This window comes from Ochotona princeps, chromosome 11 (genome assembly GCF_030435755.1).
Source record: "Ochotona princeps isolate mOchPri1 chromosome 11, mOchPri1.hap1, whole genome shotgun sequence".
In the NCBI taxonomy this organism is placed as follows: domain Eukaryota; kingdom Metazoa; phylum Chordata; class Mammalia; order Lagomorpha; family Ochotonidae; genus Ochotona; species Ochotona princeps.
Genome location: NC_080842.1, coordinates 59,196,698 through 59,268,786, shown reverse-complemented (window position 1 = coordinate 59,268,786; position 72,089 = coordinate 59,196,698). Strand labels below are relative to the sequence as shown.

The window sequence follows — 72,089 nt, the reverse complement described above, 5'->3', positions numbered from 1 at the left end:
CCCTGGCTAAATTTGAACCAGACATAGGCAGTACTGCACATTTCTTGTGCTGTTTCAAATGAGCCCAGGGTCAAAGTTGCAAGGATACAGATCTGGGCCCAGCAGAAAGATTTCTGTCAGAATTAGGGCTGATGAGCCCAGTGCGAGAGCCCAACTTGTTAATCCTCTACCTCCAACAACCAGGATCCCTTATGGTCACCGGTTCATGTCCTGGTTGCTCCATTTCCCATTCAGCTTCCTGCTTATGGCTTGGGAAAGCAGTGCAGGATGGACCAAAGCCTTTGAACTCTGTTCCCACATGATAGACCTAGAAGAAGCTCCAGGCTTCAGATCAGCTCAATTCCCGCGGTTGTGACCATTTGGGGAGTAAAACAATAGATGGAAGAGCTTTCTGTCTCTCCTTCCCATAAAATAAATAAATATTTGAAAAAAAAGAATTAGGACTGATCCTTAGGGCGGGCGTTGTGGTAGAGGGTGTGTCGGTTAGTGAAGTCACAACTCGGGATGACCCCATTAGATTTCAGATAGCTAGTTCTGGTTCCAGCTACTCCACTTTGCACCTGCTCCCTGCTAAGACAGCACATGGTGTAGTTGGATTCTTGGCACTCACATGGCAGACCTGAATGAAACTCTAGGCTCCTGGCTTCAGCATGGCCAGTTCTGGCTATTTCAGCCATTTGGGGACTCAAGCAGCAGGTAGACCTGTCTCTTTGTGCACATATCTCCATTTTCAATGAATAATAATAATAATAAATGTAGAGGGCCAGATTTTTCCCCAAAGAAGGTGACCCTCTACACTGCAGCAACCCTAGGAGAGGTTGAGGCACCTGCTGAGTACAGAATGGATGTTTTGCAAGCTTGCTCACTCTGTGGCCACTATCTATCCTTTTCACACCAAGCAACACAATCTCCATGTCAGGTGACTCCCTGCCCCAAGGCCAGGGTCTGAAATCTTTCTTTCCCAGCCTCCCCCAGAACACCAGGCTACAGAAGTGGGCTCCACTTCACAAAACAGTTACAGAGTCTGTGTTGCTGAAGAAGTTGCGCTTGGAGCAAGGTAGTGGCCACAAAGCCTGCCCCGTGGCATGATGCTGGTGACAGGGGTGATCCGTGAAGTCAGGTTCCTGGCCCAGAAGCAGGTTTGCTTGCGGCTTGGTGGCACCCTCCTCCACGGCCAGATCCAGTCTCCATTGTGTATCCTGAGCCATGCTCCTCCCAAGTCCCTAATGTGCCCTCTCTGCATTCCTCCTCAGCCTCAGCCCCCATAGGCAACTTCAGCAGCTCGCCATTTCCAACACAGACCAAAACAGGTGCTGGAGATGGGATTTCTATGTTGTGTGGGGTTACACACACACATTATAGCTTTGTATTGGAAAGTGACTTGGAAAGCTTGCTGGGCACCCTGGTTAGGGTCTGTATTAGGCTTCTCCTAAGAAACAGAACCAGCAGGAGGAATGGGGAGCCACAGAACATGAGGGAGAGAGGAAGAAAGGGGAGAAGGTGCAGGAACTGCTCTCCTGATTCTGGAAACGGACAAGTCTGAAATCTACAGGCTGGGCACCCAGGGAAGGGCTGCATTGGGTGGCAGGAGTGTCTTCTACGAAAGTCACGTGCTTTCCCTAGAGGCCATTGACTGTCTGAGGGCCACTCTTAGGGAGGAGAATCAGGACCTCAACATTCATGGGCAGGTGTGCTGAATCGCAGAAACATCTAGAATCACGGCAGATGATGCATCTGGACACTCTGGCTGGCTGGATTTACACATCACTAACCTGAACTGGACCTCTGCCGAGCAGTGTTACAGCCCTAGGGGGAGGAGAAGCACGCGACAGCAAGCAAGGAGACGCAAAGCACACTGAGCAGGAGACCACTCCCCACACTTCCCTCACCCCCACCGCGGACGGTTGCTCTTATTGGATGCTCGAGTGTTTTTAAGAAAATCATTTGTAAGGGTCAAGAAGCAATCATTTCTACTGTCCAACAAGATGGTAAGAGGTTTTGGATCCATTTGGTGCTGTTTACTTTTGAAAGAAGATGACAATATTTGGAAAGATACAAAGAAAAGGTAACCCTCACGATCACCCCAAGGCCAGCCCCGAGGGGCACCCCGAGTGCTGTTTTTGTGAATGTTCCGTGTTGAGCGCTGAGATACACAGAAGACAAGAGCAGTGAGATTAGCTGCAGCTGGTTGGGCCCAGCACTTTCAAATACATAAAATTCTACAGCTTTTTTTGGGATTTTGCTTTCAGTTTTTCCCTATCTGCTAGGGCACTTCATAAAGTTTGTGAAAAAAAAAAAAAGAAATTTGAATGAAAGCTCAACGTAGTGTAATAAAATTAAAATCCATAGAGACAAGAGATCTTTCACAACTTCGTGAAAAACTGTGGCTAATGGAAAAAACTGTACATAGATTTCAATATTTTGCATCAAAATACAAACTTGTAATTCCACTTTTCGGTGGATTTTTGGAAGTCTCTTGACTTGCACATGAGTGTGGGTCCCTGTTAGACGAGTCTGAAAGCCACTGGAATACAGCAGGAACCCTGCTCACCAGGAATGTCTGAACAAATTTCACTGATGTGTTAGGATCTGTGACAGAGCTATGAGTCAAGTATATGAGATCACAGATGACATCAATTTCTTCTGCTGGGGGTGGGATGGAGAAACTGGCTGGAGTGCCACTCACTGTCTGGGTGAAGTCCCCAAGCATGTGTAGGATTTGGGTGTGGTTAGCGTAAGGAAGTACCCTGAAAATACAGCGAGTTTTAGGACTGCTGATTTTGTTCCTGAGTTTAGAGCCTCTAAGGAAGAGTTGAGAGAATGGGCTGTAGGGGCTGGTGTTATGATATAGCGAGTAGTCATTGCTTGCAGTACCAGCATCCCACATGAGTGCCAGTTCGAGTCCCAGCTACTTTGCTTCCAATCCAGCTCCCTACTAATGGCCTGAGGAAGCCGCAGAGGGTGCTCCAACTGCTTGGGCCCCTGCACCCTTTTGGGAGACCCAGTGAGGTTCCTGGAATCTGGCACTGATCTGGCTCAGCAGCCTCTTGAGAAGTCAATCAGTGGATGGAAGACCTTCCCCTCTCCCCACCCCCCCACCTCAACTCTGCCTTTCAAATAAACTGCTTTTTTTTTTTTTTTTAAAGGAAATAGGGTTAGATTTGACAAATAAATAGTGAGCCTGGCGGCGTGGCCTAGCGGCTAAAAGTCCTCGCCTTGAACGCCCCAGGATCCCATATGGGCGCCGGTTCTAATCCCGGCAGCTCCACTTCCCATCCAGCTCCCTGCCTGTGGCCTGGGAAAGCAGTCGAGGATGGCCCAATGCTTTGGGACCCTGCACCCACGTGGGAGATCCGGAGGAGATTCCTGGTTCCCAGCTTCGGACTGGCGCGCACCGGCCATTGCAGCTCACTTGGGGAGTGAATCATCGGACGGAAGATCTTCCTCTCTGTCTCTCCTCCTCTCTGTATATCTGACTTTGTAATAAAATAAATAAAATCTTAAAAAAAAAAAAAAAAACAGAAATACTAGGAGCTAGCAAGTTCCACTTGAGTATGCCCACAAATTCCCATGTACAGAGCCAATCCTTTATTTGGCAAACCTGTCAGTGTCAGCTTATCCATTTACACAACAGATAGCTGAACACACACGAGGCAGAAACACCTTTCTAAGATCTAAAAACAGAGGTCTTATTCTTAGGAAGCTTTATTTTAGTCTCACTGAAAATTCTGGTATGACTGAACACATTAGGGACTGCTAAAAAAAAAGCTATTGAATTTGACATGGGCTAGACAATTATCAAGTACTGAAAGAAATGGTAAAAATCTGGCATTTTGCTTTGCTGGTGTTGAACCTGTAGATTCTAGAAGAAACAAGGTGTATTATATTCCAGAGTATCGCTTACGCAAGCTGAACAACACTGGTCAACTGGAGGACCAAGACTGTAAAGTGAGCACTTACCTGAGGCAAGTTAGGGACTTCCGGTACAAAATGTGAGGCATTTACTCCCAGGAACAGGAACGTGCAGGCTCTGCACAAAGCGAGCAAGTGCCTTCTTTAACTGCATGTGGAGTGCCTTAAAAGCTGCATGCTTGCCCCAGCCTGCCTGATGGCTTCAGACCAAGGCACGCTTTAGGCTGAAACATGGAGAAAGTACATTTTTAAAGACTCACCACTTTATCAGCCAATCAGCTGGCTGCAATCTTTTTGGAAAGGTGAGCTTCCACTATGTCAGAAACAACTTATCAAATGAGCATTTATCTATGGAGGCCTTCATGTGGATCGTGCAGTGTTGGGAGGGGTCTGTGAGCTAACTCAGTGCTGTAGTCCGTGACTGAAATCCCAACCCCTAAGACTAGGCCAGGAAGCACAGCAGGGACTTCCTCGATGTATGAGCAGCTGGAGCAGAAGATACTCCAAGGCTGCACAGAGCAAGCCAGCTGGTTCAGTTTCCGCTCCCCTAGAGGCAGACCCACAGCTGGCTGCTGAGGACCATATTTCATTTGAAATGACCCCTGGAAATAGTGGTAGGGAGTTGGGGACAGGAGAGGGCGGGAACCGACAGGAGCCAATTAAAGGAACTTAAGCAAGCACCATGTGAGAGCCTCTGTGCTCCACCTGCTGTGCATGGAAACCACCCTAACCAAGGGGTGCAGGCAAGGTGCTCATTCCCAGCCTGTTGTAGGAAGGTTTCATGCAGCCAGGCTCAGACGAGGAGCCCAAACGGTTACTACCCGACAGCCCATATGCGTCCCCAGCAGCATCCCAGAACATATCAAGAGTTGTGCTGCAGCCTGGTAGGTGTGGGGCCAAACAGTGGAATGGCAGAGGAGCATGTGGGAAATGAACAGATGATTCATTGAAATGAACAGATTCATTCATTCAAATGAACAGATGAATATTTCCCCTGGAACCCAAGGAAGATTATGTAACAGCCCTACGGCCAAGGTACCATGTGGACACCTTTAGAGCCCACTTCAATCCCCCTACTGACTGCTCACTGGGGAAAGTCCAGGTGAGCCACCTTCTTAGAGCTAGTGCTTCACCCTTGCCCTCGGACCAGCACCCAGCAGCTCAAAACTCCACAATTATAGTCTTAAGCTGTCAGCCTTGAACCAGCACCACTGTTTCTTCAGTTGCATTGTAGAATGGGGTTCAACTGCTAATTGGCAACCTGTGGGACACTGTAATCCAAGCCTCCTATGATTTCAGCGTCCTTGACTTCGGCAGCAGCAAGCAAAACAGCAGGGTAAGAGGTGTGTGTTATTACAAGCAGGTCCCCTCAAGCACATGACATTCAGAGAACCAAGCAGAAGCACGGGCAGTCCTGTGGGTATGGGGTAGGAAGGACATGGGGAGAGGGGCCCCAAGTACTTACCACTGTCACATTAGAATGTGAAGCAGGGTGTGCTTTATACCTAGGGCTGCTGTAACATGACCACAAACTACAGGGCTTCAAACACCACACATTGGTATCTGCCAGTTCTGCATGCGGGAGGCCCCAAATGGTCTGCACACTTGATACGGCAACGTGGGGAGATGCCATGTCCCTGCACTATTCTCAGCACAGGGCCAGCACCTTCCATCGAAGGACCCTGGCTTTGAGGAGTGGACCAACAAGGGAGACAGCTGAGCAAACCGTGAGAAAATTAGGTTTTCAAAAGACCCAAGGGACCCCCAGAACTAGATAGGAAATGTGGGAGGAAGTCACTTTTCAAGCCTCACTGAAACTGCAGACCACCATTCTTCCTGGCTCTGCCTCGTGACCCACTTATTTCAACACAAGCCATGATAACAATAATTATTCAGCACTTGATCTGGTGTAGGGACTGTGCTGCCTTCCAGTTTTACATAATTTCATATTCAATACAAGTGTATGAATTAGGTGCAACCCTCATTTTACACGAAAGAAAAGTGAGATCAAATAACTTCCTCAGCGGACTCAGGATTTGAATTCAAATCTGACACCCGAGCCCAGGATTTTTAACCCAGTGGTTCTCAACCCTGGATTCATATCAGAAACAAATGCGAATTTGAGTGCAGGTGAGGGTGAGGCTGGGAGCCACTGTCTCAACAGTATTAAGAAGCCGTCCCCTTACACCAACAAAGTCAAGTGCTCTTACTACACGATTGTCCACAGAAACTCACACATACACACAGCTGCAGAATATAGCAAGATGGATTCGTGCAATGTGGTAAATGATATTCTTAAGCAATTAAGTGTTGCCAACTTTGAGCTATTCTCACTAGTCAATGCACATGAATATATTTGGCTTGGCAATTTCAAAAAGCTGAATTTGAAAGGTGTAGTATTTTAACTCACGGCTTTTAACTTTCAGCTGCTGGGGACTTTTCTTTTTAAAGATGTGATATGATAAATCAGGAAAATCAATCAAGCAATTTGAAACACATAATTCTGTTAAAACAAGTCCAAATTAGAGTGAGCTAAAATTTTCAAATTGCTAGGAGCAGCCCTCTAATCTGTCAGGGCTCTGTTTGAAATGACTTGTTGCAGGTCAAGGTACAGTGGAGAGACCTTATTTTCCCTGTTAAATACAGGGTAATTCTCAGCTGGACAGCTGATCAGCAAGTGCATATTCCTATCAGAACCTGAAACTGCAGCTGCACCTGGCAGTGTCTGCTGGAGCCCTAGGAGGGCACTTGGCACCCACACTCCTTTCCCAGTCACGTGCCTGGAGACACTATCTCAGCTTTTGTGTATCTTGCACAAGAGGAATTAAGAGTTGTCCCCAGAGCCGAGTCGGGTTTAACTGAGAACTGCTACCAGTGGTTTAGCGCAGTGCTAGGCAAAGAACTCACTAAATAGTATGCGCATCTTCACTCTATCTGGTAATATTCACATGTGGGTCACAGAAATGGGGCTTGACTGAAACATTCCTTCGAAAGGTCTTGGTACTGTCGTCCATGGAGTTGACTCCCACCATAAGCCTGACTGGGTGAGGCGCATGCACACTAGTGCCCAAGCCCTGGTCAGTATGGTCTATTAGTGTAAGGCCAGACAACCTCCAGGTCTCATGGATTTCAGTCCCACCAAGGGTCAGCTTTACAATTCTTCCTTCTGAAATGCTGTTGCTGCAACTTAACAAGAGGCATGTGCTTTCACAGATCCCAACTAGAATGCCACTTTGTTTAGGCCCTTGTCATACCTAACTTCCAAGTATAAACCTACCAAGTATAAACCTACCACATGCCCCCCAATATCTGAAGTATCTGGATAACACTAATGACTGCCAGAGGAACCTATCAGTTCACAAAGCATTTGTCAAAGATTGTGACCCAATAATTAATTCATTAAAAGCAACAATTCAATTATAAGGTATTGGTGAACACCAAGGCACATAGGCAACACATGCAGGCAACTCTAGCCGCTCCTGGAAGGGCAGCAGGCCCACGTGAGATGAAAGGGGTCTGCTCTGCTGCCCCCTTGAGGCATGGGTCCTCTTGTGTTGTGTGTGGGGGGGTTTACATTCATGTTTGGATTAAAACCTATTTTACACATAACTTCTCAATGAAGGGCAACTGTATTTTCAAATACAACCTTGTCATCTTGCAGCTGAGAAAGCGGCCATGTGTTCTCATTGCAATGGTCCAGGCATTTAATTTGGACTGATGGCTATTTCTGTTTAAGACCAACTTGAGCCTGATCCTCCATGAGAGATGTTACTGTCCCCCCTTCTCTGATAGTTGAGAACATGTGCAGCTCAGCAGTCAAGCAACAAGCACTCGGAACAATGAAGCAACTTAAAATCTTCATCTTTTTAAGGCAACTTACTGCCCGCAGGGGACGGCTAAGCTGCAGCTTAAGAACTGTGTAGCTCTCCCCAGCTGGTCCCTGTGCCAGAACGTTTCAATATAGTGGGTCAATATATTTCAAATTACAAAGCAGAAAGCTTAAATCAGTCTTTCATTCTTTAGGAAGCCCCCACGGCTATCCTGGCAATAGTGCTCTGGTTTCAGATCCTGACCACTGACTGAGTTCAAGGCTTTGAGGCAAGCAGGGTAGAGGTGGTTTATCAACCCTGCTTAAATTATGCCAACAGAACGCAAGTAAGATTTGCTAAACCACATTTGTCAATTACATCAGGGAAAGCTTACTAAACTGTCACTTATTTGACTACACTAATCTTTTCTATATCTGTTTAAGCAATTCATTAGGCAGCATAGTGCTATGACCTCAATTCTTTCGACCGTAAGAGGGATTGGTCAATTTCTCTACATAGCAATTTCTGAGATGGAGGAGGTAAAAGCGCAGCTGTACCATCTGGAAATAGGGAATCCCAGGGTGGGACAGAGCAGAAAATGCAGAGGAACACTGATGTGACTGTATTTGCTTGTTTGTTCAACTGAAGACAAGGACAAGCAGGGTGGCAAGTGGAGAACTCAGTTCCTTATATACAGCCTGGGTCTTCTAAAAAGGACTTGTCTATCCCACGCATCACAAGGGTAACAGAGATGGGATGGCCATGAAGTTCTGATGAGGTCATGTACACTAAGGGGGGAAGCATGCTACAGAGAAGTTAATCCCACCTTACTACATCTTGTCTTGAAGGTTTCAAACCCAATTCTCACAATCCTGGACCATGGGAGGCTGATTGGATTGCATAGTGCTTCATTTCTCTTGACCGGGCTAACGCAAACACTGCACCTCCTACATTAATGTTCAAAACTGGTAGGAACAAATCAAAACTGCAGATGTGTGTACTTACAGATTTTGCCTAAACAAAGGAAAAAACCTTTGTTCCTATACATCTCAGGCAAATCTAATGAAAAGGCAATGAACTTCCTCTTCTGTTGTGAAGAACTAGAGCTTCATTGCCTTACTGAATGCTAAACAAGTGATGAGGAAAAAATAATATGAAATTAACAACTTAAAATTTCCATACTTAAGTCACTAGAATGAAAAACATCAAGTTTCAGACCTGCATTATCTTAATATCCTCAGCATAGTTCCCACCAGTCTATTTATTGGGGAATCCAAGAAATTGAGTGGGTCTACCAAAACCCACTAGGTATGTACTGCATGGAAAGGGAAGGCCCCCGTCTACAATAAAGACAAGTAACCCTGAACAATACGTACGTGGCCAATGCGGGGTCTTGATCTTCCTGCAAAGGTCCCTTTCAGGGCCTTCCCCATTTTTTTTGACAGTTACCACACCTGCAAAAAGAAACTATTCTTCTGGCCCTCTCACGCCACAAAAACAAAACATACAGTTTTTAAGTCAGAGCTAGATTCTTGCTTTGAATTTTAAAGAATCATTCAAGTTAAAAACTAAACAGGTTGAATCAGAGTTAAGTCCATCACCAGTGCAAACAAAAGTTGATTTCTAAAACTAGTAGAAAATTCAAATTGACAGATCATGCAAAAAGCTCTGGAAGTAGCAACTTTTCTATATGAATATCCTGGTAAATGCTGAACAGTGTAAGTGTTTATTGCTTATATTCCAAGAAGCAAAGAGGCTGGAGAGAAGCGGATGGTATATCCAAAAGCTATAACTATCTAAACAATTTCAGGGCATAGGGGACCTGCATGGGAATAAACCACCAACTATCAATTCAGTCCTTCTATTTTTTTTTTTTAACAATTGTTGGATTTATACTAGTTTTCAGTGAAACTTTGTCCATGCATACAGAGTGAAGATATTTCCCCGAGAACTTTTGATCGGAAGGTGGAACTTCAGGGGAAAAAATTCCTTGAATCAGATCTTCTATAATGGACACACTTTAACCACAGCATTCACACATTTTACTATGGATTCCAAACGCTTATCTCAATAGAGGCAATGCAATTAAACTGCCTTCACTCAAAATACTGACAGAATGCACCCACCCTATTTACTTGCCACTGATAAGTTATGATACGAGGATCCAGAATGTCTTCCACACTAAGGGGCTTATCTCAAAGGCTTTCGTGCACAGCTTAAAAAAAAAGAAAAAAAGAAGAAAAAGGGCTGCAATAGCGCATTTAGAAATTATGGTATTTAAATTAAAGGGAGAACATGATGGAATTCAAAAGGGGAAACATGAAGAACTGCCACTCACCCAAGCAAATTCATAAAAAAAAAGCCCTATTCATCAAAATATAAAATGTCAAAGACTAACTGCGAAAGTAAATTCTATAGGAAACCCAATGACCATGAAAAACTGCTGTTTTCTTTGTGTTGTCCACATATAATTTACCGACAATAAAAAAGACCGACAGTGTTTGTAATTATTAACTGGACAAAATACTCGACACAAAAATTTACGTTTTCTACATCTCACACCCCTATGAAAGTATTTAAAATATGAAATGGATACATGTTTTTTAGGTTATCTTTAAAAAAACCGGTTGAAAACAATGTTTGCTCTATGTGAAAGACAGATCAACAGAAGGAAATGGACAAAAGGATCTCTCGTCTAGTCCCTAGAGGACAGCAATGGGGCTGGTCCTGGCTTAACTCAGACGTCCGAAACACTGCCAGTCTGCGTTGTCAATTCAGGAGTGAAATGCAAATTACACATGAATTTCTCGATACATTTTGTTACTGGAAAATTCAGTGGATTCTTTCCTCAGCTTATTATAGAAATAAAAAACCGGGAATCTACTGCAGACAGAAAAGTTTGTGAAGGGCCCAGATGAACAGGGAAGGGGAAAAGCCCCTCCCCAGAGAAATCCAGGAGATGGTGTGCTTTTCAAAAAAAGGAGGGACAAAGGTTTGAGGAAGGGTCTTATGACTTTCAGCGTTCTCTGACCCATCCTTGTTGGCCGGGAACCTACAGGTAAGATGTTCCCATTGGTGGTCTCTTAACCAGCTAGGAAATGGGTGGGCAATGCTTGTGCCACCCACATAAAGGTATGGCCAAGACTTCAGCAGGCCTGGATGGTTTCACATTTCAATATATCCAACATATCCTTTCTCCACATTTTGCTTCAAATATCTTCTGGAACAGAATCTGGGAAGGAAAGCATGCAGCTTCTGCTAGTAACCCACACGTATTCTTAAATACTGGCTCTGTGCATCAAGTCCATTGCTGCTGGACAGCAAACAGCAGTGGAATGAATAACTTTATCATTATTTACAAAACATGCTCTACACACTATACACAAACCTACCCTTGGGCAATTTGATTACTAGTCTAGTGAGTAAAAAAGATCTAAAAATGGAAGAAGTTGTATCACCACCTACAAGGGGAATAGCACTATAAACGGTAAACACACAGGTGGACAATGTTACATTTTTAAAATTTTTGCTGTAAAGCTATCACATGTAGAGCTAGTGCTACCCTAGGGACAGTGACATGAGACATGGATCCAGCCCTTAAGCAACTCAAGTCCCTTGCAGAGGAAAACAATGTTAAATGCTTGAACAGACTCCAAGGTCAGAGATGGAAGACAATCATCAGGATGATCCCAAGTTGAAAATGGCAGTTGGCAAAGTGAACAGAAATATTACTAACCACCTAACTGACCAAATGACTTTTGGATTAGGCTCACTGAAGACTAACCATATAAATACTCCATTTAAAAAATAACCTTCCCATCCAGCAACCTGCTTGTGGCCTTGGGACGCCGCACCAGCATGGGAGACCCGGAAGAGGTTCCTGGCTTCAGAACAGTACAGCTCCAGGCATTGGGGCCACTTGGGGAGTGCATCAATGGACGGAAGATCTTACTCTCTCTGCATCTGACTTCGCAATTAAAAAAAGGAAGTACCTAACTAGACTAAGTGCTAACATATAATGTGTCCAATTTTCTAAATTTGGAAAGAGGACCACAACCTTAGAACCATGCATGCACCCATTCAAGGACTGAACTAGGCTCCATAAGGCCAATCTCTCCTGGCACTCATGTAAGAGGAAATGGCATCCTACCACTGGCAAAAAGCGCTGGGCACAGGAAGCAAGCCAACTCGTCTGACAAATGGTTTTGTGACCATGAACTTCAGTTCTTATACCTAAGGTCTCTCTTCTGCTGGCTTATGCTCCAAGTACATGTAACATCCACAGATGGTCCAGAGAACTCGACCAGGATCTCCTGTGAAGGTGTCAGGAGCCTGAGCATTTGAGCCACCACCTGCTGCCTCCCAGCGCAAGACCTGGAATGGACAAGAGCCAAGTCTTAAACCCAGAAACTCAATATGGAGTGCTGAGCAGGGATAGCTTACCTGCTGTGCCAAAGCTCATCCTAGTCTCAGTTCACATTAACCAAGGAAACAACACAATCTGCACTATCAATGTCAGAGTGTTATGGGCCTTGCATAATAGCCTAGTGGCTAAAATCCTTGCTCTGCATGCGTCAGGATCCCTAATGAGCACTGTTTTACATCCCAGCTGTTCCACTTCCCTTCCAGCTCCCTGCTTGTTACCTTCAGATTAGATAAACTCCAACCAATGCAGCCACCTGGGGAGTGAACCAGCAGATGGAAGTTCTGTCTCTCCTCTATGTAAATCTGACTTTCCAACAAAAATAAATAAACCTTGGGGCCTGGTGCAGTGACCTAGTGGCTAAGGCCCTCGCCTTGAATGCACCTGCATCCTATATGGGCGCCGGTTCTAGTCCTGGCAGCTCCATTTCCCATCTAGCTCCCTGCTGGTGGCCTGGGAGGGCAGCTGAGGATGGCCCAAAACCTTGGGATCCTGCACTCGCGTGGGAGACCTGGAGGAGGTTTCTGGCCGTTTGAGTCGGACTGGTGCAGCACTGGCCGTTGCGGTCACTTGGGGGTGAATCATTGGACGGAACATCTTCCTTTCTGTATCTCCTCCTCTCTATATATCTGACTTTGCAATGAAAATATGCATTTAAAAAAAAAAAAGTTGCTATGACTGCTTTTTTTTGTTCACTAGGCTGATAGCTCTTCCAGAGCCTTCAGTATACCTTCCCACATCAAGGCGAAAAGATAACTTTTAGAGATAGCCAAAAGCTACCAGTATGCTTTAAAAGTTTTCTATACCAAAAGGTAACTGATCCTCCATTTATTTGTGCTAGGAAAACAGAAAGTGGTGAAATGTGCACAAAAGAATGCTTTCCTTGTCCTTGACAAACAAATGAACTTACCCAAGGTGACACAAGCGGACTTAGCCGGCGCATCACCTCAGACACATCTAAGCAGTCAGCACTATTTGCACTGCTTCTCTATGGTAATGAAATCTGCAGACTCACATATGCAAATGCTTAGGAAACACCTTTCCGGTTACCAGGCCCGCCCTTCAAGATTCAAAGGGTAAACAGTAAGAGAATGAAAATGTAAACTCTTTCAAATTATGAAATTGTGTCAATGGGTAGTCATGCCTACACATCACAGCGATATAGAAAGCTGAAGTTTTAAAACTATTACCAGCGTACAGAATATTTCTGAAGAATATACACTAAAATAAAAGCATGTTACTGCTGTATACCATTATTGCTTACTACCACAAATCAGAAAGGATATTCTAACCATTACTTAGTTTATTGTCTGTCATTACTTAACAATCAGTGTGCTGGCCAGCAAAGGCAAGTTAACAGGAAGTTTCCTCTGTATACGACTACTAGGTCCTTGCCAAGGCGCTAAACAGGGCTAGTGTCCTGCAGCTGTGTTGTCCAGAATCCAGGGTTAGCACTTGGTAAGAAGTCATTACTTACTATAGCCAAGTGTGCCACTAGTCATTGTCACCCTACGTCACATTTGGCTTAGTCATAATATCCACTTCAAATGACTTAACAATTCATTACACAAACAGCAAATCCATGAGATGAAATGAAACCTCTTATGAAACCCATCATATTTATTAACCAGAGTAGCCCCTGTTCAATGTCACAAATGAGGAACCACAAGAATTCTGGACATAAAGAAAGACCCCTGGCTTCAAATGAGCTTGTGGGTGTAGTTCTCATTGCAAAGCTAAACACACTGAATGTATAAACCTCAAGAAAAACCATTTTGCTAGACAGTTTTTCTAAATAGCAAGATCTTAAAGCATTTACCACCGTACCCCACGCATCCAGCCTGCAAGACCATACCCTTCTGAATCATTCATGCCAAGCTGTGCATCACTTCTGAGGGGCCAGGAACTTCCCTAGCAGCCACCAACATCCAAGTTCACCGGTGATCTAAGGGTATCCCTCTGGCACTCTCCTTTCAAATAATCAGACCACTTTAAATCTTTCATACGCTGATTCTCCTCCTCGACTTGACCCACTGATTACAATAAGCCTGAAGAAACCGTGGGCCTGCAGCTCCCCCAGCTGCCCTTTGTCTTCATGAAAGTCTAAGCTAGTTTTCATTATTTCCAAAGCTAGAAGCACCAAATAAGGCCTCAAGACCACACTTTTCAAAGTGTGCCTAAAATGTAGTCATGCAGCTTCAGTAAAGAGCAGCCATTCTAACACTCTTCTGCTTCAAAGATTTCCTTACTCAACAAGGCCTACAAGCCATGTGAAGAAAGGCAGGCTTGCAATTCAGTTCAGCCAAGTAAAAAGTTAAATAATCCTAGATTTTCTACAGCAAGCAGCACAACCCAGGGAAGCCCAGCACTGATGCCACTATTTGGTTCTAAACAATATATGAGGATCCTAATAAAACCCAGGGGGGTAGGCGACTCTCTGGGATACTTCGTTGTGGTTTTCACACAGATAAACTTAAGCTAAGACCCGAGCTGCTGGCCTTCTCAACTCAAGAATCTTACCCACCAACCTTCCTGTAGGATCCAACAGCATTATCCATTGTCTGTCTTTCTGTCACTCCCTTATTAAAAGCTTTGTATTTGTAATCTCTGCCATTTTTCTGAGTGTTAATTAGGATCCTAATAAGTTACAGCCTCACCTTACAACTGACACCTTACGCTGCTACGCACTCACATATATACTAACTTAGCAATCTGGGAAGACTCTTTCACTGTATAACGATTTCATCTCTTGATCTTCTACTCCTAGGTTTACGTGGTTGAATCTCATTTCCTGAGTTTTCAGTACTTGTCCCCCCCACTGCAATCTCCCTTCATTTTTCCAGGCTGGTTTACTCTTACCCCTGCCTCTAAATCCACCCATCTTTTCTTTGCAGTACAGATTGTGTTCCCATCACATTAACCCGCTTGCTATTCTCTTTACACCAAAAGTCCACCAAAATTGAATTTACAAACCATTTAAGAAAGCAAACAAACCAAAACGGAACAAATACTTTTTCTATATTTAAAAGCTCTCAAAAGACCACACTAAAGAAAATATCATAAGCCAGCAAACTGCAAAAACATTCTGTGTAAACAATCTTGAACTCAGCAATGACATAGGTTAACATAAATAGAGCAAATCTAAGGAGATATGAATGTGGAACAGACATATAAAAAGAAACTCAACACCATTAATGAGTAATCGTAATAACATGCAAAACAGAACAGAAATGAAGCCCAACCACATACCTATTAACCAGTTAAAATTTAAGTTAAACATTTAATTATGAAATTTTGGCCAGGATGAAGAACTTAATAATACAATGCTGGTAGAAAAACAATAATACAATATTTAGAAAAAACTGGTCGTTTTCATAAACATACAACTTAATCATACGACCCATAATCTTAATTCATGGCTACAAAAATTGGTATTAAAATAAAAACCTGTACACCGAACAGCCTACTTTCTAACACCTGTTAAATGTATAAGCATATGTTCTACAGTGGAGTAGTATTACACAGCAATAAATACAGAACATATGGACATATACAAGGTACATGAAATCTCCAGGACATTATTAAATCAAAGAAGCCAGACACAAAAGTACTGAACACGGTACGGTTCCATTTTGATGATCTTCTGGAAAAATGGAAAGAATAGGCAGTGACTGCCAAGCACATGGTTACATAAGTGACTGTCATTAGCTGTAAAGAGACACACATCAACCTTCAGGAGTGACAAAAATATCCCAGTTGTGATTAAAACATTATGTATTTTTGTCACACTTGATCAAGCTGTAAATCTAAACAGGTATAGTTTATAATATACAAATTAAAACAGAATGTTAAAAACTACATGAGCCACGTGCCTTGGCTTGCAATGCTGTTAGCCACCTGAGAAATCCTGTCTGTTGAAGGCTAATAATGACTGCTTGAAGTCAAACCAAGTACACATTCTTCATAGAACATTATTACCTTGTTACCTAACCCAAAAGTTGCGAATGGCTACCCAGAATGCAACTGTAGAATTCTAGGGAAATATTGCATATAGAACACCCAGCTTTACTTAAAGTACTATTTGGTAAACTGACACACAGAAACTGGTTAGAGAGATGAAAGTTTATCCTACATTAAGTCAGGCTTCCCAGCTTTCGATGACTTATATTTCGCCATGTAGCGTATTTCCATCCTTCCCGTGGCAGCTACAAGGGTGTGAATTTTTAAGACTTACCTATTTTTGTCTCTCTTGACTTCTGACAGCACTTTCATTCCATACACATCATACCTTGCTTTAATTTACAGCTTTGCAAAATTTTGTAAAAAATCCCAGATTTTCAATCTGCAACTTACCAATCTATCTTTATGCCTCACAATGCTGTTCAGAACTAGTACTTACTAAAACAGGTCACTGTGCTTCGAGAATTTTTAGAGAAGTATCACAGAAGAACAGCACCAACAAATAAACACGGTCATTAAGAAGAAATGATTTTTAAAAATTACCGAATTATATAAATGTGATAATTACTTACAAATAAAGACTGTACAATACGTAGCATCCTTTTAAAATCCTAAGAAACTTGCCGAAGATATGCAACTCCCATGTTTTGGTTAAACTTGGCATATAACGAGTGATATCATGGTTATAGGGTGCTTCAAATACCCTAACAATTAATAGTACTTTAGAAAGTTCACCCAATGTGAAAACAAGTTGCCACAAAATAGCCATGGTTATCCCAGGAAAATTACAAGTTCCATAATTTGGTTTGCAGTTCTCTCAGGGATCATTAAAAACTCCTGAGACTAGGAAACAATACTTGTATTTTCCTGAACATAAAGAAAAGTTGCAAAATTCAAATCAACTGCACCTTACAAACTGAGTTTGTTTCTAACCAATGGTAAAAACTGTATTCAAAAACAATGTATAGGCTAATTTCTCACTTTAAGAGTTCCAAGACTAAGAAATATTTATAAGATATTACTACCGCATCAATGAGTTACATTTTAATATGTGGCGAAGACTCCAAAGCTTAACTCAGTGAAAGTTTGTAAAAAATTTTTCTCAGGACTAACTCACAAACCTCAACACTTCCATTTAAAAAAAAAAAACACACCAGGAGCCCAAATGCATCCAATGCAAACAAGGCGGGTCCAGGAAGGCCGAGGGAAGAGGCTGCTCGGCCCAGTCATCGACCAGCGGATTTAACAACTAAATGGAAATCACTAATTACACTGAGGCAGTGACAGCTTAGCACTTAACAGAACTCAGGAGACAATGAAAGATTTTTCTTAAATACCCAAGCCAAATGACAGCCATTAAAATTCTAGGTATGCTATGAATTCAAAATTTTATGACTAAGAAATACTCTATATAAAAGTGGGGTGTAGAATGGGTGTGGTATTTTGGATTCTAACTAATAATTCATTTTATCAAGTCTCATTTTTCTCCAGGTCAGTGGTTCTTGGTTGGCTTTCCTCACGTCATATTCAAAGCAAAATGCAACATTCTAAGGAATGATTTTTAAAAAGAGAGTTAATATTTTCTAGATATTTTTATGGAAGAAATTTTGAAATGTCATGTTTTTCCTACCCAACAAAGGGACTTGATGGTCCTTATCATTCGTGAAATTTTAGCAACTCTGATGTTCAGCTGTCAAATTTATTAGGATAACAAAGGCACTAGAGAACAGCTTTAAAGCCTTGTCAACAGCAGCAATGGGAAGAAAAACCCCAGGTCTGGTCAGATACTGGGAGAACGCCCAGGCTGCTCTGATTCCATGTGGACACTCCCAAAGTACAATCATTTACAAGATGAACACCATTTACAATTACAATAAACTCTGCAAAATCTCAAACTTTGCTCTACGCATATATTCTATTTTCCTCCAAATATTTTTTAAGCCCTAACACAAATCTACCCTTTTATTAACACTTAAAAAAACTTTAAGTGGAGCTGGGGAAAAAGAGTTCAGACATTTTCTCGCACATTATTTATCATTCAATTAAAAAAAGTAATCTAGCAGAAAACTAAAATGGGTCTCACTAAACACAAAATTTTTGGTTCCAAAAGAGTTATCCTACCTACTGTTAGAGAATGGAAAGTCAAATTCACATTTGAACATACTATATGATAAGACATATGTAGGAGGACAACTCCCAACACTAAAACTTTAGTAAAGCTGATTTAAACCTACACAGTATTATTCCCTCTTATCTAATACAAATAAAAGCGTTTAGAAACTAGAGTGCTTAAAATGTGTGTCTATAAGCATGATATGAGCTCATAAAAATACTGCAAAAAGATAACAAATGACCAACCTTAAGAACTGACAGCCAAGCGCACCCACCCTATTCAACAGCATGTATCAGGGGATCCGAATTCAAATGAACACTACATACTTTTCAATGCTCTAATATTGTTTCAATGACTGCTTTTCTGAGGCGCATTCTGCAGAAACAACTCAATGTGTAACAAAAGCATAATTTTAAGGGGGGGGGAAGTCCTACACTGGGGAAGAGAAGCAGCTATGCATAAGAGACTACACAAAGATACCAGGGGGCTTTAACCAACATTAGTATAAATAGACTTTATTGAAGTCAGTGCCTCTGTACGGAGACAGGAGATTGTGTCTACATAAGCACAAGTTGTAACGTTTCACAACTTCTAAAAGGAATGTCAACAATTACAACGATCATGCATACCATGGTCGATAATCACATTTTAGAAGCATTTTCAACCATTTCTAAAGAAATGCTTGTAACATTGTTATATATAGAACTACTTTCAATAAACTGCAAAAACATTGATCGACTTTTCCAGTATGAGCTACAGTGTCAACACAAAAGGGAGGCATAAATGTTTAATTTATGAAATCAGAATGGAATATTTACTGTAAAGAAAAATTAAAAAGCTTTCAAATAAAGGCCATTATGGAACCAACGTGAAGAGCACAACTTGAACTTTTCAGTTCATTCATTTAAAGCTGTCCTCTGCATAACTTCAGTTCTGAGCACTGGATTTAGTACTGCGAATATTCCTTGGACTGAAGTTTGGCAATGATGCGATCCAACTGTCTCTTTGCTTCACACTGAGGGAAATTGCTCATGTCATAATATTGAGGGGCAATTTTCACCAACCTGTCCAGAAGGGGAAAATTACTACATTAACATTTATTGAAAGTACCAGAGTTGTTTATAAAAGGATAAGCAATATTCATAACACAAAGTTTGCCTACAAAATACTTCAATGACTTAAAAAAAAGCCTAATCAAGAACCATTTCTTTACATAATACATTAATGTTACCATTACCTTCTTCACTGTAGTCTCTCATGTTATTCTGACCCATCTAGCCAAGTTCACCCTAGGATCTATATAGGAAATATCTTGGTATTTGAATAGTTCTCTTTTACTTAAAGTTTTAATAATTGTAACTATAATACGTGTCATTGAGATCTTCTCATAACATTTAGCATTTTTCCTCATTTAAAGGAAAACAGTAATTTGCCATACAATTTAAATGTCAATCAAACATCAACAAATCAGTGTATGAAAAAGGTCCACAATATATAGCAAGTGACAACACCTAAAATAAGTGCTTTCAGTTCTACCTTCTTGTCAGACATTTGGGATCACAATGATGAGCCATATTAAAATTTCTTTTAAAAAATAGGCGAAAAAAACATGGAAATAAAAATTACTTGGTTTTATCAGTTCTAAAACATTGTGAGAAAGATACAGTTATAATTTTTATGCCTAACTCCTGAGTCAGTCATCAACATATAATAAATGTCCTCTCTTAAAAAGATGGATGTTATAAACCATACCATCAGGCCAATTCTCGACACCAACTCAGCAACTCTACAACTGAGCAAAATATCCACAAGATATTAGAGCAAAAGGTGTGCTTACCACTCTGGCTTAATGTCTGTGCATGTCCGGATGTAATTCTTTGTTGTCAGGACAAACTCATTATAAAGCACCCATTCAGGCTTGTGGTCGAGGACAGTAGATGGATGCAACTGGACCACCTGGTTGTCTTTCACAGTTAAGTAATGCCCTGTTCGTTCTAAATGTGCCACCTGAAATCAAAACCCAGGACAGTTAATACAATGCCTCAGTTACACTATGTTAACAAGACAACAACAGTATAAGGCAACTCACGTAATTATAGACAGATACGTTCTACGTTTTGTTGAATCTTTCAATGGCTATATTGAAGCAGTGTCCAAAACCTGGAAACCACAGCCTCTGCACCCAATCTAACTAACTAAAAGCCTGTATTTCAAATCCATGACCCAGGAATGAGTGAAACATATCTAAAAAAATATATAATAGAGTATACATACTGAACTACAAAAATCGTATGAAACTCAAACCTCAGGCGGTGTGTAAGGGAAGTTTTACTGGGACAGCAAACATGTTCACCGATCTCTGGTGGCTGTCAGGCTGTGGAGTTCAGTAGCTGTGACAAGAGCCTAATGTGTCCACAGAGCCTCATAGTTACTGTCTCATTTTTTCTCCCTGAGACTATCTAGAACAGGTCATTCAGTGCCAGGTAACATGGAGTAGACAAACAATTACTGGGAAGATTCGTGTTTAAAGTATAAAACTAAAGAGAGTAAAAGGAGAAAAGTAACCCTACTAAGAAAACAGCAAGAATGGCGAGAAAAGCTACACAGACGTCCATATTTTCTCATCCTGACTAGTGACATGCATCACTCAACTAATACATAACTCACACTACACTAAAGCAGATGACAAGTTTTTCTATAATGTTATAGGAACAAAGTACAAAAATTAGAAAATATAACTTAATTTAAAGAATTTATTATTGGGGCTCGGCAGCGTGGCCTAGTGGCTAAGGTCCTCACCTTGATCCCATATGGCCGCTGGTTCTAATCCCGGCAGCTCCACTTCCTCTCTATCTCTCCTCCTCTCAGTATATCTGACTTTGTAATAAAAATAAAATAAATCTTTAAAAAAAGAATTTATTATTTACTAAAAATGTATAAAGTGTGAGGAACTACACTGCATGCTATTGCCACAACTATTCATCTAGAAAGAAATTAGAAAGCTATGAAATGCTTGAAAAAAATCAATCTGCAGTTATGTTTTGATAATTAAAAGCAAATTTAAGATCAAGTAAAGAAACTAGTCAGTATATAAATTCTGTAAGATGCCACAAATTATTCTTACCAAAACTGGTCATTTATTTTGAACTACACTACTTTTGTATTAAATCTTCTATCCACTAACCGGATCTGGCATTATAACTAATCATGACTGGTGACATTCTGTTCCACAAAGTCAAGGAGGAAAGTATAGAAGAAACAGTATATAGCAGCCAGTGCTATAGCTCAACTGGCTAATCCTCCACTTGCACGCTGCAGCATTGCATCTCGGCACAGGATCGCATGCCAGCTGCTCCACCTCCTATGCAGCTGCTTGCATATCATTTGGGAAAGAAGTGGAGGATGGCCAAAGCCTTGGAAGACTGCACCTGCGTAGGAGACCCAGATGTTCCTGGCTTTGGATCAGGTTAGCTCTGGCTTTTAGGGCCATTTAGGGTGAACCAGTGGATGAAGATGCTTGTCTATCCTTTTCTTTAACACTACCTCTCCATAAATCTGCCTTGCAGTAACAAATAAAACCGAAAACAAAACAAAATCCAGTGCTGATCACATTTCAAGTAATGGAATGTTTCCAACTTTATCACCATAAAATTCTGGGTTTTTTGCCAAACATAATTTCTGCTTCAAACCCCTTAAAATAAGTGTTTACAATATTTATCATGTTTCACTTTAAGTTTCTATAGTTCCGGGCCCAGCGGTGTGGCCTAGCGGCTAAAGTTCTCGCCTTGAACGTGCCGGGATCCCATATGGGCGCCAGTTCTAATCCCGGGAGCCCCACTTCCCATCCAGCTCCCTACTTGTGGCCTGGGAAAGCAGTCGAGGACAGCCCAAAGCCTTGGGACTCTGCACCTGCATGGGAGACCCGGAAGAGTTTCCTGGCTCCCGGCTCCGGATCAGCGCAGCACCGGCCCGTTGCGGCTCACTTGGGGAGTGAATCATCTGATGGAGGATCTTCCTCTCTGTCTCTCCTCCTCTCTGTATATCTGCCTTCGTAATAAAAATAAATAAATCTTAAAATTCTATAGTTCCTAATACAGCTAACCAAAAATATCAATGATCCTTCAGCAGAACTCTAAGTCTAGTTGTGTGCATCACTTGAGCTTCCAATGTGCTGGAACAGCACAGCAGGTCTAGGTACCTGGACCCATGGAGACACCAGTGGAGTCCAGACCGCTGGCTTTTCAAGCTATGGTAAACTTCTGCGGATCTGTGCCTCTCAAATGAACAAATACAATTGCTTTTATAAAAGGACAGTACATACTATTAAATACTATCCTCTGAACAATAAGGAACAAATAGTCACTACAAAATAAATTGCTTAAAATAAGTGACCCTGAGGGCAGGGGGCGGGCATGGTGGGGGACATTGTGGGTCGCTCTGACTGGGCTGCAGCTCCCACTGGTTTATGTCAGGGCCAGGTGTGTGCTGGGCAGAGTAAGGCTGGACTGCAACACCCATTTGGTTCCAGTGGAAGTCAGGGCTGGAAACAGAACAAACCCAGCAGCTGCAACAACCACCAGCTGATCGGGGTGATGGACTGTGCTTGCTAGTACATACAAGAATCTGGTCTGGGAACACCTCAGACAAAGTTTCTTTGGGGATCCCCCCAATTGACCCGCTGGATTCAGAACCCTAACCATGAAAAGACAAAGGACAGAATAAGTCAATCAACCACCTCAGCTATATGTTGGCAGTGAAAAACTGGGCAAACAGAGACTCTAAGATGGACTATGTCAATCAGTGGATTCTTCAACGACCTCATCGTGCTTGGAGTGAGATTGGCAGCAACTCAGAACTGTTGAACTATCAAAACCACTTGAGCAAGACCCTCGGAGCATGCCCCATATCAGGGACTGGGGTGGGGCTTCTCCCTTGATATCCCCTTTTACCTCAGATACACGAAGGAAACAATATGAAAATAATAGTTATACCCACTTTCCTGCAGCCCTTGCACCTTTTTACCCTAATTAACTATGTAAAGATTGTAAAAAAAAAAAAAAGTGACCCTGGCCTGTTATGGTAGCTTAGTGGCTAAAGTACCTTTCTTCTCATCTGCCATGATTTCATATGCATGCTGGCTCATGTCCTAGATACTCTACTTCCCATGCAGCCCAAGGCCATGGGACCCTGCACCCACAATGGTGAGACCCTGAAGAAGCTCCAGGCTCCCGGCTGCTGGCTTTTGATCAGGTAGGCTCTGGCCGTTACAACCATTTGCGGAACAAACCAGCAGATGAAAGATCTCTTTGTAAATCTGACGTTTGAAATAAGTAAATATGAATCTTAAAAAGGAAAAGTGACCCTAAGATTCATTCCTACTTAACTTGACTTCAAATTCTGCCATGGGAAGCATTATTTGGCTGTTCACTAGACATACAATCTTCAAAATATTAGCTCACTCAACAAAATGGAGCGACCATTTGGTACAGCAGTTAAGACGCTCATATTCCATATTGGAGCATCCTCTGCTTTGGATTCCAGCCTTCTAGTAAGGCACAACCAGAGGGGTTACAGGTCATGGTTCAAGTTCTTGGTCCAGCATAGCCTAGACTTAGCTACTGCAGGCATTTGGAAAATATGGTGGAAACTCTCTACCTCTTTCACTTTCAAATAAAAATGCAATTTATAAAATAGTAAGAATTGGATGAAACATTTTACACAATCTTTCATAGTGTGTAAACTTTTCTGTTTAAATAGACATAAATCAACCAATATCATTTGAACATTTCATGTGTTCCTGTATTATCCACATACCTGCATGAAATACCCAGTAACCAAAGCTTTTCTTATATTAATATAATAGTCCCTGCTTGTAAAATCAGTACTCCGACGAGGCAAATTAAACCTGTCCATAATTCGTGATAGCTGCTGGCGTACATTGTCTGCGGACATCAGGGACCTGTAGTTAATGAAGTTGTCGTAACACCACTGAACCGATTCATGATCTAAAAAGTTGAAGGGAAAGAGGGAGGAAAAGTGGTCATGAATCATCCACACAGCAATATTTTCTAATCAGGAAGAAAAACTACCACAAAAATAAGTTGAATAATTCATAAAGTAGATTTACTCACATTTTTCCCGAGGAACTACAATGTTATGCCTATATTCCTAAAAATCACTAGTAATACTTTCAAGGTTCTTGACTACAAAAGATAGTAAATCAGTGACTTTAACTAAACGTGCTTTAATGAAATCAGCAGAGGATGGCCCAAGGCCTTGGGACCCTGAACGTGCTTGGGAGACCCAGAAAAAGCTCCTGGCTTTGGTTTGGTTCAATTCTCGTTGTTACAGCTACTTAGGAAGTGAACCAGCAGATGAAAGATCTTTCTTCCTCTCTGTAAATCTGAATTTCCAATACAAATAAATAATTCTTAAAAAAAAAAAGACACAAGCACATAGAACAGGCGTAAAACAAGAGTGCCCTACTATTGCTCTGACAATCAAAAGCATTTACTAGGAATTATCCTATCTAGTGAATAGATGTCACCATTCAGTTAGGTCACTTGGTCCAATTAACACAGGACGAGGCTTTTACAGATGTTTGCTTAATCAGAAAGCATATAAAGAGCAAGCACTGTGGAGCCATTTTGCCACCCTAAATACTAAGTTCCAATTACATATTTTCAAACATTCACTATTCTAATATTACCAATATTAAATCTCATCTTCAAAGCACAGTTCTGAAATTCAAATATACTGCTAGGTTCCTAATCAAAAATATAAGTGAAAAAGACTTAGTCTTCTGAAAATAATATATAATATCTTAAGAATTATAATGTGAACAATTGTACTGTTAAGTCCATATCTGTTATCATTTAAAACACTGTGTTGGTATCAAAGGAAATTTTAAGAAGCAGGGTAGAGTCTGCCCAAGGCCGGCAAGCAGGTGTTTTACATCGGCTATTACTAGGTAATGTATGTTCTGGTCACTCAAGATCAGACTTATCGCTCAACAACGATAGTTTCCCTGGCAGTGAAAAAGGTTTTGTACTAGGAGCATAAACATGACTTTCACTAGACTACAATGAATTACAAATACCTGAAGAGAAGCCAAAACTTGAACATAAATGAAACTTAACTTCTAACAAGGAAAAGTAAAAAAGTTACAGAGAAAATGAGACTCCCAAATATAGCACAGGATGATTAATCTCTGACTAAAGTTCATCATTAGCTTAGCCTACATACATGCAGAAACAAACCCTTTGCCCATCCTGGTATACCCACTTCTGTATTTTTTCATCCCATAAGTTATTTTTTCTCTCAATTTTTATCAATAACTCATTCTAAAAAAGTAGCGACGACACGGTAATTATGTTTTCTAATTTTCAAATCATTATCTAACTTTTTTTAGATCACTAAATACAGTGATCTACAGCTAGAATATATCTTGTTTTGTGTCCACAACAGAACTTATGGAAAAATCTTTATTGTTGGGTATTGAGGTACTATCCTGTAATTGTGGACCAGAAATCTTTAATCAAAACCGTACCCAAAGAACAAAATACAGACACATATATAACTTCACACTATTTCTGAATGGCTATAAAGCTGTTCTAGGTGCTCTTATTGGTAATATAAAATCTGCTTTTCATAGCAACCGTATCAGTTTAAGGTACTACCTCCTGTTTAACATTATTCTTCTAATAGCTCTCAGAGTTCAGAAATACTTTTCTTTAATCCTTAGCCAACGTTACAGGTAATAAGATGATACCTTTCAATAATGCTATTTCCTGGACCAAAAGGAAAGCAAATTAGTCCTAATACCCATATTTTTAGGCCTCTTGCAGCCTAAGAATTATCCAGATCTAATACCAACTTTTGTATTTTACACCTGCATTTTAAAATAAAACTATTTAAAAATGACTATACAACCATATTTAAAAATATGAAAACTGTACAGAAATAAAACTCAGGCGTAAGCCTAGCAAAATTTGTATTTTAGTGGTAATTTTACAGAAGCCTTTATTTTTTCATCACCCTGTTATTTTACAAGTTTTCTATAATCAGTGTTTTCCCCTTTGATTATAAACTATGAAAAAAGATTGGCAATTCCTAATTTAAATTCTAGTCAGGATTTTTTCTGAAGCACCTCTGAGATTCTAATGCAAAGTTGTCATGGATAACAAATGAAAGCGAGATGAAAAAACAACTTATATGCTGCTCGTGACATTTAGACAAAAGAGTGCCTTCAATCTAATTTATACTTACTTTGTTTAAATGCGTGGTAGACATTTAGCAGTGTCAGATGATCTCCATCTATGTGGGCAAATCTCATCTTGGCCTCATCAGCAGCTTTCTTGGCTTCCGTGGGGCGAACAAAACACTGTGGGACTAAACAAGGTTGGTATGGGCCCAACACAAACGCCCATATCGATGAGTCACGCATTCACAGACAGAGGAACAAGGCCTAGCTAGGTCAGTTCACAGAGCATAGGGCAGGGCAGGATGGCCTCCAACTGCATCGTGCACAGTTTACTACCTGGATTTGGTACATCAACACCTAACCACATCTGGAAGACAAGAGGGTTTCAAAGCTACAGAGTACCTGATGATTTTAACTAAATCTAAAAAGGCATCAAAACAGCTATTTTGAAGGCCATCAAGAGACTAGGAAGCTCAACTTATTTCCAAAACCAGTGCTGATAGCTCTACCAATAAGTAAAATTACAGCATCAACAGCTAATGCTAAATTTTCAAAAAGCCATCCATCATATTCACTCAATGGCTGTCCCACAGCAGAGCTAAAAACAATTATGCAACCAATCTACTGTCACATTTCTATTAGAATATTTTTCTCTTAAGGCTCTGGCTGTTACCACCTGGTAGGTATCACTATTAGCACCGGTGAGCAGAAGCATAGATAAACATAAAAATATAAAGAAATCTTGCATTTTGTAGAGAGCAGTAGTGGTGGAAGGTTAAAAACCGCCTTTGAATTAATAAAATTCAAAAAGGCTTCGTGGGATAAAAGGCTACTATTCCAATACTTTAAAAAGTCCCAAGCTAAAAATAATCATTTAATTCAAAGCCTAATATAAAATCAATCCAGTCTTAAAAAGCTTGACAATTAGTCTGAAAACAGTCATTAATGCAAAGATCGACAAAATACGCAGCTACAGGAATTGTTTCAGAGCCTCGCTAGTGATTCACATGATACTTTTTAGCTATTACAAAGTACGTACTACACTTTTTATAATACAACTTTCCTTAATTCATTTAGCCATTCCATAGTCATAAAAGCAATATGAAAACAAAAATACTTAAACAGCTTGGGACTTTCTGAACACATTTTAAAGCCCTTAAAACCGTGTCAATGAAAAAATCATAAATTATCAGTTCAGATAGAAGATAATGGGAATAATTGACAAAGAAATCAAATACAGTATCCAATTACTCTGTCATACAGTTTCCCCTTTAAAATGCCAGGAACAACAGAACATGATCACAGTGGGTATTAAAAGTCTTGCTTAACGTAACTGAAGCAAGCTAGTTCATAAAAGTACAGAAACTTCTCACAGCTGTGTTACTGACAACTACCCACCAGAGTTAAGAGAGCATAAGCAAGCAGCACTCCAGAAGGCCTGATCTGCATGTTATATCAGGACCTCGAAACTTCAGTAAACAATTCAAAGGAAAACAATGCGTTATAAGCCCAGTAAGCTGTCTTTTTGTTTCATGACATTTTCCTCAATCCTTTTTGAACATTTTCCCACAATGGCCCATTTAAAAACTGTGGCACATAAATGATTCTCTTGATGTGATAAAGCCGATCACCTGTAAACTTTCTCTTCCCTGACTTCTCATACAAATAAGATGAAGATGTAGTTGAAAATTCCAACTTCACACAAAAGTAAATTTTATAAAGAACTAATATTCTAAACTCAAACACAATTTCCTAGTATGTTCCATAAGAGCGCCAAGAGGTATAAAAACTGGGCAGATAATAAGTAAATGCATTAACAGACTGTTAACTCTTGCCCCACACTTTCTATACAACTAATCTTTGGAGAATCTACAAGACTAAGAAAGGCAGACAACAACCTACCACCACCTCTGCAAATGAAAACTATAATTTAATGAAAATGTTTATCGATACTGCCCTGCCCATCTGCTCTGAGTCTGATCAATGATAACTCTGTAAGAAAACATTGTAGCTAATTGTTTAAACAATTTACACCAGTAGAATGTTTTAAATCTGCACTAAGCACTTAGAAAATTTTCACGTATCCTTTGATTATACAGAAGACTGTGAATTGCTTATAGCAATTAAGACCAATAAACCACTTTGGAATTGGAACGAGTTAGTTCTCCTCCATTGTACAACTAGTAGCATAGAATATTTTGATGAACAGGAAAAACTTTTTAGTTCTTACCAAGAATCATTTTTTGAAAAAGCTAATTTCTAAATTACTATTCACTTGTGGATTAAGTCAGTGCTTCTAAAGACACTTCCTTCTCTTAAATTAGCAAGTTTATCTAGATGCATTGCTTTTACTAGGTGTTTCACATCACTATCATAAAAACCACCACACCAAGACTATTTTTAGGTGTGAAATCATACATCACTACTTCTATTTACTTGATGCTAAATTTAAAATCTTGTTTGATTATCATCGGAATATGTCATGTATAAGTGGAATAAAAGACTCAAGTTAAAATTAAGTATAGCTTAAATTTAATCATTGGCTCATTTCATAGCGCCAAGCACTAAAGCAAACTTCATGTACTCTCAATAATAAACTGCCAAGACAGCACTGATGCACCTATATCAAAGAACTCAGTTACAACCGCGTTCAACTTACTGCGATTTTTATTTGCACTTAAGAGAGTCAACACTTAACTGTTTTGTGCACAATGTGGTACTTTACTTCTGGATGCCCTAGTTTCATCATTAAACTATTTACAAGGCATTTAGGAAACAAAATGAGTTCCTGAAAACCAGCTATGAAATCTGCTATCATACTGAATAGTAAAAAAGAAAAACAAAGGTAAAGTCCACCCAAACTTTGAAGAGCTTGGTTGTTTTTAGTTCTGTTCCCTCTATTACCTGACAACATAGCAGTAATAGATAGGACCTCATTAGAACAGTTGTAGTCACAACTTGCAATAACCATTTTAGCGAGCTGTGGATCTAGTGGAAATTCTGCCATCATGGATCCTAATTCAGTAAGATCTCCATCATCATTTAAAGCAGCCAGATAATTCAAGAGTTCCAGGGCTCGCATCAGAGTTTCAGGAGCTAGGGGGAAAAGAATCTGTCAGACAAGTTGCCTTAAACAAGCAAAAATGTGACAAAAAAACAAATGATTGCATGCAATCTCATTTTTCTTTATTCCATGGATCAAACTCAAAATTTAAATTGTTATCAAATTCAATTACAAGCTCTAACAAACAATGAATCATATAAAAGTGCAAAATTTTCCTTAAAGTTGTCTTCTCTCAAAATATACTATACAATTGTTAATTAATCACTGTGCTTATCAAACTTTTTCCCAAAGACAAATTTTAGAAGTTGATTCTTGTATTTTCCTGCCCATATGACAATTAACCTGACTTCTTGAATAACTTTTAGAGAAAAAAGAAGGCTTATGCTGTTTGGTGACTCTCACCTTTGCTTACATCTTGATGATACTACAATAAATATGTAAAACATGAGTTTACTACATAGACTGAACAGGATGTAAAGAGAGTTCAGAGCTAATTTTGATTAACAGATTGGTTAAAAAAGTATACCTGGTGGATCCATAAAATCAAAATGTACCAAGTCATCAATACCCAGTTTCTTCAACTGCAACACAACTGATCCTAAATTGGAACGCAAAATCTCAGGGTAAGTGTTATCCTAGGAAAGAAACAAGGAAACCAACAAGCTTGTTATGACATTTATTAGCTTCATTAGCATTATTCCCCCTAAAAACAAACCAGTATCTATCTCCTGCCTCCTGAGCTGCTCACGTTGGTACAATTTCTCTTGCAAACCAGACTAAAGAAATCAGACATCTTTCCTCAAACTATGGTTCTAAGTGTTTAGTGCTATCCACCTGGATCTATAAACAGAGAATGGCATTATTAATTATGTCATAAATATAAGCAGTGTAAGGCTCTCAGATGGTAGGAAAGGTAAATGAAGTGATTCTCTTCTGATCACAAATTCACCGTCACCTTGCACACATAAAGGAAGGACGACAGGATCCCTCACCTGCATTTCTGTTTTATAGGCCTTCTCTGTGTAGAGCCTGAAGCACTTCCCAGGACGGGTACGGCCAGCTCGCCCAGCCCTTTGCTGAGCAGAGGCTTTGCTAATCGCCGTAACTAACAGAGACTCAACTCTGATCCGAGGATTGTAGACCTATCAGAATGGAAAACAAATTGTGAAAAGGTCCATTTTTAAATCCAAGATTATGATTACACATACACCTAAAGGGCACAGTGACCACTGTAAATCAAGAGAGTCCATCATCCCCACCTTTCTGGTATGCTGATAGATTCAAGCGAGCAACAAAAAGCTGATCAAAGAAATGGCTAACAAATATTTAGTCCACTAATTCATATTAACTTCACCTATGCCTTGTTTTTACACCTTGCAACACAATTCTTATATGCTGGAATGGTGAAGAACTCAATGTTTGATGTTGAATGAACCCAGAAACCCCTCTAGCTTAGCCTCTAACATATCAACTGCAGGCTGACAGTTACCAGGGAAACATCCCATCAAAACCTTGACATGCAATCCTATATCACGTGGAGACATTCTGGTTCACAGCATATCACATAGACTGTAGCAGTCCTAGTGAGATCCTTTACCTGGTAATCTCACAGCCATCTTAGGTTGTGTTAAGAACATACTATAATGTTTACAGAAAGACAAAATTCCCAAACCATGTAATCATCAGAACACCTTTCTGTTGTTAGGCAATACCGCCAATCCTACAAAATGCTATGAATTTATCTCCGACATTTCAAAAAATTCATCCTGACCATCATGAAAAAACTTTACTAAATAAAATTTGTCTACAATTACACATTAAACACTGTTTTCATTTCTGACAGTCATGTAAAACACAAAGGGCTCCTATGGAACAAATATGAAAATGAAACAAAACAGGAAACAATTCTAAGCAAATTTAAGCTATCAAATGGATAGATATCAGAAGGCAACACTAATATATAGGTACTGATTTACATACCTTTTGTTTTGCAAATCCAGGATCTATTACAAACACCACACCATCTATTGTCAACGATGTCTCTGCGATGTTAGTTGACACCACTACCTGTAAACAAATACAGCTACACGTCAGGAAAACATGAAATTTTCGCACCAGGAATTTTGAATTACACACAAGGTTTGAGCTTCTGTGGACAACACTTTTAAAAAGATAAAAATCTACATAGCGTTCAGTTTCAGGTAATATTCATCAATTAAAAAAATATTCAAAACAAAATGGCAAGTGGAAAAAACTCAAATTCCAATCCAGTAAGAAATGAAAGCACCAAAGAGATGAAATAAAATACATTACTGCATACAAATAGTTAGGAACAACAGATCTCTCATCCTCCCCATGGAATTAATCCAAGGGAGGCAGGCACACCAAGAGCAGTTAAACTAGCCAGACCACGAAGTCTACCTACCAAATGGATAAAACTTTCAAAGTGGGTCTTATGATTAATTTTTTGAATTACTGAACCAGCCACCACTATGAAAGAATGGCACTCAGATTACTAGAGGTTAAGTTGTGGCAGTAATAATTTCTTCAATTTGTACTGCCTTCCTCACTAGAACTGGAGAAATAATAACTTCATTGGATAAGGACTTCAGGTAAGTCACACTGAAAACAGAAGATAATTAGGCTAAACTGGTTACATTTTCAGTCCTCAGCTCAGCAAGAGTCAATTCAAGGAAGCTGCCTAGGAGCATATATATTTCGTAATATCATACCTAACTATATGTTGACTGCACAAGATTGTCTTTGAAAGTGTGGCAGCTTCTCCCAAGAGCCACTTTTCCTTTTCACTGAGCAACAATGAACCACATGATTGAACTATATATAGTAAGAGAAAAAAAAACAGCTATCTGTATGAACAATTAAATAAAAACTCAATGTTTGAAATCAGAATCGTTGGATACTAACAAAACCGGATATACAATGTTTGGGGGCTGGTGCTGTGGTACGGTGCAAAAAGCTGAAGCCTGCAACAGCATTATGCAACATGGGTGCTGGTTTCTATTCCCATGGGTCTACTTCTAATTCAGCTCCCTGCTAATGTGCAGAGCATGGCCCTAGTACTCCAGCTCCTGCACTTATGCAGGAGACCCGGAACAAACTCCTGGTGCCAAGCTTTAGAGTGGCATGCTCTAGCCACTGCAGGCATTTGGAGAGTGTACCAGCAGATGCAAGATATCATGCTTATCCCTCTTTCTAACTGCCTTCAAATAGATTAATTTATTTTAAAAAAGAAAAAAAGTCCTAAGTCACATCAAAATATATACAAAAAAGACAATACAGTATATTAACTGTAATACATGTAAAGAACTTCTACAGCTTATAGATTAATCAAACACCAAACTTCAAAACTTGCCAAAACAGTCAAAATCATTATATGAACGCATGTACTTAATTCTCAATCTCTCTTCAGACACTTGAAATGTAACAGCATCAATAATGTTACACAATACTGTTCAATCAATAGGGTTACAGTAACCATTTGTGAAGACAAAGCTATTTAAGGAATACCCCTAACAAAACCTTTATCATGCATCCTCATTTTTAACAAAGATTTATTTTTATTGCAAAGTCAGATATATATATAGAGAGAGGAGAAGAAACAGAGAGAAATATCTTCTGATGATTCACTCCCTAAGTGACAGCAACAGCCAGTGCTGTGCCGATTAGGAGCCAGGAGCCAAGAGTTTCTTCTGGGTCTCCCAAATGGGTGCAGGGTCCCGAGGCTTTGCCTTGCCCTCAACTCTTTCCCAGGCCACAAGCAGGGAGCTGGGTGGGAAGTGGGACCGCCAGGATTAGAACCAGCGCCCATATGGGATCTGGGCCCTGTAATCCTCATTTTAATACCTCAGTATTAAAAAAAAGTTACAGATTAAGTTATAGACTTAACAAGGCACTGAACTTTACAAAAAGAATTCAAGGGCCCGGCGGCGTGGCCTAGCAGCTAAGATCCTCGCCTTGAACGTGCCAGGATCCCATATGGGCGCTGGTTCTAATCCTGGCGGTCCCACTTTCCATCTAGCTCCCTGCTTGTGGCCTGGGAAGGCAGTCAAGGACAGCCCAAAGCTTTGGGACCCTGCACCCACATGGGAGACCTGGAGGAGGTTTCTGGTTCCCGGCTTCTGATTGGCGCTGCACCGGCCCGTTGTGGCTCACTTGGGGAGTGAATCATCGGACGGAAGATCTTCCCCTCTGTCTCTCCTCCTCTCTGTATATCTGACTTTGCAATAAAATAAATAAATAAATAAATCATTTTTTTAAAAAAATTCAAATACAAAGCTATACAGAAATTGTAAATAGATAGGATTTTAAAAAATTCCTCAAATAGTCTATTCATTCAAAAAATTAATACTTTTGTACATCGGTTCTATGGTAGTTACAATGCTTACAATGGAACATAGCAAATAACTAAAAACTAACTATTACGTTGTCTTTTCCGCAATTAGATGCATACAGTGTTCCTACACGATTTTTAATCATGCCATTAGTGACAGTTACTCTTTTAAAAGGCTCCATTCTAGCAAAAGATATGATAGCTCTTTTGTGCCAGCAGAATTGAGCCTTAGCCCTTCTAGTTTTCAAAATGTCAGGATATTATAAAATTACAACATTTAAAATAAAAAAGAGTACTTGGATGGCAGTCTCTCATGCTCTAGTAGCAAACCTCTTTCTCCCAGATGAGCTGGGTTCTTCTGAGCTCTAGAGCCCCCCGCCCCGTGCATCCGACAGAAGCTTGCTCCAGGCACCTCAGGGTTCATTCAGCGCAAAACCCTCTCTGTCCAGTAAGCTGCCGTTCCCAGCACTGAGAAGAGATGACATGCTATGCTATATCAAGTACTGCACATTTTAACTTCATGATTAAACATCCCAGGTCTAAGCTTTTCCTCAGAATGTTACCTTAACATGACGAGAAATCCTCTCCTACATCCCTTGGGATCACCAGCAAGGCTACCAGAAGGACCTTTCCAATAGGATGAGGATGGCTCATGAAGAGAAAGTGTGATTTCCCGCCCCCCAGCTTTAGCTGAAGCATCATGAATGGATGATGACCACGCAGCGCTGTGGGCTGTAATCCAGGGGTTACACTTTGAACCCAGAGTAGGCCCAACCCTGGAGCCTGCTCATTCTCTGCACCAGCTGTGATTAACACTGGGCATCCAGGAACTGCCAAGTCACACTTTTCAGCAGAACAAAAGTCTCAGCATCATTTTTAAGGGGAAAAAAAAAAAACCCACCACCAACAACAAAAACCAAACACACCCTGCCACAAACCCAACTCTGTTATACTAGCAAGAAAATAAATCTAAATTTCCAACAAACTAATAATTAGCAAATCAAAGAGCTCAGGTGTGGAATTTTAATAAGTATAAGCACATAATCAAAATCATGCAACAGAATGAGAACTACATGAAAAGGTAACTGCACATCATAGCCTGCAGAAGATACCCAGTACCACTAGAGGACGGAGGACAGAACAGATCATTCAGCTACCCCAGCCACGTGTTGGTAGTGAAAATCTGGGCAAACGGAGACTCTAAGATGGACTATGCCAGCCAGCGGATTCTAGAGACATTTCATCATGCTTGGGATTGCGAGACTGGCAGCAATTCAGAACTGTTGAACTATCAAGAACCACTTGAGCAGGACCTTGGGAGCACATCCCATGTCGGGGACCTGGGATGGGTGGGAGGCTAGGTGGGGCTTTTCCCCTTTCTCCCCCCTACCCCAGATACAAAACAAAACAAACAATAACAACAACGTGGAAACAATGGTCTTACCCACTTACCTGTACCCATTGACCCTATGTGTCCCATTCAACTATGTAGACTATCAAAATAATTTAAAAGGGGGGGGGGGGGCGGGGGAGAACAGGGTATGTACAGCAAATTTTAGTGTAGGCCAAAATTAACTCTATGGTAAAGAACACAACATTGGAAAATGCAGATATATAAAGCACTATGAATTCCAGACAAATCAAGCCTGCTGAAATAAGGCATTAAATTCCTCTGTAGAATCAGAAAAACAAGTTTGTATATCTCCCCCTTGATATGGAATCAAAAGTCAACAGAGTACTGAATTTCAAAATTTTATAGTGATAATATCACTTAAAATATCAAAGATCCCACTTAAAAAATTCAGAATGTAAGTATAGTGAAACAAATTTTAGCAAATTCCAGAGACTGCACTATAAATCATTCAAAATATGCCATTTTAAGAATGTGTATATACCATACTACCTATAATTCCCCAGTAATTGTTGAAAAGGGCAAAAAATGCAAAGTCAACATTAGCCCTAAACATAGAAAAAAGAGCAGAGATTTCTGTTTTCACTAGCAAAGTTAAAATCTGTCAAAATATTTTTTCTGTATGAAAACTCAAGAAACATACAGGGGCTACTAAAACTACTATGTTCATACGGGATCAACATTTCCCAAATTAACCGAAACCAGAGACTAGGAATCTCACTATACATAAGCATGTATAGCTGGACTTCAAAGTCAAGTTGACTTCTCTGCTTTCTAAGTTTGAGAAACAATGTTATCTATTCTTCAAAAATCTAACTAGAGAACCCTTACATCTTACACTTACTGACCCCAAAATGTGTCTCAGACAGTTTTAACAGCCTTGTTCTTGTAGCTGTGCCAAACTCGCATCTCCACCCAAAGACTTCCAGGAAGCTCCTACCTTCAAGGAATCCACATATTTACATAGCGAGATTAGAGCTAGTCATTCAAGGTCTGCACAGTCAAAACACAACCATCATAGTGAGTATACTTGGTTAAAGCCTTAAAATTATATACAGAAAAAAGGAAAAGCACTTGACCATCTCCCCTGATTAACCCCCAGTTCCAATATCCCAGTTGCTGGGGACATATTATTTCTCTCTGTGTCAGGCAATGGTATAGAGAAACAGAACATGTTCTTCAACTAGAACCTGGCCCACAATGGGGTCCGGATTAATAAACTCAGGTATCTCAAACAATTCTTTCACTATTAATGAAAAGTTTCTATTGTTACCTTTCTTCCAATTGCTCCGTTTTGTTTTTTTGGAGGAGGAGGCTCAAAAATGCGCTGCTGCTGCTGAGGTGGGAGTGTGGAGTACAATGGAATGATCTTAATGTCACCAACCTCGGGACCCAAATCATCCACCTCACGCTTTATTCTCTTACAGGCCTCATCAATTTCCTACAAAACACAAATTTTGAGTGTGAAAGTAAAACACTGAGACACTTGACATTCTTCTAATAATCTTAGTTCTATGATGTTTATTTTATATATAGTTATCTTTCATTTCATAACCAGTCTATTTTGAATTTATAACTCAAAATTCAATAGGATTTTCAAAAACAACCCAAGAAACTTTGATATCTATTAAAATGAATCTAACTGCCGATTTGCATTATACACACCTTTCTCCTAAAATCAGATTTCCAAATTAATTCTCAATAAACTGTACTAATAGAAATTTCTCACTCAAGAATATTTAACTGTATTGATGAACTTTTCAATTCTCACAACCTAAAAGAATCGGGTATGCTAAACATTTTAAATAAGCCAATTAGGCTTTAATGTCACATATCACTAATATTATATGGAATCGTTTGCTTCATTGTGTCTAATGAGAACACACATTTCTACAGTATCAACATCCATTCTTAAGAACAAGGTTAACCCAAGAATGTTACAACAGCTAAAAATTTTCCCCAACACAGAAAGTTATTTCAATCCATTTGCACCCAAAGTTCAAGTGGAGGGAAGACAGACTAAAGGGAGATGGCGAGGGCATTAGCTCTGGGAGATGAGCTATAGCGACAGGTGTATTCTGTTCTAAAGCATAATTTATCCAGCGCAGACTTTGGACATTCTACTAAATGTTAGTCTGATCACTGACCTAGCAAATCAGATACTATCCTCATTTACTCAAAAACAAAATGATATGAAAAGGGATAGGGACTTGGGATAGAGACTTTCAGTTAAAATTAATCAATACTTTGTTTTGTTTTATCAAACTAGAATTACTCTCAATACTATTTTAATTTGAAAAACCAACAAAAACCCTATTTTAATTCAAACCATAACTTTGTTTCTGTATCCAAAATACAAAGTCCTTAGAGTTATTTTAAGAACAAATATTGTTTTCAACTTTTCGAGGCATTTAATATATCTGCCTAGAAAACCGTGACACAGAAAATTACTATTAAGGATTCAATAATAGTAAGATCTCAATCTCACATAAAAAGAAAGCAGAATGCTGTTCATTGCTATACATATCACATAGGAACAAATATTTTTTTTAGAACAAAAGGCTTTCAAATGCTGTATCTAGATTAGAATGCCCCCTGCTGGCACACAAGCACAAAATTATGATTCAATCAAAAGGGTTTGAACATAAATACTAGAGTATAATTCCCAATACACAAAGAATCTACAAGTAACTTTATCATATACATGATTGGAAAATAAACAGAAGTCACTTAACATGCAGATTTCAAATACTTAAAAACAAACAAACAAGCATTTCATCTCCCAGTTTTTAAAGATGCCAATTTTAAGTTTGCTTGGGACTAGAACACTCAATGTGCAATGCATGTATGGAGCTAAAACAAAGAAAAGGAGATATAAAACGTACTTGTCCAGAGACAAAGCTCCCATACCAGCTGTTTTTATATAAACAAAGCTAGAGACTTAAAGCTCTACTAAAAAACTACCTGAAACTTACCAAACCTCCAAGAGTTAACCCCATCAGTTCAGAGTGTCAGATTCAACACAACAAAGTGCCCATCAGCAATCTACTCAGCAATCAGCAATATGAGAATTAAAAGTTTAAGTTTCTACTGCTACATTAGAAAAAGTTTATCATATAAATCCATTAATATTTTAGACTTAGTACCCATGAATTCACCGCATGTTAAAAACATTTTACCAATCAAAATTGAAAGAACGTATTGCTTAAAGAACGAAAGAGTTCAGCATCAAATTTACAGGCACTCAATTTCATATTTACATAATTCATATTACAATGACAATTGTTCTCATACTTGATTCAGCATTATAGCTTTCCTAAGAATTTCTATTAAGCAAAAACTTCCATCACAAAACCAGATCTTACACAGTAACCTAAGCAACATTCTAGAACTAAAACTGTCCACTACCTTTCACCAAGTTATTTGCCATAGTTTTCCATTTTTATTTCAAAGCAGAAAAACAGACACAGAGATCCTCTTTGGTTCAAGTCCCAAATGGTGACAAACACTGCATCACAGATGAGGTAGGAAAACCCAAGGAGCCTGGAACTCAATTTGGGTCTGCATCTGAGTGGCAGGAACCCAAGTACTACTTGGAGCACCTTCCACTGGGAAGCTAGCACAGAGCTGGGTCCAGTAAAAGAACTAAACTCTAACCAAGCACTCCGTTTTGGAAGGCAGGCATTCCAAGCGCCGAATACCCATCCACCCTTTTCACCTACTCAGTCTAGGCTCTCCCTCACAAACGATTAACAGGTCACTGTAAATGCACCATTATTTTAAACAGCAACCAAATGGTAATATAACTGCAAATATCAGTTTGAAAATTTGATGAGACTGCAGAGTTTCAGGGAGGGTATCCCCATTTATGAGGACAGGTTTAATGATTTCCCATTATCTACCATTTATGAAGTGAAAACAGCAAAGCACAAAAAGCAGAACAATCTTTTACTAAACATTCAAAATACATTTTAGCTACTCTGCACTTATCTTCCTGTAAGTCTTCAGAATCAAGACTACATATCTCGGGCCCGGCATGGTAGCCTAGTGGCTGAAGTTCTGGCCTTGAATGTGCCAGGATCCCATTTGGGCACCGGTTCTAATCCCAGCAGCTCCATTTCCCATCCAGCTCCCTGTCTGTGCCCTGCTAAAGCAGTTGAGGATGGCCCAAAGCCTTGGACCCTGAGCCCCATGTAGGAACCACGGAAAAGCTCCTGGCTTCTGATTGGCACAGCACCGGCTGTTGCGGCTCACTTGGGGAGTGAATCATCGGATGGGAGATATTTCTCTGTCTCTCCTTCTTTTCTTTATATATATGTGTGTGTATATATATATTTTACAATATATGACTTTGCAATAAAAATAAATAAATCTTATTTAAAAAGACTACATATCTAAACAAAACTACAAACCTATTAAGGCAGCACTTCAGTACCATGTGAAAACAAAAGGAGTACTCACTGCCTTCTTGCCCCAGCACAAGGTGATGTTTTACTTCTGAATTAATATGCATACTTATCTGAGTGAAGAACCATTTTTACAGCCACTCATGGATTATGCACTTTCAAGTAAGAAACCACAGAAACCAGGCACAGGACCAAATGGGCAGCTCAACTATCTCACTGACCAGCCTCAACAAGACAAGGACAAAAACAAAAAGTGGGAAGTCCATGCAGTTTATTTTTAATATTATTTTCCACATATCAGCAAAACATGCTTTCACCAAAGCAAGCTCTCATTTAATCCATTGATTAAATGGATTTTCTGGAAAAAACACTCTAGAGGAATACTATCCTCGTCACTGCACTCACCTATCAATTACATCACTTTCGGTTACAATCCTTTAAATATTTAAAGGAGGGTCAACATTTCTCAAGGCAGTTATGCAAATAAGATGCCATCTGGGGACTAGTACAATGGCTCAGGGTCTAAACTTCTGCTCTGCACGTGATGGGATTCCACGTGAGCACTGGTGTCCCAGCTGTTCCACTTCCCTTCCAGCTCTCTGCTTAAGGCCTGGGAAAGCAGCAGGGCGGCACCCGTGTGGGAGACTTGGGTGACCTTACTATGTCCCAATACATGAAGCTGATACCAGCTCAGCATCTCATACAGACTGCCAGTTGGCTCTAAGTCCCAGATTCTCTGCTTCCAATTCCTCTCTCTGCTACTGTGCCTGAGAAAGCAGTGGAAGATGTTCAATGTGCTTGGCAACTGCCATCCATGTAAGGGATCAGGATGAAGTTCCTGGCACCTGGCTTCTGCTCGGTCCAGTCTGGCCCTACAGTGACTGAGGGTGAACCAGTAGATAAATGTGACAGATCTGTCACTCTATGTTTAAAAAAATTAAATACCCAAACAAAAGAAACACCATTACACATGAGAATAAAATTTGGTATCTAAATATGAAGTAAATTCCAACCAGGAAATTTCACTGACCACTTCAGTCCTCAGTGAGCACATGCAAACAAAAAGAAACCAAGTATTCTGGTATAGGGCAGACACAAATTTACCCGTAAGAAAAATAACTGGACTGAACAGGGTTTGATGCCGCATTCACGCATCAGCAAAATAACACACAATGCAGGCTACACCAAACTGAGACTATAACTGCTAGATCCTGCAAGTCTAAAAGTACCTCTAACACCCAAGAAAGCAATCAGCAGCAGTGTAAAAAAAGCATTCCGAGAGCACAAAGGGTCATGTTTTTCCTAATACAATCAGCTGACAAAAAACTTCAAACAGTGGGATTAAAAAACCAAAAAAACAAAAACGAAGTCAATCCAAGGCTATTAATGAAGAAAATAATGACAATACCTCTTGACCAGTTAAGAAAAGTAGAAGATCTCCCTCCTCCTCTTCACACATATGAATCTGGATCACTGTTCGAATCGCTGCTTCAAGATAATCTCTCTCTGGTTCTGGAGTATAGAAGATCTCAACAGGATGTGTACGCCCCGGAATAGTTAAAAGAGGACAGTTATCGAAGTAAATCTGGAACTTTCCTGCATCTAGAGTAGCGCTCATAACTATCACCTGAAAGAAAATAGTAAACAACTTGAAATTGTCTTCAAGGGTTTTCATAGCCTTTTAAAAGAAGCCTGAAATAGAGTGCTTATTCAGTCTTAAAATTTATAAGTAAACCCAACATTCGATAAATATGTAAATTTACATTATCTCTTCACGAAACACTTTCAAAGCCAAAACTTACAAAATCTTATGTGTCCAAGGAATAATGTACTGGCAAGGGAATTAACATGTAGTATAACTGCCGTTATATTTGTTAGAACAACTTTCCACACAGGGAAAAATCAAAGAGAAAATAAAAATCACCAGTGTTGCTTAAAATTCTGGGCTGAGCCAGTTTCCATTCAGCTTGCTGCTCATGCCCCTGTGAAATCAGTGGATGACGGCTCCACTGCTAAGGGCCTGGTCCCCACGGAGAGGACTCCTGCGCCAGGGCCTGGTTCCCCCCACAGGGCTCCAGCGCCAGGGCCCCGGATCTCCCGGTAGACGGATTTTCACACGTTTGCTTCATCCTTGGCCTAGGTTCAGGGTTACAGCCATTTCAGTGGACCAGCAGATGGATGCTTAATTCATCTCCCTCTCACAACTACCTTTTGTAAATCTGCCTTTCAAATAATGTAAGTATTTAAAAAATACATCACTAAAGCATAGGAGAAATATGCTAAACTTTATAATAGACCCAGCAAAGTTGGCAGACAAAAACCAAACACAGGGAGCAGTGGTGTGGCTCAACAGGTGAAGCTGCAGCACATGGCACTGTCATTCCACATTGGGAACTTTGCATCCACGCTGTTTCATTTCCAGTCCAGTGCCCCGCTAACGCATCTCAGAAGGCAGTGAGCCCAAGTAACTGGGTTTCCCGGCTCATTTCTGGCTATTGCAGCAGATGAAAGATCTCTCACTATCCCTTACCTTTCAAATAATTTTTTAAAAAGATTTATTTTTATTGGAAAGACAGGTTTTACAGAGAAAGATCTTCCATCTGCTGGTTCACTCCCCAAGTGGCCAACAACCACAGCTAAGCTGATCAGAAGCCAAGAGCCTCTTTCAGATCTCCCGCATGAGTGCAGGGTCCCAAGGCTTTGGGCTTCCTTGACTGCTTTCCCAGCCAACAAGCTGGGAGCTGGAAGGGAAGTGGAGTACAAGGACACAACCCGGCACCAATATGGGATCCCGGTGTGTGTAAGGCAAAGATTTAGCCACTAGGCTATTAGTCTTTAATATCTCTTAAAAACTATTAAAATATGAAAAAGAGATTCTTGCTGGTAGCTTCTTCGAAAGCATTACTTTTTGTCTTTGACCATAAAAACAAGTGTTTCCCACTTTGTGCACACAGAGAACTTAATGATTAAAACAGTTTCACCTTTAAATCTGATCTCTGTCTTACAACTTCCTTCAGAACACCCATGAGAATATCTGTAGCCAGTGTCCTTTCATGAGCCTCATCAAGAATTATCACGCCGTAACGCTCCAACAGCGGATCATTCATAGCTTCACGAAGTAGCATTCCATCAGTCATATACCTACATCACAAAGAACACAGTTATTTACTTTCATTTTAAAACTAAGCACGTCATAAAAACGAAAATCACCAAAAACAAATGAACCAGTGCTTCATAACCAATGAAAGATCTTTCATAAGAGTATGCAAACAAGTTATACATTATCATATCTTGTCAAACGTTTAACACAGTGATACACTGAGAAAACCTGATGTTCGTGATTATGAATCATAACGGTTACATGAGTGACAGAAATACCAAAATAATCACTTAAACAAAAAAGTTTCTTAAAATTATTTCACAAATTGGTTTTCAAACAGCAATACAAATCCCATAAACCACTCTTAACTGCTGCAAAGCATCGCATCACTACAACGTGATGGGACACAGGTGTACACGTTCACTTCCGCAGCACTCGGTCAGCTCTTGAGCATGTGAGCTCATCATCCCACCCCCCAGAAACAAGCCTGAAGAAGCACTGATCAAGACCCTGAGACAAGGGGCAAGCAGCACCAACAGTACAGAAGTACCAACACATAAAAGCAAGACTCCGGGCAAAGGACATCAGACCTATGCATGAACCAAAAACAGAACAAAGCAAGTCTCAGGGATGCCAGAGAGAAGACAGCTAAGACAGAACATGGCCATGAGACCAAGAGTGCTATGCATGGGTCAGTCTGCAACCCACAATGGCTGCCATCCCTAATACAAAAACAATACTCCCTTAGTCTGGCAGCAGAACACAACACAGTATGCATTAAGACTCTGACTGCCAACTCACTGAGTTAAAGCTGTACAAAAATATCTGAAGTCATCACTTATGATTTCACACTTTGGCTCTGTGAAAAAGATTAGTCTAACCTAATCTTTCATGGACCAACTGGTATTTTGAGATAATGCCATTTGATGGAACAGTTAATTCAGCAAAGAAGAGAATCGTTTTTATTTCATCTAAAATTAAATTTAGTAAGAGTATTGGCAAACAATCCCATCTTTACTCCATTAATACTGTTTCTTCTTTGGAATCCTATCAAAAATAAAGTACCATGTTTCTAGAGCAGATAGCAGTATTAATTGCAAGGTTACTTCACGTAAGAGCATGAAAGAAAAGCACTGCCAATTAAACTATGAGTCAATAGTTAAGAAAAGTTCAGCACAGTACATGAATCAACACCACCAAGTCTAGGTGCTCTTAAGTTTTTTTTGATCAATGAAGAAATTGAGCAATTTTCTCTACTTTCAGATGTATTAGTGAGAGGAGATAAATAACCTTACGTGCACTACTATCTCAGTAGGAAGTAATAACCCACCTGTTAACCTCAATAGAGCTCTTGCTGCCTTTCAGGGCAAAAACGGGGGGTGGGGGTTCTATAGAGTAACATTATTCTGATATATACAATTCACCATTCCATTTCTCACTCTTTCTATATACTGCTACTATTCATTTCACCATATAATACTAGTTACAGTTTTTGAAAGCATTCAAAATTAGCAAATAATTTCAGTATGTGTAGACCTAACAATTCAGATTACATATATGCAGTTAGCATTACAATTCAACTAGATCAAAGTCCCAACATTAATAATATCTATGAATGTGACTTATTTTTAAATAAGAAGACCTTTGAAGTTACACATTTCGCATGAGGTCTTTCCAAATATAGGGTAACTCCCTAATCTAACACTTACTGTGACTACAAAAAGGAATGAGACAGACATTCAAGAGAGCAATAGAAAGCCATGATAACATGGAAACAAGCAGGGGTTACAACAATGTAAGCAAAGGAATGTCAGACTGTCAGCCAGCCAAGAAACAGAGACAATTATGAATGGATCTTCCAAAAGAACCTCCAGAAGGAACTCTCATCCTGTCTATCCACTGACTGTGAAATCTCTGGCCACCAGAGCTGTGAGGAAAAGTTTCTTAATTGTAAACCACTAAAGAAAAGAAAAAAGCACCTGCTGACTTGCTATACTGTTAGATGAATAACAAAAACAGCCACTAAACAGAGACCACAAGAGAGCGGCACCAAGTACTCTAAGTCCACAAAAACCACAGCCAATTTCTCCTAAGATTTACCAAGGAGGGCCTGGCACGGTAGCCTAGTGGCTAAAGTCCTCACCTTGCAACGGCCAGGATCCCATATGGGAGCTGCGGCCACTCCACTTCCCTTCCAGCTCCCTCCCTTCTTGTGGTCTGGGAAAGCAGTCAAGGATGGTCCAAGGCCTTGGGACCCTGTGCCCATGTGGAAATCAAGAAACTCCTGACTCCTGATTAGCTTAGTTCTGGCCATTGTGGCCACTTGGGAAGTGAACCAGCAGACAGAAGACCTTTCTCTCAGTAAATCTGACTTTCCAAAAAATAAATAAATAAATCTCAAAAAAGGTTTACTAATAAAATATTTACCCAGGATAAGGAATAAAGACAATAATAAAATTGTGAAGTCTAAACAATGGGTCAGAAAACAAAAACACCATAGAATAGCCCAACTCCCCAATGTTACCGTATTATCTACAGTGTTTCTACCTATTTGGAGACCAAGATTTACTTTAAAAAGCCATTATCATCACCTAGGAACTGATTAGGAATACAAGATCTGCTTTTCATCCCTGATTAACTTAATCAGAAATTTCCAACATGAGGAGAGAAATCTGTCTTCTACCAAGTTCTCAAGTCACCTTTGTGTTCACTAAAATTTAAGGTCTAGCCCAAATTAAATTAGCAGGCTTAAGCAAAATCGAATGTGACTGTTCCATAAATACATAAACCAAAAACCCAAGGTACACTGCATCACTTGCTGATTTCCAGTCAGCAGAAATCATTTGACATAAACAATTCTCATTTGAAAAGCATAGTAATATTTACTTAAATCGCAAATTTTTGAAGCATCTTGTGTTGAGTTCAGAATAAAATCAATAAAAACAAATGTTTTTCTAAAATGAAAACAAAAAATTTAAACTTTAATGGACTATACATGCAGGTTACTATAAACTTCACATGAAAGAAAAAAAATGCAGGGTTTTGTGTGTGTGTGTGTGTGTGTGTGTGTGTGTGTGTGTGTGTGTGAAAGTTAGAGAGCTTTACAGCTTTACTCCTCAAATGGCTACGAAGACCAGGGCTCGGCCAGTTCAGAACTCGATCAGGGTTTCCCAAAAGAGCAGAAGGGCTCAAACACTCGTGCCCTCCTGCGCTGCCTTTCCAAGTACAACAGCAAGGAGCTTGACTGCAACCGGTGCTTACATACATGCCTGTAGCAGGTGGGGTCTTAATCCGGCTGCTCCACAGCATCACCTTCTACGTGTAACTTTATAAAGTTTCCATCATTAATATTTCAGTTCTAAGTAATAAGAAAAATCCAAAAACCTATCCATGTAGGGACTCAATCTCTTATAACTAAATTTTAGGGTATTTGTGCAATAGGCAAGTAAACTGTTGAAAAAAACTCCTTAAGCCTACAACTCAATTTCAAGAAAGTTCTAGGTTTATAAAAGATGTTACAAAGAAATAAAGAGGGCCCAGCAACGTGGCCTAGCGGCTAAAGTCCTCGCCTTGAACGCCCCAGGATCCCATATGGGCGCCGGTTCTAATCCCGGCTGCTCCACTTCCCATCCAGCTCCCTGCTTGTGGCCTGGGAAAGCAGTAGAGGATGGCCCAAAGCTTTAGGACCCTGCACCCGGATGCAGAAGAGGTTCCAGGTTCCGGGCTCCGGATCGCACAGCACCAGCCATTGCGGTCACTTGGGGAGTGAATCATCGGACGAAAGATCTTTCTGTCTCTCCTCCTCTCTGTATATCTTTTAATAAAAATAAATAAATCTTTAAAAAAAAAAGAAAGAAAGAGAAAGATATATGTGCCTATATTATTAAAACCACCCAGGGCAGGAAATAACAGAGCGCAAGGTGAACTAAATCTCAAATTCAAGCTTGTTTGTTTCGCATAAAGTCAGGAAATAAGTGACAAACTGGGCAAAACTTGAAGAACAAACTCATAAAAGGCCAACCAATCATAAAACAGCTATCAGTGTCAATCTCACAAGTAGCTCAAATTGTCAACTTTAATTTCTCTGAAATTGAGATGAATTTTAAAATGCCTTAAAATGGATGCCAGAGAGCAATATTTTCAGAAGCAACAGAAAGTAGGAGTTGATTCCAAATACACAAATGATTAGCAAATATGGGGAAAGACGCTCCATTTCACACAAAAGAAATGCAAAATCAAACTACTAAGAAACTTCCACTTAGGAGATCAAAAGATACAGTTTTACAATGCTCTGTGAACAAGAGCACTAAAGATACTCATCTTCCCTACTGATAGAAGAAAAAACCCTATGGAGAGCATTCTGGTAAGAGTGATAATAAAATGTAAGAATTCCCTTTGTAGGAAATTCATTTTGCATGTGTGAAAAATATCCAGAGAAGGCTAGCAGACACTACTGACCCCAGCAATTGTTTCTAATCGCAAAATTGAGTATCCATTAGTCAGACCAGAACCCAATCATAAATGCTGTGCAGCCATAAACGAATGAAGTAACCTGACTGTTTTGCAACAAATCCATGACAAAATACAAGTGAAAGCAGCACAGGCTGAGCTGTGTGTGAACACCAGGGGAAATTTGCTCTGAAAGTCCTAGCCATGTTTTGCCAACCCAATACTGTCACATTTGGTAGCCTTTCAAACTAGCAGCTTTATCCTGACTTAACTAATCATGCTGACAAATCCAAACTAATTTATAAAATTCTAAAATTTGATTTAGCAAAACCAGAAGTTCCTGGTTATCTATTTCAAAGGGACTGGGACTGCTTGAAGTAACTATATTTCCTGCTTCCCAAATGTTCTAGGAAAACATTAACTATACAGAGAATTGCAAGGAGTGATAAGAAAATGAGGATGAAGAAAAGTAACACACAATGGGTAAGAACACGTTTGTTCTAAGACAAATCTGGGTTTAAATCTGTTTTCCCTACTGATCTCTGACCTTGGAGTTCTTCACCTTCCGTAATGCTCCATTCATTCAATGGAAGCATAGCAAAGCAATTCACAGAACAGCTATGTTCACTGGCCCTTGGTATTTAACCCAGGATCCCTAGTGGATACACAATTCTCAAAATAGTATTAGTAAATAAATAGCATATGCACATCCTCCCACATACTTTAACTGTAGACTACTTAGAAAACATGAAAAAAACTGTTTTATTTACAGAACAAGTTAAATAAATAAATAAATAAAAGGTTGCATATGTTCATTACTGACATTTTCTTCCCCTAATTATTTGAAGGCAGCAGAGTAAAACCACTGTTTTCAAATTCAAATAGGGAAAATAAAGCCTATTCATAAACTACTTTTGTTTAAAACCTTTACCTGTCCAATACTTTCTGAATGGCAACAACAAGGCAAAGAATGGCGAATCAAAAGCACTTTCAATTTCCCAGAAAACAGAACTACGATGCAGATGGTCTTAAATTAACAAAGGATTCAATTTTACAACATAATAATTTTTCAACATTTATATTTTCAACAAACAATATTTATGAATTAAACGATTTAACAGGATTTAACCATATGTATCTGCTACAGTCTCAATGTTTGTGTTCTCCACTCAAAATTCATACTAGAAATCCTAATCCCTACTGGAATCTTTGGAAGATGACCAGGCCAGGAAGGAACCAAGTATGAACAGGGCTGCAGCGAACTCAAGAGTTCTTTCCATTACTAAGTTACAAGTCTCTGCCATACACTGACTATGCCAGCACCATCAGCCTCTAGAAATCTAGTGAAGTTCTTTGTTTAGAAGTGCAGCAGTCTACAGTAGTCCAAACGGACTCAAACACTATACCTTCACAAAATCAAAACTCCAAAAGGACCACTTAGAAAGTCAAGCTAGCAATATTTAAATATTGTAACAGTGAATCACATTTACTCAATAGACACATTAAAAAGTCATCACCTTTTTCTAGCAATTTATTCCACAATCAATTAACTATGTATGCCAAAGGCAAGAAACATTACAATACTTTAAAAAGTTCATGGAAAATGTCCATTACAAAAAAAGTCATCCACGGATTTCAAGATTCTTGCACCAAAATAAAGTTTTAAATGCTATCTATCAGGAGCTTTTTAAAGTATCCTGGTGGTTCCAATTATCCAAGTACATTTCTATCACCTTAAAATAGTTACCTATCTCTTTTTAATGAACCTAAATACTGTAGGGAGTTAGCATCATTTTTTAAAAAACAAAAACAGTCTCCTGTGAATGCCCCCAAATGGTTAACACTACATAATCGGTGCAATTTCAACTGACCCTAACCCACATTACAGGTAAGCTTATCAAAAACAAAAAGAGGTTTTGTTGCCAGCATTAACACACCACCTGCCATGTGGAACCTACGTAGAACCCTCAACCACTGCACTGGGATTCCAGCACAAAGACTACTTTTATAAAACCTTAAGTCTCTGAATATAACCATAGTCAACAGAAGAACAAATTACTGGGGGCAAATGGGTAGGTTAAGTTTACACTTCTGGTACTGGCATCCCATATGGGTATCAGTCCAGGCCTGGCTGTTCCACTTTGATCCCAGTCCCTGTTCATGCACCTGGGAAAGACATGAAAGATGGCCCAAGTGCTAGGGCTCCTGCACCCATGTGGGAGGCCCAGAAGGTTCCTAGGTTCAGAATGTGACAGCTCCACCCACTGCGTTCAGCTGGGGAGTGAACTAGCAGATGTTAGCTCTCCCTCTCTGCCTGCGTTTCTAATAAAATAAATAAATAAATTAATTAAAAAAAAAACCTACTCCATAATAAAGTTTCATAGGCTCCAGGATTTCCTTAGATGTCCGCCTACTCCCATGTCATTACAACTGTCTAGTTCTCCACAATCAGTCGTAAGTCTATCATTCTGCTACTTGGGTATATCCTGACACTGTAGGCATTGACAATGACAGAGACCAGCATCCTACTGTCAAGATACATTCAGGGGCCCAGCATAAGGGCCTAGCAGTTAAAACCCTCGCCTTTCACACATATCCCAGCAGCCCCACTTCCCATCCAGCTCCCTGCCCGCGAAAGCAGTTAAGGATGCCTTTGGACCCTGCACACACAAGGGAGATCAGAAAGAAGTTCTTGGCTCCTGGCTTCAGACTGTCTCAGCTCTGGCTGCTTTGGCCACTTGGGCAGTGAACCAGCAGACGGAAGAGCTTTCTCTCAATATTTCCTTCCCTCTGTAAATCAGACTTTCCAATAAAAATAAAGAAATCATAAAAAAACACACAGACTTCAGAAAATAAAATTAGCTTTCTATGAATTGAAAAAGCCAATAGACTTGCACCGGGATCCCATATGGGCGCTGGTTTCATCCCGGTGGCCCCACTTCCCATGCAGCTCCTTATCTGTGGCCTGGAAAAACAGCTGAGGACAGCCCAAAGCTTTGGGAGCCTGCACCCGTGTGGGAGACCCAGAGGAGCCTCCTGGCTTTGGATTGGCTCAGCTCCAACCATTGAGGCCACTTGGGGAATGAATCATCAGACGGAAGATCTTCCTCTCTATCTGCCTTTCCAATAAAAATAAATAAATCTTTTTTAAAAATACCGCAGTAATTTTCCAGCTTGGGAAAAATATTAAAATGCAATGTTATAATCTAAGACAATAAATAATGAAATTAACTACCAAACGAACAACTTCAAACACTATGTCCACAGGCACAAGACTATCAGTCTATCTTCTTTCCTAAGAACAAAAAACATTAAAACTCACACTAGAGCAAAAATTCTTAGATGTGCACTGCAAAAGTGCTGGACTATAAGCCAGCAATCTTCCTTACTCAGAATGAGTTAAAATACCCTCCAGAGACTGGCTTTTACTTCCTCATGGGTGAACCCTCCAACCCCATACCTTACATTCCAAGACTGTAACAGGAAAGTAATACTGCAAAGGGAATAGCATATACATTGCACATAAAAATGAAAACGATTGCTGCTTTATAAACTAGTCTATACACCGTGACTAGACAGCTACTTAGGACTAGTTGGACAGTATGCACTTACACTAAAAATCCAATACTCAGAACACAGCACACTACCAAAGCTATAATTTATGCACTGTTCGAATGCTGAAGAAACTGTTTATATCCTTAGTCCATACAGGATCATCTTCAAAATACAAGCTAGGATAAAGTGTTCTCAAACTACAGCTAAATTCCAAGTAGCTAAATTGGAATCTTCAGTAGTTAGTTCTCTTTAATATCCTTCTACCATGGAAATTAAAGTTCCCCTAACCACACAACGGATGTCTGTGTTTCTGCCCTATACCAAAAGCCAGTGAGTACAGCGGGGTTATCTGATGTGTTCACTCTTCCAGTTAAACACATCTGAGGAGTGAAAACAGCAAATGAAGATCTGTCTCCTCCTCTCTCTAGATCTGACTTTCTAATAAAAATAAATACATACAATTAAAATTTGGTTAAAAGCACTAGGAATGCTCAACAATTCCAGTTATTTTCCCTATGAGCAATCCAGTCGATTTGCACAATTGTCTTAAGCTTGCCCTTTCTGCATTCTCTACTATCACTAATAATACACACTCCAAGAATTATAACTTTCTCATGCTCATAAGCTGAAGTCAATTGAGCCATTATGTCGACCCTGACAAATCATTTAAGTTTACTTAAATTCCGATTCTATTTAGCTGAAGCTTGCTAAACACAAACTTTTACACAGCAAATGAAAGTCAAAATGGCATTCCTCTTAAAGACAAGCAAAACTTGTCCTTTATTTTCAAGTTGATAGCACTGGCATTTTAAGTAGCCTAAAAACTGAAATCCATAAAGCAGGTATTCGGCCTAGTATTCCAGATGCTCCAGGCCCACAGAAGACGCCTGCACTCCCTTCTCAGCTCTGCTTCTGGTTCTCCGGCACTCTGGTCATGCCAGTCCTGGGAGGCCAACAGTGATGGGCACGCCAGCTCCTGGCCCTGCCACTACCATCACGGACTGAGGCACTGGGTAGGCGCATTTTACTGTCTCCTGCCTCTCAAAAAGTGATGTGGTTGCTTATGCGATTATTTTGCAAATTACTCTACAAATGATCAACGTGTTACCAATGCAGGCTCAGCGAGATTAATCTTTCATTCACAAGTAAGTCTCACATAATAAAAACACAGAATTTTAAAAAATTCAATAGTATTATAACATGAAAGGGAGTGATAAGTATCTAATTTTAAAAATGACAGAAAATTAAGTCAACATTATGCTGCAAGAAATTTCTTCAGAATTAAATATCAAACAATTTACAGGAAAATTATATGAAAAGGACTTTTTCGTATGGAAGAGGAAAAAGGTCAGGATATAAATGAAACAAAATTAGTATTGGTAAAGACAAGCTATAAATTTGTAAGTCACTCTACTACTGTTTCTGCATAATTTGAAAAATTCTAAACAGTTTAAAGAAAATGGGAACACTTGACTCTTAGCACATGATTTCCTAGGACTGTAGCTACCTCTGCCAGGTTTCTGTTCAGAACCAAGTACCTGAGTCACTGCCTGCTGCCTAACATGCCCATTACCACACGCTATAATCCCAAGTGGAACTGGGACATGGTAGCAGGTCCTCCTCGGGTATGAGCACCCCAAGTGCTTTCTTCCTTTTTTGTTTTTGGTTAACGATTTACTTTTCAGAGAAAGATCTTCCATTCTCTGGTTCCCTCCAACACTGCAACAGCCGGAGCTTTGCTGCTCCTAATTCTGATCTGAAACCAGGAGCCAGGAGCTTCTTCTGGGTCTCCCCCAAGAGGTGCATGGTCCAAGGCACTGGGCTTTCCCAGGCCACAAACAGGGAGCTGGATGGGAAGCGGAGCAGCCGAGACACTAATGGGAATCCAAATGACATTGCCAGTGCTTGTAGGCTGAAGATTAGCCAAGTGAGCCATTATTTCAGCCCTGACTTAAAATCAACAAGCAGGAGTAAGATTTTCAAAAGCATGACCACCAAGCAACATATCACCTTGTTTCCAAAATTTAATTGTAAGATGAAGACAAGAAAAAGTGGTTAAAGAAACTCATCATGAAAAATCAATGTTATGTACCAGTCTTGAAGAAACAGAACTTTAAGAAGGCTCCAAGAGTATATTCCCAAAGATTTCCCTTTGAGCTCATTACTAAATATGTGTAACATGAGCTATATAATATTGTTTGCTCTCCCAAATTAAGTTACATTCCACCCACACATAATCTCCTAAAAGTAGTTCTTTACTAATATTTATCATTTCATTTTCTATCATATTTAAATAATTCACTAGACTGAAACTACTAAAACCATTTTACAGTGTAACACTTAAGATATAACACCAAATAAGAAAAATATGGACCTTCTACTGAATAGTTCCCCAAAAAAAGAACACATTAGAAAGTCACCTAAGAAGCCCAAGGCTTACTTTGGACTATTCAATTCTGAATATGGATAATTTCAGCTTCTACTATCAAAGTTTCCTTAATTAGTGACACAGAACTACAGGCAGAGAAAGCAACCATTTGTAAAAATACTTACTTAAGAATGGTTTTTGCACTACTGCAGTCTTCAAATCGAATGGAGTAACCAACTTCCTGACCCAACATTACGTCCATTTCATCAGCAACTCTCTGAGCCACACTCATTGCGGCCACTCTCCTGGGCTGAGTACAGGCAACTCCTCTCTTCGGGCCTGGTAATGAGCGCATGTACTCCACACACCATTGTGGAATCTATCAAATAATTACACATTTAGGTCAGTTCTATGCCTACCTATAGATATACTTAACATAAAGCACTTTATATCATTTCAATAATTTAAAATGAAGTTTCCATAACTATGCCCTTGCTAATGGCTGAACTGCAGCTGCTTAAGTGTGTGTGTAAGTATCAATACGAGATGTCTTCTTTACTACCGAAAGTTATAAACTCCTTAGATTTTTTTTTTGCAGGACTGCATCTTCTAATAGGCACAAGTTGATAACAAAGTTAATCTAATGGCCTAGCCAGCAAGTAATGAAGGTATGCCAAAAAGTGTTTGGGCATAGAGGTTGAAACACCACTTGGGACACTCTCATCCCATTTCAGTGTCCCATATCCAATTCCAGTTTCCTACTAGCATGCTTTGCAGGAGGCAGCAGGGAACCGCTCAAGTAGCTGGGTTCCTGCCAGCAACATGGGAGACTCAGAGTTCCTCACTTCTGACTTAGACCAGGCCCAGTCCCCGGAGTCGGGAATTTAGGTTATCTTCCAACAAATGCAAAATATACCTCTCAACCTTAAAACAACCAAAAATTGGGATGAAATTCATTTTAGCTGTCTCACTTCCCTTCAAACTCCCAAATGCCATACAATTCTACATAATCAAGACTCCAAATCATTACAAACTCACTGTTTTGTGTAATCTGTTCTGCCTCTACTTTCACTGTTAATAAACTCACCTCTGAAATAAGGCTGATCACATAAGGACCAGAATTTTAGAAGCTGAGCCCATTTAAACTGATACAACTACATACACTTGATCTTAGTCACAAGAGAAGCAATGATACAACTATGTAAATCAGTGTAACCCATTTCTCCTTATTATGCTCATCTGTAACAGGGTGATTAATAATTTATTGCAGGGCTAAAGAAATAGCAAAAATTACACATGTAAAGTATTCAGAACCTACCTTCATCCAACTGCTTCTCAAATGAGTACTCAAAGTGATGCTTTTTAACTATTAACATATTCATGTTCCCTTTCACATATTCCTTTCAGTTTCTAAATTCTCAACACAGCGATTTTAAAAAACCCGCAGCAATTCTTTTCCTAATACCTATAGGACAAGTGACTGGATCTCCTAATTTACAAGAGATAACTTTCAGGCAAAACATTAAGCAGCTGCCTGCAACACAAGCATCCCCTTCAGGGCTGGGAAAGTATCACTCTGCCATATTTAAGGTTAAAAAAACAGGCCTGTTCTTCTCTCCTACAATTTGCCAAGACAGATACTCCTTATAGGATTCCTTGACTTTGAAAGTCATGAAAAAGTGCTAAACATCAAATCAACTACTCTCCAAGGTGTTCTATAAGACAGACAAAGGGAATGACCAGTAGAAACAAACAAGCAACACTTGGTAAACTTGAGCATTAATAAAATATGTGCCATGGCATACATTAACTCACCTGTGTTGTCTTACCAGAGCCGGTCTCACCAACCAGTACAAATGACTGATGTCTAACCAAAATATCTGTAAATCTATCCTTGTATTCCCAAACAGGGAGCTGTAGCCGTTTCTTTAGAATATCGTAGTACCGAGGCGTATGTGGCAGGTTGGTGAATGGATTGATACACTGGGGGAGCGACGTGTGCCCGGCATGCCCGGTGTGTGCAGAATGAGCCGAATGAGCAGAATGAGCCGAATGTGCCGAGTGGGTTGAGTGGGCCGAGTGGGACGCTTTTAACGGTGGTAATCCAGCGCTGATAAGCATAGCATTTGTGGAGGCTCGCAATTCCTTCTCCTTTTCCTTCTCCCTTTCCCGCTCCCTATCTCCTCTATCTCGTTCTCGGTCTCGATCTTTGGACCGATCTTCACGATCCCGATCCCGATCTCGATCCTTCCTAAACATAAAAGTTCACAGTTCAGAATCTGAATTTCACATAAAATACTCAAGGCAGCATTAGAGCCGTAAAAAGTGTTAAACATGCAATAACCAAATGAATAAAGATAAAATCCAGTGGATTGCCCAACTACCACAAATAATGAAAAGATTGCCCAAGATCCACCAGAAACAGCTTTTGTTTCCTTCATGATGCTTCGCATTGTTCCCCCTTCCACTGGAAAGCCAGATACACAGAGGAGGAGAGACAGAGAGGAAGATCTTCCATCCCATGATTCACTCCCCAAGTGACCACAAAGACAGGTGCTACACTGATCCGAAGCCAGGAACCTCCTACAGGTCTCCCACGCGGGTGCAGGGCCCCAAGGCTTCGGGCCGTCCTCGACTGCTTTCCCAGGCCACAAGCAGGGAGCTGGATGGGAAGCAGAGCTGCCGGGATTAAACCAGTGCCCTTATGGGATGCTGGCACGTTCAAGGAGAGGACTTTAGCTGCTAGGCCACGGCGCTGGGCCAGATGCTTCGCATTGTTTCTGTACATTTTAACATAGGGTAACAAGAATACAAATAAATTCCCATTCAGTCGCTAAATGAAAAACCTTGTCAGTAAACACGTACTACTTACAAGAAAAATTAATATGAAAACTTTCATTCCAGGAATAGTCACTGTGGCACAACAGGCTAAGCCTCCACTTGGGGATGGCTGTATCCCAAATCCATGTTTTATCAATTCCCATCTTTCCCTTCTGACCCAGCTTCCTGCCAATGCATCCCGGAAGGCTGAGGACGAATCCTTGCCAGCCACGTGGGAGAGCCAGTTAAAGTTCCTATCTGCTGGCACCAGTTGGCACCAGCCTAGGAGACTGTATCCGAGAAATGAGTCAGCAGATGAAGAGATCTTCGACTCAAATCAATAAAAACGAACATGTTAAAAGCTTATTCCTTTACGTTTTAGTCTTAAAAATAAAACACTGAAAATAACCTGTAAACCCATGTAGCTTACTCAACCATGAAACAGAGCCAAGTCACAAATAAGTGTCACTAAATTCTAGAATCCATTTCTAGTTGTTAGAAATGGTCCCTTAACACAAAAATAAATTTAACATAATCTATGGTAGGTGACCAAATACGTGTCCCTGCCTGCCATGGAGTTGCCTAGGAGGCCTCTGAAGGGCTGTTGGTGGGAGCAAAGTAATTAAGCATACTCACTCCAACAACCCAGCTTACTCTAGAACAAATGCTGTGGCAGCCGGGCGTTTGCATCACACTTGAAACAGTGAGGTAACATGAAGCTCTATCAGCCCTCAAGTGTGTCATAATTCCCCACCCATAACACACAAAAGAACACACTGCTTATATCCCAAATACACAGCAGAGCAGGACAGAATACTAATCTCTGCAATGTATTTCAGCTGGGCAATAATATGTCCTCTTAGAATACAGGTAACAACCAAACTCAGCACCGAGTTGAGACAGTTCCCCACAGAAATGGCTCCTTCTATCCCAATGTTCACCTTTCACAGAATCAGAAGGCTACAATTCTCTGAAAATATTTGACAAAAAAAAAAGATATAATAATCATTAAAACAAAAAAAGAGCCAAAGAACAAACACAATGGAAAGTCGAGCAATTTAAAACTTTAGTCCAGCTCTATCTTTAGAATATACCATCAACCATCTTCTTTATTTGATTCTCTCTTTCTGCCCCTGGTGTTCAATAATTAAATAAGGGTTTAACTGCCCCAAAATGCAAATGGAAATAGTTTCTAACAGGGCACACAGAAATATGCCCAGCGTGAGAATCACTGAAGTTGCAAGTGGTTCCAAGACAGGATATCTTAAAGACCACCGAACACAGAGCTAAAAAAAAAAGAACCCCCAAAGAACATCTGCTCTTTTTAAAAAAGGATTATGTTTGAGCACTCCTTGATGGGGGAAAGAGTTCACTTCTGAAAACTTGGGGTTTGATACGGTATTAAAATGCCTCTGGGTCGGCAGGCATCCACAGTCCAAGGGTGTTTGGGCTCTGCCAATGCACACTCTGGAAGCAGGAGACCAAAGAGTGGGGTCCCAGCCACCCACAGGGGAGATCCTCAGGCATCTGGGGAGTAAACCAGAGGGCAGGAGATCTCTGTCTCTCCCTCTCAAACACAAATAAAGAACACTTTTAGGAGAGTGAAGAACAAATAAGCCACATACATTGCTTGGCTGAAGTACTATCTATACTAACAAAGACGTGCAGACGGTTTTCACTTCACCAGCTTTACCAACAAGACTACAACCAGCTGATGCACAGGATCCATTCTAGACTCTAGAGACAGAAAGATTAGAACCAGTATTGTGCAACAGTTGTGGAACAGATGCCTGCAACACTAGAATCCCCCATGAGAGTGGATCTGAAGTCCTGCTGCTCCACTTGCAATCCAACTACTTGCTAATGCACCTGGGAAAATGGCAGATGCAGGCCCAAGAGCCTGGGCCCCTGCCACCCACACGGAGACCTGGATGGCATTCCCAGCTCCGGCTTTGGCCTGCCCCAGGCTGTCACTGCAGCCATCTGGGGAGTAAGCCAATGGATGGAAGTTCTCTTCCTCTAAAAGCATCTTTGATAATTAAAAAAAAAAAAACAGTGGGATCACAGCTATATAACCACAGATAAGGCAGAAAACCTCCATCTACAAAATTAAAGCAATAAAACAGCTTCTTGAATTAAAATAAAGCAACAGGGATCAGTGAGTTGAGCTGCAGCCTGGGATGTCTGCATCCCACAGTGGCTGGCTCAGGTCCCTACTATTCCGCAGTTTCATTCTCGTTTTTCTGCTAGATGGAATTTTGGCTCCTGGCTTCAGCCTGGCCCATCTAGTCCCAGCTTTTGAGAGCATTCAGGGCATGAACCTTAAACCAAAGATTTCTCTTTCTAGTACTCCCTATCTCTCAGTCACCCTGTCTTTCAAATAAATAAAATATCCTTTTTTCCAGAGCCACCAGGAAGAAAGCAAAGGACAAATTTAATCACCTAAAGTGTTATCTGGTTCAAACTGTCCAGATCCTCAGTGGGGGAGGAAGAATAAAAATGAGAATCCAAAACTTTAGCTGTGTAAGTGTACATAACTTGCTATCCATGCGCTTTATTTTCTCTTAAAAGAATCATTCTTGGACAAAGAATAATAGTAAACATCTACTAATTCAGATGTTTTAAAAATTCTCAAAACAGTGATTTATAATTAGTCATGACACTGCACAGACAATGACAGTTGCTGAGCTGGCCTCTGTTACTGCCACGTGCCAGCTCAACCTTGCTTTGGCATTTAAGTTATGTTTGTGATCCATCATCCTTCCTTGTGCACAAAATGTGACTACTGGAATCTTTAGAAGTAGTAAAAGATTAAATTATTTAATATTTCTAACATGCTTAGATGGTTAGCACACTGAAAATGTCCAATAAATACTGATTATCGCTGTTTGCTTCTAAATTACAACATATTAAAATTCTATTCAGAGTAATAGCTATTAAAGTACAGTAAATTGGCAAGCTAAGTCAGAATATTTCACATCACTTTTTATATGGTAGTCTTAGTTCATCCCAGGCACTGTGGCATGACAGGTAAAGCTATTGTTTACAGCACCAGTACTCATATGGACGCTGGTTCAAGACCCAGCTGTTCTATTTCCAATCCAGCTTTCTGCCAGTGTGTCCAGGGAGGCTGTGGAAGATGGCCCCAAATCCTAGGGCCCTCGCACCCACATGGCAGATCCAGGAATCTCCTGGCTCTGGACTGCCCCAGCTACAGTCACTGTGGCATTTGGGCAGCAAGAGTGGGTGGGTAGATGGTGTCTCTCTCTCCAACTCTGCCTTTCAAGTAAACAAATGAATCTTTACATTAAAAAAAAATAATAATTATATTAAGCATGGAAATGTACACATATTGATATTCATCATATTCAGTTCTCATTTATACATTAATGACAACTAAATATTGTCTAAATACCAATGCTAACAAGTTTCAATATACTTTCGACTGGAGTACTATGCAGCCAATGAAAAGGATGTATTTAAATGTGCATGGAAAATGAAAGTGGCTAAGTATAAAAACTTCAAATTCACATAGTTTTACTGACACGTGATTTCCATGTACTTTCTCTAGCACTTTTGCATCTAGTTAATGATATTTCTGAGTGTGTGTGGGGGAGAGCACAGAATAACACCTTTTAAAAGATCCTGAGGGCCTGGCACAGTAGCCTAGTGCTAAAGTCGTCGCCTTGCAAGCACCAGGCTCCTATCTGTGTGCTGGCTCGTATCCAGGATGCTCCACTTCCCATCCAGCTTCCTGCCTGGGAAAGCAGTGGAAGACAGCACAAAGCCATGGGACCCTGCACCCATGTAGGAGACCCAGAAGAAGCTCCTGGCTTTGGAACAGCTTAGCTCTGGCCGTTGTGGCCACTTGGGCCAGTGGATGGAAGATCTTTCTCTCTGTATCTCCGCCTTTCCAATAAATATTAATAAATCTTTAAAAAAAGATCCTGATATTAAACACAGTTCATTTTTTCAACTAAAATGCAAGAGATCATTTCATCAAATGTTCAGGGAAATTAAAAAATATATATCTCTGTGTATGCACATTTCTTGCAATCTTGGGGCAAAGTGCTAAAAGCCCATCTATCGGAGAACTAATGTAATGAAACTGTGTTTATACATAAACCTGGGTTCTTAAAAAAAAACTCACGCAAAGTATACGTTAAAAAATGTGATTTCAACTTTTTTTCCAACCAACCTGTTATGTCTACATCTAAAGATCTATTTTGAAGAATTAAGGATAAGACACCAGTTTAAAAAGCCCGCCCTATCAAGAGTAACATGAACAAATACTACTAAAATTGAAGAACCAACATTAAATTGATGGCAAGGCTTGGGTGGAAAGGTGAAGTCAATGATTTAAGAAGCTGACTGGAACAACACTCCAAAGAAATCAAGAGTTTACAAAGGGACAGTTCATTCTAATAACAATCTACTGAACACAATAGAAAACCATTCACATCAATGCGCAAAACAAGAATTTATCTTGCTCATGCTCTAACTTAAGAGGACCAATAATTAAAATAGTCAATACCAGACTACATGTAGTTCACTTAACAGTTATTTTACAGTTATTTAACTGAAAAGCAGAGACAGCAAGTGGCAAGTTCTCTCTCTCACACTGGTTCCCTCCCTGGATGCCAACAAGAGGACAAGGCCAGGTGAAGCCAGGAGGGAGAACATCTAAGTGTGGGTGCTACCGGGACCCGGGCCAGCACCTGCTGCATTAGCAGGAAGCAGGATGGCGGGCGCTGATGGAGGATGAGGACATCACTAGTGATGGCCATAACACTAGCCCCAAAGGACAAGCAGACTGCTCTCCTGGAGTATTCCTTCAAATCACCAGTGCGATCCTGGAAACAAAGCACAATCAAAACAATGACTACTAAGAGTTCAAAACTAAGCAGCCTAAACTGTATGAACAGAGATGGCTCTTTTCTGAAGCAATACCGTAAACGTATAGATGAAAAAACAGACAAGGCCAAATATGTAACAAAAATCTACAACATCTCCATTTACTATAAAATTAAAATATGCCAGGTAAGCAACACCTTACATAGTGTGGGAGCATGATTCAAGTGAAATCTCCCACTGAATTACCCTCTCTTCTCTGTCCTGAAGAAATAGGACAGTACTAGGTAGCCGGTTAGTCCTCTAGATGAACAAATCCATGCTGCAAGACAAAAACCACCTAACAGGAGAGTTACAAGACACCTAAGAGTCTAAAGTAACAAAACAGTCAAACACAAAACACTCAAGAGCCCTAAAAAAACATGCAGGAGAGCTCAGTACAATCAGTCCTATGAGAAATGGCAATCGAATGACACGGAAATCAGTGTAAAAACGTCCCTCCAGAATTTTTAGTAACTTGGGTATTACTCCAAAGATGATTTTTCTTTACCAATAAGTTTAAACATCCAAAGGAATGTTGCCAGTATGGATCCCCTCAAGTTAGCATCTTTAAGAGTATCTGTTTTCCAAGAGCGAGGAAACAATCACATAGGTGTGCTGGGACCAGCCCCCCCTCTCAAACGGTATGCCAAGTATGCATCAGGGACCGACCCCATCCCAGCAGTCAGTTGATTCCAACCTGACCTGACAGCCATCAACAACAAGGTAGCCAGAAGACCCAAAATCTATCTCTGCTTCACAAGATCAAGAATCACGTGTTCTCCACTTTATCAACTCACTGAACACTCCATTACAACAGGCTGCAGTGACTGACTATGGGATTTGGCTGCCAACTTTAAGGTAAGAGCAGCGTTCCAGACCTTGCTGTAAACTTGCACCAGCCACCTTAACTCTGATCTCCACTTTCCCTCCCTTAAGTCAAACTCATTCTACTCTTTAAAGGGACTTCCAGCCCCTAGGTGTCTAGGACACACAGCTCAGTGAGTTTTGGCTTACTTGGTTGTTTACCTGCAGAACGGGAGCTAAAAAGAAGCTGTTCTGTAACGTTACATTTTACGACGTCGTATCGACTTAAAAACCTTACAAAATTATGACACACTCTAATCCCCATATTTAATCATTCAATATATAGAAAAGCATGAAAATAAATGCTATCCTGACAGTACACTGCCACTAACCAGATAGCTGGAAATTAACCCAAATGAAGTCTGGGTAAATGAAATTCCAGGATTGTTCCCATGTTCACACACACAAAATCAAGCAAAATATCTGAACAGCAGGATTTTGTGTAGTATTTTGGTTTTTTTTTTTCTGGTCTGTATTCCCCCCAATATATCTCTGTACTTTAGTAACACAAACATACCCCGCACTGGTAAGTAATTTTGATGCAACTACTTACATACTAAATTCCTCTGTAACTTTAACGAACGTCTAAGAGAATGGGAAAAAAAATTAGGGAACACGAAAAGTCTGTTTTAAGTATTTTAACTCTGAGCTGCCCATGCACATCACTTTACCATAAAAAAAACTAACAATGTGTTTTGCAAAAGGCTTCCAAGGCTTGAAAAGCTACTCTGAGGGGAAATGGGAAGCAGATCTGAGACTGAAAAATGCATGAATAACGCATGTTTTCCAACTCCCAGCCCACGAGGATGCCCAGGAAGTGATTCTAAGTCAAGCAAGAGAAATAAAGGCGATGGCGGGAGCGTGGGCAGAGAGCGGAAGTTTGCTTGGTCTCCACTCTGAATGGCCCGGGCTCGCTCTCCCGCGCCAAACTACAAACTCGGCCGCCTCCCGGCCCCCTGAGTGACTCCACGATGTCCTTTCTCCCGACAGGGCTTCGCGTCTCCCTTCCCCTGAGGACGCCTGGCTGGCTCGCTGCGCTCAACTCCCGCCACCCTCCCCCCCGCAGCCAACCCCAGCACCCCGCGGCTTTCTTCACTTTCCGCGCTCCCCCGATCGCGCTCCCGCCCAGGCCCTCGGCGCCCACGAGCACCCGGTGCCCTTGGAGGCGCACCCGCGCGCGCCTCGCCGCGCCCTCCCCCGGCGCAGGGCCTCGCTCGGGGATCCAGGCCACGCGGTCCCAGGATGGCTCCCCGCTCCCCAGGGACTCCCACCCGGGTCGGCCTGCTGGACAAGGCGCCCGCGCGGCCCCCAAGGGCCCCTCGGTCCTCCCGACCTGGCCGCAGACATACCCCCTTCCCCATCCCCCCGCGCCCTTGCTGCGCCCAACGGGCGCCGCTCGGCCCCCGACCCGCCACTGGTGAACCGAGCGGCGAGCAAAACAAAGGCTCGGGCTCCGGGGCTCCCTTCGGCCAGGCTGGCCTGGGCCGGCTCCCCGCCAGGCCCCCCAACAAAGCCCAAGCCGCTGCCTCGCGCCCCGGGCCTGGCTTACCCATCGGTCCCCGCACGCTTCTTGCCGGAGGGGTAATCCTCCCCCAAGTCCAACCGATGGCGCTTGGACATCTCCGCACTCTTGGAGCGGGCGGTTAAGAAAGCAGAGAAAGAAGAGGAGCTGGCGGCTGTTTCCGCACAGTCGAGGACGGCGCCTTAACTCTGGAGGACCCCCACCCCTCCCGCTACAACAGCCCACACCGTGCGGCCGGAACCGGGAGCTAAAATGGCGGCGGCGACGAGGGCTGGGCCTGCGCGCGCGCTCCCGCAGCGTGCGTCCCGTGCGTGCGAGCGTGGTGCGCGCGCACGCCGCCAGAGGCGGGAACCCGGAGCGCGCGGTGCGGGCCATACCTCCCGGGCCCTGGGCGCTGAGCTGTTTCTATGGTTGTTGAGCGGGACCGTGTGGTGGCTGCAGCGAGGTGTTGAGTTATGACTCTGTATTTACACTCGGCTTCAGAGTCGCCTTGCCCCTCTGACGTGGAAAATGCAGAAAGTCCAGGCCCAGGTAGGAAATCCTGTGTATCCGTGGCTTGAGGGCCCAGCAAAGTTGAGAGACATGATGCCACACATGGAATGACTGTTTTGTAACTTCAGATCCAGAACGTGAGTCATAGGTGGGCCTGACATGGTGGCCTAGCAGCTAAAGTTCTTGCTTTGCATGCGCCAGCATCCCATATGGTCTCCGGTTCTAATCCCAGCAGCCCCACTTCCCATCCAGCTCCCATCCAGCTCCCATCCAGCTTGTGGCCTGGGAAAGCAGTCAAGGACAGCCCGAAGCTTTGGGTCCTTGCACTTGCGTGGGAGACCTGGAGGAAGTTCCTGGCTCCTGGCTTCAGATGGGCTCAGCTCTGGCCATTGAAGCCACATGGGGAGTGAACCAGCAGATGGAAGATCTTCCTTTCTGTCTCTCCTCTTTTCTGTATATCTGACTTTCCAATGAAAATAAAATAAATCTTAAAAAAAATAAGATCAGCTACAGATGTTACTGGAACATTGGACAAAAGATTGGCAGTAAAGGCACAATCCCTTTTATTTTCCCGTGTACATGGTTTGAGTTTAAAAGCTGTTAACCTTGGCGCCGTCATTCTTGCAGGGACTAGGTAGGTGGGTGTCATAGGTGTGGAAGGTGAGGCTGAGGCAGGCTAAGACATACACAGCTATTAGGGCTGTGTCTCATGGACGGAACAAGATGAGCCCTGTGACCTGTATGGTTAACTCACCCAAGAAATGCAAGAGAAAAAGATCTTTGAACCAACCCAAGGAAGATCATACGATTTGTAACAATTTTTAAGATTTATTGCACTTATTTGTAAGGCAAAGTTCAAGAGAGAAAGAGAGAGGTCTTCTATCCACTGGTTCACTCACCAGATGGCCACAACAGGAGGAACTGAACCAAGCCAAGAGCTAAGTGCTTACCCAGCTCTCCCACAGGAGTCGGAAATGCGTCAGAGGAAGTAGAACTGCATTGCAGGGAGCAGCTTAACTCCCTGTGCCACAGCACTGTCCTCCCACGTACTGGTTTTCATCATGTTCTCAGAGTTGCAATGTTGCAACTAAACACTCCTTTAATGTTGCCACTAATGAAGATGCTTTTTATTTTCATACCAAATCCTCATTCCAAAGTTAGCACAAAGGAAAAGTATATTTTTCATTTATAAAATAGCACAAGTTCCTATGCCAGATAAAACCCTGGAGAGTAAAACCATGGATGTGGGAGACCATAGAAATCATCCCCAGAGCGGAGGTCCCCCTCAATCTTCTGCGTGTTTCCAGAGAATATTCTGTTTTCTTTACTCTTGTTCTTTGGCAGTTAGACAACACTCTGGCCTGTTACTGTACAGAACTTAACCACCTAGAGAAAACACCCCATGCAACTTACCAGCTACAGATCCCGAGCCAACGGTGGCCCATCCTGAATTTAAAAGGAATGATACTACTTAATGCATGTAAAGCACCCACTATGAACCAGACACCGTCACTGTCGCATTTTGGCCCATGTGAAGCTTACAGCCACCTTGAGCTAGGTGCTATGGGTTACACTCACCTGCAAGAGAGAAAGCTGCTGGGCGAAGAAGAGCCTACCTATTGCAGTTAAGATGGCAGCTCTGTGGGCTTGTGTGCTCGACTGCTGTGTTGCGTTGCTGCTGATAAACAGGAGTTCTCACCGTACATGATTCTCCTGAGGTTTACCACTGAGATGAGCACTCGTGTCTGACAAATTTCACTTTGTACATTGTCAACAAAGCGCTGTTGCACAGCCCTCTCAAAGGGCTATTCGAGATTTTGAAGATCTGAATCCTAACCCTAGAGCCAATCGCTAACCCCCACCTTGTATCACTATTGCCCATCACCTAATTACTGCATTTATTTATTGACTCAACAAATACTTAAATATAGGCATTGATTTCAGAACTGGAGAAAGAGGGACAAACACAATAGCTATATTTTCTATCTTTGTGAAATTTTCCAAAGGGGGAGAGGGATGGGCATTCAATAGCTACACTCATGTGTTGTCCAGCTGCAAGGACGGGGCAGGGCTCTGAGAACGTGTAACAAGTGGCCTTGATCCAGACTTAGGGAAAGGGAAGGCCTCTCTGCAAGGAAACATCTAGACAAAGACAGAAAAAAAATGCATGTGTGTTGACCAAGCAAAGGGAGAGAAGCATTTCAGGCAGAGTAAAACAATCTGTGTGAAGGCCCTGGAGCCTAAAGAGTCAGGTGCATTTCACCGACACACGTGAAAGGTGCGACCCTGCTGCTACGCAAACTTCACGGAAATGCAAATTATGAAAAAGACTGGTCAGATTTCAAAATCTTGTGCATCAAAACAAGCTTATCTGCTAATTCTGCTCTTGCAGTTCCCTCACATCAAAAGGGACCATGACACCCTCCAGGAGCTAAGACTTTATCCTTGTTAAAGCAATAAAGAGGAAAAGCAGGGGTCGATGTTGAGCAGAGCTGACATTGGCACCTATTGTAGGTAACAGTTAGAGGCCAGCTGCTCCTTTTCTTATCCAACTCTCTGTAAACAGCCTGGGCGAAGCAGCTGGAGACAGCCCGAGTTCTTGGACAGCTGCCTGCACGTTGCAGACCTGGATGGATTTCCTGACCCCTAAGGCAATCTGGGGGGTAAACCAGTTGATGGAAAATATCTTTCAATGTGTGTCTCTCTTTCAAATAAACAAATCTTTTTAAAAAAGGAAAATAAAAGAAAGAAAGATTAAGGAAAGAAAAAAAAAAAGGAAAACAATAAAGTCACTAGTGAGGTTATTGCTGTGATTAATTTGCCAATCTTCCTCTTTGAATTCTCTTTAGCTACAAAATACACTCTAGAAAGAATCGTCAGTACTACTTTTGATTATTTTATCTTCTCTGCTGCATTGTACATAGTTACAAAGTACTTTGGGTGCTATGATTGGCCGTCAAAATCATACTTCCAAAGTGAGACTCCCTCAGCCACTCGGAATGCTGCCTGGAAACACCCTTAAGGCAACCCTCGGGAAGAGCCATCATAAAGCACAGCTGCCCCACCAACTGGATGCCAGTTAGGGATGCAGTGCCCTGGCCCTCACACTCATATTTGAAACTACTCCCTCCACATGTCCCACAAGAAAGAAACAAACCCAATTATTTAAGCATCACTGCTGCTTCCCAGGGTCTGCATCTATCAGAAGCTGGAACAAGGAGCCAGATCTTGGAATTGAATGTTGTGGGATATGGACACTTTAACCACCAACTAAGTGTCTGTCCTGATCTTTTCCTTTTTGTTTTTCCTTCTTCTTCTTCTTCTTTTTTTTTTTTTTTTTTAGTTTCCGCTGATCTTTGTTGGTGAGATGTCTCCTACAGGCAGCAAATAGATGCATTAATGGGTTTTGTTTTTTTAATCCAGTCTACTAATCTGTTTGATTAATGAATTTAAGCCATTTACATTCAGGGTTAATCTTTTTTTAATTGGAAAGTTAGATATACAGACAGGAGGATAGACAGATAGGAAGATCTTTTGCCCATTGATTCACTCCCCAGTTTGATCTGAAGCCAGGAGCCTCTTCTGGGTCTCCCATCTGGGTGCAGGGTCCCAAGGCTTTGGGTCATCCTCTACTGCTTTCCCAGGCTACAAGCAGGGAGCTGGATGGGAAGCGGGTTGCCGAGATTAGAACCGTCACACATATGGGATGCTGGTGCATGCAAGGTGAGGACTTTCACCACTAGGCTACCATGCCAGGCCTATACATTCATTATTAATATGAATGGTTGTAATTTGGTTCTGTCATTTTAGTAATGGGTTGTTTATTGATTTAGTCTTCTGTTGTTGCTTTACTGGCATGTTCTTTACATTTTCCTTTGGTGGGTGATATTCTTTTTCTGTGTCAAGAGAACATCTTTAAGTATCATTTGTAGGGCAGGTTTGGAAGAAGCATAGTCTTTTAACTTTTCTTCCAAAATTCTTTGAAAGAATTTTGTTTCATTTTCAAAGACAAAGGAAAGTTTTGCTGGATATTTTATCTTGGGCCAACAATTTTTTGCTGTTAGAATCTGGAATATGTTGCTCCATTCTTTTCTGGCCAGTAGAGTTTCCTATGAAAGCTCTCCTGTGAGTTTAATTTACATTCCTCTGTATGTTAATTGATTTTTTTAACATGCACATTTGAAGATTTTTTTTCCTTATATTCAATTGAAGAGCTTGATTATCATGTGTTGTGGTAAAGATCACTTTTGGTCAGCCCTGTTGGGAGTTCTGTGCCCCTCTTGGATCTTGTTTCCCAATTCTTTCTCTAGATTAGGGAAATTTCCCCTTATAATTTTATTAAATACATTTGTAAACCCAGCTTCTCTTTCTGCACCTTCTAGGATTCCCATAACTCTTATATTTGGCTTTTTAATAGTGTCTTTCAATTCTTGAATACTTTTTTTTAGCTTGATTTAGCTCTACTTCCAGCTTTTTATTTGTTTCCCCTTGGTGACAGGAAATATTTTCTAATTCTAAGATTCTTTCTATTGCCTCATTCGTTCTATTTTGGAGACTCTCCACTGTCACAGACAAAGAAACATTAGCCAATGTGAAGCAGAGAGTGCACATTCCAGGAAATAGGAGAGGAGAGGACAGAATGACAACAGAGGGCCCTTGGAGATTGATAGACATGGGAAAGCAATAGACACAATGGTGTGGTGTTATAGTGACGGATACCCCAGCAGCATTCAGAGAGCAGCAATCTGAACTGCACTGGCAGCCAGATCTCCAGCAGCAACAAGGTACAGGTAGCCCTCAGACCTGATGGACAGAAGATCAAGAACTCTAGTAGTGGCACATCAGGTGCCATTTTGTGCAGTGTGGCAAAGGCTTTAAGACCGTGGGGACATGGGCCCAGTACAGTGGCCTAGCAGCTAAAGTCCTCGCCTTGAAAGCCCCAGGATCCTATATGGGCACCGGTTCTCATCCTGGCAGCTCCACTTCCCATCCAGTTCCCTGCTTGTGGCCTGTGAAGGCAGTTGAGGACGGCCCAAAGCTTTGGGACCCTGCATCCATGTGGGAGACCTGGAAGAGGTTCCTGTTTTCCAGGTTGGGATCAGCGCAGCACTGGCTGTTGCGCTAACTTGGGACGGAAGATCTTCCTCTCTGTCTCTCCTCCTTTCTGTATGTCTGACTTTGTAATGAAAATAAATAAATCTTACCAAAAAAAAAAAAAAAAAAAAAGGACTGCGGGGACAACAGTGAGCTGCACGTGCTCTGAGCTGGTAGTGAACTCACTGAACTCAGTACATTACACTGGTCCCACAGGGGAAATAATGCCAACTTTGGCATGTATAGGTCATAATAGATCTGTGTGGCCCTCAGACCTAATAGCCAGCAGGTTCTGGCAAGAGCAGCACCACCAACAACCTAGCTATATAGGACACCTGGTGTCTCCCTAATCCTGGGAACTGCTCAAACTGTAAGAGGGGGAAAGGTTGTACAGACAAGGATGCGGTTTCAGCATGGTATCACAGGAGGTAGAGAGTGTTGAGCCAGGAGCTTGGGCTATAGAGACTGGTGGAAAGTCTAACATAAGAGTTTAAAACTGCAAGGACAGCAGTGAGCTGCACGTGCTCTGAGCTGGGAGTGAACTCACTGAGCTCACTGGTCCCACTGGGAAAATAATACCGACTGACATTGTACAAGTCAAAAATCTGGGATCTTAAGAACCCAGACCTAGAACTTGTTGGAGGGAGTGGCACGAGTGGCTGGGAACAAAGAACCATGTACCATTTACAATTAGTAAAATTGAACTGCATACCTGGGGTGACACATCTTAGGAGCCTCCCCCAAGGAGAAGAATCTGCTAACCAGAAGTGCAATGACCAAGAGCAAAAGAGGAGACAAAGGCACGATGGATATTACTAAATACTCCCCTGCAAAGGAGCAAAAGCCTTTGCCAACCTCAGAGTTAACTGAGGAAGACATCGAGAAAATGGGGGATACAGAATTCAAAACACTTGTTATAAAGCTTGTTCTCAGCAATGAGAAACACATAATACAGGCGTTCAAGGAATTCAAGGAATATGTCACACAGGAAATAAATCAAATGAAAGCTGATATATCAGAAATTAAGAATACAGTGGAGCAGATCTTATTTCCATTGTTTGCTTTTCCACGGACTTTGATTCTTAGTGTGCTTGCTATCAGACTTCGGGAGTGCTAATTCTGGTCTCAAAGATTACTTTACACAAATCTTGACTGAAGAGATTTAGTGCCAGGAATGATTCAAGAAAACAGGTATCATGACTGAATTTTGGAGTTGGCCTTGCTGGCTGGCCTTGAATCAGTACTGGGTGGTAGAACAAAGCTTCCACAAGGAAGCAGGAAACAAAGCCACTATTGAAGCTGCCACTGTAGTGTGCTGGAAAACAACATGTGGTACAGAGTGAAAGAGTGCACTGATCTCAGGATGGGCACAATGGTAAACCCATACAGTGAAATGTGGTGGCTGTTGCTGAGTGGAACTATGACTTGGAAAGAGATGATGAAATACTGAGAGGGGTTAATCTGCAACCTACATACAGTAAAGGATAAGAATGAAAGGTGCTTCAGGAGAGAATGAAAAACAGTTCCCTTGTCTTGAAGCAGAAAGACAGAGGAAGCTAAACACCAGTCCCAGGAGTTAACATGAAAGTAGTAGAACACTGAAAGAAACCTTCAAAGAAGGCAATCCTCCACTTAGGCAGATGTGATATGTCAAGACCAACACCCAGGTTGGAAAAGAGTGGGACTCTGGCGTGTGAAATGAGTTGGAGTTGCTGTACTTGCAAAATCTGTTATCTCAATTTCCCTCACCTACTAGTCCTACCAAGATGCCCCAAAGCTCCCTATACAGAGCTCCTCCTTTATTTGATGATGCAGAGGTCTCCTCTGCAGAATAACATTCATCTCTCCCCTGTTGGTTTCTGGGCAGTAATTAGAATCAGTTCACAACAGATGAACGTTCACGGGTACCACAGGCCTACAACCCTGTCCTCTGGAAACTATAGGATCCAGCCAATAAGTGTCAGCAATAGCCAAAGAGCATGCATGAGGCTGAGTCCTGAAGATTATGGATTGGGGAGGAAGATAATGCTTGCAAGTGTAATGTAAAATTAGATAAGGAAGAGTATCAGTTTGGGAATACATTCTCTAGGATGCAATGTTTAACATGTGTGCAAGGTTCCCAGAAGATGGTGTGAACACACTTTAGTTGTTATCTAGAAGCTAGGATAAATCAGTGCCCACCAGATAGCAGGTTAAATACCAATGCCAGAACTACTTTAGTTGGCAGTGTGAAAAAGGATTTCACAGCAATAGACTAGAGTGAAAATGCTTACAAAAAACTGATGCTGATAGATGTCCTAGGTAAATTCAGAGGGTATGCTAATGATCATTCATTAGAGGAATTATCTGGTGAGAGACAACACTTGTCTTTGAAATCCAGGGCGTGGCTCTCCCTGCCGTCATTGTCTGAAGGCAGAAGGTGCCATCTCAAAACTAGACTGACCAAGAGTAAAGATGAGGGGACATTCAAACAGCAAAGTCAAGTGACTACTGCAAGGTAAGAGTGGTTTGACCAACAAAGTTTGGAGATGGTAAATAGAACCAGGCATCACAAGAAAAAAAAAAGATGAGTTCAATTTGAGCAACAAAAATAATCAAGATGTCAAGGCAGTTGGCTCTGATAAAAAGCCACCATTAAAAAAATTTTAAAAAAAAGCCACCGTCACTTGCCTACTTTGTGGACTTGGTCTAGTTTGTGTACCTGAACTAAACTGACACACCAAAACTCAAGTAGAAACATCTCTGAAACATGTAAACAGTAATAAATTATACAAGTGCTCTATGGTAATTTACTTGTATTGAGGAAAAGGGAACATCTAAATATGTCAATGATGAGTACAGTGTGGCCTAACACTGATATCGGTAGAATCATAGTGCCATTATTGGTTCTGTCTGAAAATGAGGGCTCACTTGTTGTTTCCCCAGCATGGCAACATACACACATACAATAGACATTCTTAGTAAACACCTGCCTTAAATTCTTGACCTATCATGGGAGAGCATTCTAAGAGGAAGTACATGAAATTGCACATGCCTTCCAACCCCTACAAACCCAGCCAAGCTACTGAACAGAAACAACCCAGAGAGGGATTTCCAATTTCAGCTCCAACATATGCAGAGCTTAGAAATTGTCATTCCCATTCTTTTTTTTTTTTTATAATCTTTACATAGTTAATTAGGGATCATTCCCATTCTTCCTGGAAGAAGAAGTTGAACAAACTTTGAGAACTTTCTTTGAAGACATTACAGAGCAAGGGCCAGGGGATGCAGCGCCACATTT

General features: G+C 41.0%; 1 protein-coding gene across 1 annotated transcript; it reads right to left on the bottom strand.

Annotated features, from left to right (window-relative positions):
* Positions 1-18,710: 18,710 nt before the first annotated feature.
* Positions 18,711-63,513, bottom strand: DHX15 (DEAH-box helicase 15). Its single transcript, XM_004579173.3, has 14 exons — positions 63,251-63,513; positions 54,940-55,375; positions 53,310-53,503; positions 42,634-42,793; positions 41,061-41,279; positions 36,520-36,687; positions 31,465-31,551; positions 30,477-30,626; positions 30,011-30,119; positions 29,325-29,516; positions 26,486-26,608; positions 24,032-24,222; positions 20,055-20,224; positions 18,711-19,281 (listed from the first exon to the last, which is right to left on the bottom strand). Exons 1-14 carry the CDS (start codon positions 63,319-63,321, stop codon positions 19,164-19,166), a joined length of 2,388 nt encoding a protein of 795 aa, XP_004579230.1. The 5' UTR covers positions 63,322-63,513; the 3' UTR covers positions 18,711-19,163.
* Positions 63,514-72,089: the final 8,576 nt, after the last annotated feature.

Bases quoted from the DNA above. Each gene is read 5' to 3' on its own strand.
- DHX15 (XM_004579173.3), bottom strand. From the start codon at position 63,321: ATGTCCAAGCGCCATCGGTTGGACTTGGGGGAGGATTACCCCTCCGGC. The intron at 30,627-31,464 runs GTATGTAAATCA...CCATTCTGATAG, and splicing joins CTGGATTTGCAAAACAAAAG to GTCTACAATCCTCGGATCAG. The intron at 29,517-30,010 runs GTATACTTTTTT...TTTTCCCCCTAG, and splicing joins TGATTTTATGGATCCACCAG to CTCCTGAAACTCTGATGCGA.